Below are 72,089 nucleotides of genomic sequence, written 5' to 3'. Positions count from 1 at the left end.
TCCCACTATACCCTCCTCCTTCTCCCCCCCATCTTCCCTCCCCACCACCCCAATCACCACACATTTTCTGTGTCCATGAGGTTTTTTTGTTATTTTATCTTATTTATTTATTTTTGAGTGAGGGGTAGGGAGGAAGAAAAAGAGGGAGAGAAACATCAATTAGTTGCCTCTTGCACATGCCCTGATCAGGGACAGAACCTATAACCCAGGCATGCGCCATGACCAGAAATCAAACCGGCTTCCTTTTGCTTTGTGGGCTGATGTGCAACCCACTGAGCCACATGTTGGTAGATGAATAGTCAGTCTATAGATATCAATTATATTCATTTTATTGATAGTGCTAGAGTTCACCTACATCCTTAGTGAGTGCTGCCTACTGGATCTGTCCATTGCTGACAGAGGGATGTTAAAGTCTTCAACTATAAATATGGATTCATCTATCTTTCCCTCACATATGTTAGTGCTCTGCTGCTAGTTGTGTACATATATTAAGGAATGTTACACCTTTCTTTGAGAATTGATCCACTTATCGTTAGATAGTGCCCCTGTTTCTAACTTTCTTTCCAACGAAATCTGCTCTCTCTGGAATTAATATAGCTACTTTTACTTTTGTTTGATTAGTGTTGGTATGATACATCTTTTTCCAGTTCTTATTTTTTATTGAGGTATAATTAGTTTCAGGTGTACAACATAATTAGCTATTTCTATATATTGCAAAATGATCACCACAGTATGTCTAGTTAACATTTGCCATTACATAGTTATAAATTCTTGTGATAAGAATTTTAAGATTTACTCTCTTAGCAATACAGTATTATTAATTATAGTTACTACACTGTACATTACATCCTCATAACAGATTTATTTATTTATATTTGCTTTAATTTATTTTTATTATCTTTTTCAATTATAGTTTACATTTGATATTATTTTTATTGGTTTCAGGTGTACAACATAGAGGGTAGTCATATACTTTAGAAAGTGTTCTCCCATACTGTATTTCCAGTACCCACCTGGCACCGTACACAATTATTACAGTATTACTGACTCTATTCCCTATGCTGTACTTTTCATCCCCATGACTATTTTGTGAATAACAATTTGTAGTTCTTTATCCCCTCACCTTTTTTCACCCTGCCCCTCAACCATCCTCTGTCTGACAACCATCAGTCTGTTCTCTATGAGTCTGTTTCTATTTTGTTTGTTCATTTATTTTTCCCTTTAGATTCCACATATAAGTGAAATAATATGGTATCTGTCTTTTTCCACCTGAATTATATCACTTAGCATAATCCCCTCTAGGTCCATCCATGGTAAGGTATCATTCTTTTTTATAGCCAAGTAAAATTCCTTGTATATATGTACCACGATTTTTTTATCCACTTGTCTGTTGATGGTTATTTGGGCTGTTTCCATATCTTAGATACTGTCAAACAGAGGGGGGCCTATATTCTTTCAAGTTCATGTTTCAGGTTTCTTTGGACATAAAACCAGAAGTGGAATGAATCACTGGGTCATAAGGCAGTTCCACTTTTAATTTTTTGAGGTCTCTCCATACTGTTTTCCATAGTGGCTATACTATTCAGGTCCTCTGCCCATTTTTTAACTGAATTGTATGGTTTGTGTTTTTCTGTTTGTTTGTTTGTTTTTTATGTTGAGTTGTATGAGTTCTTTATATATCTTGGATATTAACCACATATTGGATATATCACTTGCAAATATCTTCCCCCATTCAGTGCACTGCCTTTTTGTTGTGTTGATGTTTTTTGTTTTTTTTTTTTTTTCCCTCTGTGCAAAAGACTTTTAGTTGGCCATAATCACATTTGCTTGTTTTGACTTTTGTTGTCCTTGCCTGAAGAGTCATATCCAAAAAAATTATTTCTAAAACCAATGTCAAAGACTTTATTGCCTATGCTCTTTTTTCTGGACATTTTATGGTTTCTGGTCTTACATTTCAGTTTTTAAACCATTTGGGTTTATTTTTGTGCATGGTGTGTGAAAGTGGTCCAGTTTCATTTTTTTTTTTTCATATGGCTGTCCAGTTTTCCAAACACCAATTATTGAAGATATTCTCATTTTTTCTTTTATATTCTTGCCTTCTTTGTCATAGATTAATGGATCATATAACTATTAAGTTTATTTCTGGGCTCTCTCTTCTGTACTATTGATCTATATGTGTTTTTGGCCCATACTATACTGTTTTGATTACTGTAGCTTTGTAGTGTAATTTGAAATCGTATGAATGTGATACCTCCAACTTTGTTCGTCTTTCTCAAGATTTTTGTGTATATTTGGGGTCCTCTGTGGTGCAATACAAATTTCAGGATTATTTGTTCTAGTTCTTTGAAAATTGCCTTTGGTATTTTGATTTTCTCTACTGTTTTCCTATTTTCCATTTTATTTACCTCACCTCTAATCTTTATTATTTAATTCCTTATGCTACTTTTGGGTTTAGTTTTCTCTTCCTTTTCTAGTCTCTTCAGATTTGAGATTAGTTACTGATTTGAGATCTTTCTTTGATGATGTGTTTGCAGCTATATATTTCCCTCTTAGAACTGCCTCACTGCATTTCATAAGGTTTTGTATGCTTTGCTTGTATTTTCATTTGTGTCAAGGTATTTTGCAAGTTCTCTTATTTCTTTTTGACTCATTGGTTGTTTAAGAGTATGTTGTTTAATTTCCACATATTTGTGAATTTTCCAGTTTTTCTTCTCTTAACAATTTCTTATTTCACTTCATTGTGATCAGAAAAGATTTTTGTATTATTTCAGTTTTTTAAAAATTTAGTTTTTTTGGCTTATGATATTGTCTGTCTTGGAGACTGTTCCAGGTGTACTTGAGAAAAATATATATTCTGCCTTTGGGTGGAGTGTTCTGTATATGTCAATAATAATGTTTTAAACCTTCAGAATTCTAACTTTTATCTCTAATAAATTTTTTTTCTTGGAGATCCTCTTATGCCCCCTCTGTACACTAAATTCCTGTTTTGTGGTTGTTATGAACTATATTGAATATTCAGGAAACATTTGAACCTAATTCAATGTTAGAACACATTTGCCATTGACAAACTAATAAGTTGATATTTGTGTTATACAATTTACTAATATCTCATGGGCCCTGGCTGGTTTAGCTCAGTGGATTGAGCGTCGGCCTGCGAGCTAAGTGTCGCTGGTTCGATCTTCCAGTCAGGGTACATCAGAGAAGGAAAACTCTGACTCCAAAAAACCTCCGCTGCCTTGCGGCATACCTCTTCAGGGGAAAGGCTAAGGGAGTAAACCCCGACAGAAAATCCGGAGCCGGAGTCCCTAAGGCGGTTTGACGTTGTGGTCAACACCGGCAACTCCTGCGGCGCACCTGAAGCCAAGCTGTATTGACTCCGTCTTTCCCTTGGACCCTTCAGCTGCGAAGAGAGGGGGGGTCTGCTGCATGGGCAACAGCAGACCCTCCATATCACCCTGCCCAGGCTCTGTAGCTTCAGCGTCATCGCAAGATGTCGATTCAACACGGGAGGAGACAGATACCGTGTCACTCCCGAGTCGGACTGCACAACCATTCTCGGCGGTGCAGATAGACTCTTAAGAAGCTACACCATCGTCTCTCGAGACGGACGGCTGCCGACGAATATCTCATGGGACTATTTCACAGCAGACATACATTTTTTTCCCAAGATTTTTCATTTATGCTGAATCTATTTTGTCTGGTGTGCTGCTTATTTCTCAGCATGCTGGATCCCACAGGTTTTCCCCTGCAGCTGCTGTGTGTCACCAATAAGAACATTTATTTTCAGAGAAGCCTAAACTAAGCCCTCCCTCCCACCCATGATGGTATTTAAGATCCCAAGGAAAGAAATGAGCCTTCATTTGAGGTACAATTGAACAAGGACAATACAGGTTTTCCAGCTCAGTAGGTGAAGTGAAATGCTTGCTGAGCAGCAGCTGGCCTCGCTGGGGGATTTATGGCAGGATGTTTCCCAAGTGCATGGATGATGCGGTCAGCAGTGCCCTGCCATCTGAAGAAGGGAAGGGCTCAATGGCAAAAGATCATATCATGGCCCAGTGACTTACAGAAGCAGATGTGTTTCATGCCTGGTTTATAAATGGGATTCCACTAAATTACAGGTCATTAAACTCAGGGTCAGGTTACTTCAGCCTTTGTAAACAGAAGAAATATTCAACCAGACGTTACCTCAGGCTAGCCCTGCTCCTGCCCCACAGGGAATAGGTCCTTTTGAGTTCCAGGTGACCTCCAGGTCCTTGACTCACCCAGGAAAAATTTCAAGGACTAATTGGAGTGAGAGTGAGAACAAAGGAAATTTTACTCAGAGAAAAAGAAAGATGTAAGGGTGCGGGTGCTGCTGTGAAAGAAGTGAAAATCATGCGCCAAAGTGGTCATGAGCCAATGGGAAAGCAAGTTGCACCTGTGGTGAGTTAGTTCCTGGGATTTCATTGGGTTGGCCCAAAAGTCTGTATGTTTTTCTTTTTCCTAAAATAAAAGACACATTTTTCATTTTCACCAATAACTTTACTTTATTGATTTGGATTTTTTGAGTCTGTGAGCTATTTGCCACATATGAGACTGTCGATTGTTCTAAATTACTGTCTTGATTTGATCGCTATCAACTTCAGCTGGTCTACCTGACCGTGGAGCATGGTCCAGCGAGAAATCTCCAGCATGAAACTTCACAAACCACTTTTGACACATTCAATCAGTCACAGCACCATTTCCATACAGTGCACAGATCTTTTATTATTATTTTTTTGCATTTCAGTAGCATTTTTACCTTTCTTGAAATAATAAAGCATAATATGTCAAAAATGTGTATTTTCTTCTATCTTCAATATTAAAATGACTACACAAAAATGATGTTTTTTTAAAAAATGCAGGATGATATGACAGCTGTCACAATAAAATCTAACAAAATTGTTTCAGATTAAGTTAAAGACAACTAAGTGCTACTAGAGCCATCTTACAGAAAACAATAAACTAATTTTTTAGTCAACCCAATATGTGTTTCCAAGTGTGTGTGTGTGGCGGGGGAGTTGTCTCCAAGCTTTATGGCACCAAATTTTGACTCTGCCTTCTGGTTGTGAGAGAGCCTTGTTGTTGTGACTTCCACCACCTCAGGGGTTTCCTGGCATTAACTGTTTCCCTTTGATCATGCCCTGAGGGCAGTGGAGGGGGCTGCTGGTGAGAGGATGTGGGCTCCTACTTCCTCATTCCACCTACTGGGATCTTTCCCTAACTTTTTTCTATTGTGCCTCAGAACTCTGTTCTTTCTATCATCAGTCAATGCCTAACTGACAAATTACCATGATAAAGAATAGATTTTTCAGATGGCTCTCTTTATGTTTTTCAGATGATATTTTACTATAATACTTTTGACTCATACTTAGAATTACCAACCACATCTATTTTTCCCACAACACAGCTGTTCTTTTCAGATACCCAATATTTTTCTAGCCTTAATACAGTAAAGCTATTGTTATTTGACTTAGACTGAAGGATTAAAACTAATAGGCATACAAAGAGCTTGAAACATGGTGGTGAAATCACATATTTGAAATCAGTCCGAACTTTGTAACTGTCAGACCTTGGCAAATTATTTAGTCTTGCTGAATTTTGGTCCTCCTTTATAAAATACCAGTTATAAAATGCACCACATACAATTACTCTAAATTTTATATTAGGAAGATATGTAAAAAGTATATAACATGGTCTCAAAAATGATAGGTTTAATTTTCACTCAGGAAACTTGTTTAAAGTGCAATTCCTTATTCTCACCGTGTTGTAAGCTGAATGTTTGTGTCCACCCAAATTTATATGTGGCATTTGAAGAGAGGGTCTGTAGGGGTAATTCTATTTATTTTTTTAATCAAATATCATTCTTTATTAAATGAATCTAGATTATCTCAATGACCTGAAAGAATTAGTACAATGTTCCCACTGTCCATCTGTCCACAGTGAGAAAAATCTAAACCAATGTTTGAAGTATTATCAGTTTATGCAAGTACATTATATGAGTCTAATTTCAACAGGTACAAACATCTTCCTACTGAAACAGAGTTTGGGATGGATCACCAAAGTTCCCACAGCCTATGGTTGGGGGATGGGGGAAGGAGATAATACAGCATTTAAAGTACTTTGCATACCTATGGCAAGTTGGTAGCTAGATAATAGCTGTGCTACCGCCCCAGGGCAAAAGGTGGACTGACTTTCAGAATTTAAAAGGAAGGGCAGGCAGCCTTGAGAAAAGCATGACTGAGGGGTTCCTTGATAGAAGTGGAGCATATTGGAGGAGCAAGTTGTAGCAGACAAGATGGAGGAACAGGCTGTAGCAGCCATGTGAGAAGAAGCAGCTATGCAGTTTGTAGTCAGGATCCGGCCATGCAGCCTGGGCTAGTAATAAAGCTGGCACATGGCTGCTTTGATCGTGCTAGCTCTAGCTGACTCCGAAGCCACCAAGGACTCTCTGCCTTGCAGACCCGGACTCTTAACTGGACTCTTAGAACTCAGAATATATGGATACTCTCTTAGGACGTGTCCCTTTCCTGGACTTCACCGGGATCCAGTGTAACATGGCACATGTTTTCCTGGACTGTTATACGGAGGCTGATGACATCGTGCCCCAGATCCTGAAGGGGAGAGCTGACAGATAAGGGATGGGGAATGATTGGGCTTGGTTTTGGTTTATAGCCTTTTGGGGGGCAAGGGAGGTGCTGGGTGTTGTGTGAGAACAGGGCTCTGAGCAGGACTGCTCCCAGCACCCCCAAGATTGGAATATTGTAAATAAAAATCTGTTTTTCTCAAAACGAATTGTTGGGTCTTACACCAAGGTGCCACGTGAACGGGCCCCGGTTTGCTCAGTAACAACATCTGGAAGTCCTTGCAAATACCAAAATAAAACATTTACTTTTTTGTTAATGTGAATAAAAGGCACAATAGTAGAATACACATCTTGACAGAAAAATATTTAAAAGTTTTTAATTCTCTGACTACCAATAGTTAACATTTTATGACTACCCTTTGAAAATAGGGTGTTTGGGAACAAGTTTTTAAAGTCATTACAAAGCTTATTCACATTCTTACCACATCCCACATAAACAGCAGTGATTTTCTTATAAAAATAGAACAGCAACCCTGGTGTGTGATTCAGTGGATTGACCGCCAGCCTGCTAAGTGAAAGGTTGCGGGTTCAATTCCCAGTCAGGGCACATGCCTGGGTTGCAGGCCAGATCCCCAGTTGGGAGCATGTAAGAGGGAACCAATCAATGTATCTCCCACACATTTTTGTTTCTCTCCCTCTCTTTCTCTCTCCCTTCCCCTCTCTCTAAAAGTAAATAAGTAAAAATCTAAAAAACAAACAAACAAAAACAGCGACATGTTTGGTGGGTCTGTCAGTATACTTAGCTAAGTCTCTGTTGGGCTAAGTCAAGGGGCTCCCTATCTCCTATGCTGGTCTTCTTGGTATCTTACAGTGACACTTTATGACATGTGTTCTTTAACTAGTTGGTGCACTCTCATAAGAGTGGTACGAAACCATTGCTGAATGCGTTCCTCTCAGCCTGAACACATTTCTTGGATTGTATGTGAAATAAAGAACCATCCTCCTGCAGGATAAACTTCTGGTGCTCTGGGGCCATTAACTTGCAGAGATGCATGACAAGAATATCTGTTCCTGCCTCCATAGCTACACAGGCCTCTGGATAGTAGATGTAACAGTGAATTTCATTCTGGGACATGTACTCAGAAAACTGGTTATCACCCATCCTGTGACAGAGGTACAGGAGGACCTGGTGTCCAGTGAGTTTGTGTTTGTTGAGAGGGTTATAGTCCAAGCAGTAATCTTTTAGTCCTTTGCTCTGGAGCATCCCGAAGAAATCAGGCCTGTCTTCAGGTACGTGCAGTCCTGGATACACAGTCTCCATGAATCACTTGAAGTCCTTTCACTGAAGCTTCGCATGGAGCTGCTTCCTCTCTGTCACATCCCTAAAGGGCTCCAAGTAGGCATGGGGATTGAGATGGTAGTAGAGCTCTTTTCACATATCATTATTTCATTTTATTACATATCAGATAGGAACTTTTTTCTTAAAGCTTGCCTCCTTTCAAAATAATCAACTTACATGGCATAAAAAAGGTGAAATTTATGTTCTGCTCAAAGAGAGTAGGTAACAATTTACTATTACCACAGTAACTACAAGTTTGGGCTGCAATAATAGCAAAATTTGATATGCTGAGTCTTAGGACCGAAAGCCTTTACTCCCACTCTCATCCAGCGCACAGGGAACAGAGCAGTAGCACAGCTCTTTAACTTCAGCCACCCACACTTCACCCACATGGATACTGTTGGCCTGAGCCTTTGTGTGGGAGTAGGGAGCTTGCTTGCGGAAGTGTGGGCAATGTGAGAACATGGGTGTGTCTCCAGAGTCCCACCGCACTGCCAGATCCTAAAGGAGAATTCAAGGTTTTCTCTGCCCCAAACTTCCATTCCTGTATCATAAGACCCCAGATATTCAAAATATTTCTTACAGCAAACAGGCCACCAGCCATTGTTGGAGACCTCATGACATCGATGGGGGACCACATCCATATCCTCTCCGTCTCAGGAACCACGTACCATGTGAACATCAGCCTCCAGTGGAAATCTCCAATCTGGGGTTCCTCGGAGTTCCCCAGGTACTCAAAGGTGTTCCAGTTGTGGACGGAGAAAGAGGCCACATGCTTACCTGCCAAGTTCTGGGGAGGCCTGCGTGGTGGCCTTGTAAACTCAGAGACCAAAAATAACCACAAAGGATGGTCTGAAATTAAAGCTTATTTAACTAAAAGCAGTTTATAGCCAGTAGTCATGTCCTAGGCTGGATTCTTCCCTCACAAAAGTCAATCTTTACCTTAATTTAGCCTGTGTATTGTCTTTTTGCACCAAGTATAACATACCTGATAAACAAGCCTTTGAAATGTCAAGGTAACTTCCCCCTTTCCAGGCCCCTCCCAGCACAACCACCACACCAGAGTAGAAACCACCAATCCCCTCATTGTTATTATTGTGTTAAATTGTTGACTGTTAATTATCCTGCACCCACCTGTGTAAAAGAAGTATGTGTCTATTATCTTTTTATCCAATCCCAAAGGTTTTCCCCCTTTGCATTCTCCCAAGTCTCTAATCTATCACCAGTGAATTTCATGTAACCCCCTTATGCCTTCTCATTTTATTGTAATGTATAAAGTAAGCTGCAAAACTGCCATTTTGCAGAGCATTTCTCAATCTGTTGAGATTTTGCTTCTCAGCAATTGTTATCAGTTTGGCTCAAATAAACTCATAAAAATTCTCTACAGGTTTGAATGTTTCTTACCTTGATACAGTCAATCACATCAATCACAGGGCACACCACTGCTGAGTCCTCTTCCAGGATCCTTTGCAGCACTGGCTCCAGCCACCCCTCCTGGCAATCACAGTGGCAGTCTAGGAAGGTCAACCTGTGGCATTTTGGTGCAGAAGCTCCCAGCAGCCAGCTTGCACCAGGCCCTCCCTCTTGTTGGCCAGAAGCACCTTGGGCAGCCCCACAGCGCGTTGGCCAGGCACTCCTTCAGGTGCTCTCTAGCACTGTAGTCATCTACAAGGATAACTTCTTCCAGCAGGATGTCTGGGGCGTCTAGAAGACACTGTAAACTGTCCGAAGGAGAGTTGACCAGGCTTCTTCATAAAATGCTACAATAACAGATGTCATGGGCAAATGATCATAATTGTATTTCTTTGTATCTTTCTTTCCAGTTAGGCAAGAATAACCCAACAGGCCTTGCTGCAGGAATTAAAGGCAGATGGCATCCATATTCCTTATCACGTTGGGTTTGGATTAACTCCCCAGAGTCAAGGCCATAGAAGGATCTATAAGCAAATCCCACAGAGATGGAATACCAGAAGCCCCATAGGTCATCTACAATGTTTCAAAGCAATTTCACAACAGTGGTTTCCTGCCCTCCAACAGGCGGCGTTGCAGTGAGATGAGGTAGCTAAAGTAGATGTTATCTAATGCAACCACAAGCTCTCCTCTTATAAGCCACCACTCCTTTCTGTCCAGCTGCAGTGGCACTGCCTTGCCCTCTGCACCCAGAACATCCTGGGCACAGGTGGCTGCAGCAGCAGGACCGGTTTGCACAATCTAGACCACAGGATGCGCCGGAGTCCCGGCTTGGGGGCTGCCCTGGCCCCACGATGTGCTCTACAGTGCCGAGCCAAGCCCAAGAGCAGTGCCAGCAGCGCCGGCAGCACCTCCCACAGCCCCAGAGGGAAGCAGCACCAGGCCGCGTACCTGACATGTGTCCACCAGCGGCTGCAAGCAAGTGGCGTGCCCCAAGGCAGCGGTGCAGCCCCGAGGTAATTAGATTTAGAATTGGAATTAGGTCATGAGGGTGGCATCTTCGTTATGTAGTTAGTGCCCTTATAAGAAGGGAGGTGGGGTGGGGTGGGGGGAGAGAGAACACTTGAAGTTAGGAAGTGGACTCTTACCAGATACTTAATCTCCCAGGACCTGGATCTTTGATCTCCCAGCCTCTGGAAATGTGCGAAATAAACATCTGTTGCTTAAGCCACCCACTCTATGGTATTTTGTTATAGCAACTCAAGATGACTAAAGCACAGCCCCCAGTATGTCTGGGAATTATTCCAGGAATCTGCATTTAATAAGCTCCCTAGGCAACTTGAGTCCTAAAACATAATTAGTGGATATCATTCAATGGAAATAGAAATAAACAACAGTGATAATAGCTTTAAAAATTATAGAAAAAAAACAGCAGATATTTCAGTAGCTTGAAAAAACTAACATAAGGGCAGTAATACAGCTGTAAATTAGTATAAATACCAGTGGACTTGCTCATATGCCTTTTTAAAAAGTAATCAACAAATACTTCACAAAAACCTCCAAATATATGGCGTTGGCCAAAAAGTTTGTTTGTTTTTCTCTGTAAGATGGCTCTAGTAGTGCTTAGCTGTCTTTAACTTTATTTGAAACAATTTTGTTAGTTTGTATTATGACAGCTATCATATCAGTGTGCATTTAAAAAACATCAAAATTGGTGAAATTTTGTGTAGCCATTTTAACAATGAAGATGGAAGAAAATACACAACATTTTCAGTACATTATGCTTTATTATTTCAAGAAAGGTAAAAACACAACAGAAACCCAAAGATTAAATGCAGTGTATGGAAAAGGTGCTGTGACTGATTGAGCGTCAAAAGTGGTTTGCGGGAGAAACAAGATGGCGGAGGAGTAAGTGGAAGCTACACTAACTTCCTCCCAGAACTAGTCTGGATTTATAACGCAATTTTGGAGAAATCATCTGGAATAACCAACCAAACACCAGCTGGAGAGAAGTCTTATAACCACAGAGAGACAGAAAAGGCCGCTACACCACAATGTGACCGGTAGGGAGTGCGGAGACACGGAAGGGGCTGGCTGGCGTCACACGAGTGGCAGCTGAAGGGACTGAGAAACAGTTCAGCAGCCGGGGGTTCCCCCTGAGAAGGGCAGGGTCTAAACCCCCAGCTGAGCTCCCCAGCCTACAGCAACAGAGTGGAAAGTAAAATAGTATCCAGCTGAGAAAAGCGAAAAGCCACAGGGTTTCTTGCTAGCCGGAGAGAAACAGCTGGAGAAAAAGAGCTCTTAAGCGGATCACATATCAAAATATTCTGCCCCCACTTACCCTGGGCACAAGCAGAGGGAAGACAGAGAGGACTGGAGACACTTGGGGAGAGTTTGGTGTGGTGGCTTTGAGGGGAGAGCTGGGGAAGCGGCCGGCTGGGTCCCAGTGCTGACTCATCGCCACGCTGCAGGCAGACCATTCCCGGCCAAGTGGCATCAGCCTGAGGGGAAGCAAAGGCCCTGCCTACAGGAATTAAGCTGTCACACCCACGGTCCTTAAGCCTGAGGGCTAATCACAGACTGAATAGATTATCAACTAAAGGAGACAGACAAAGGCAGTAGATCCCTGGAAGTCTCCAACAGGCTGCCTAGGCCCAGACTGGTACAGGATCTGACGCCACCAGGGCAGATCCAGGAAGTGCAGATCATTCTAAGAAGCACCAGCAAACAATAGGAGTCACAAAAATGGGGAGACAGAGAAACAACCCCCCATCGAAAGGAAAGGCAGAGTCCCCAGAAAGAGTGCTAAATGAAATAGAGGGGAACCAACCATCAGATATGGAATTGAAAGCATGGATTATGGAGAAACTCAATGAGCTCAGCGGAAACTACAAAGAACTCCAGAAAAACTACAGTGAACTCCAGAAGAACTATAAGGAACTTACTGAGAATTATACCAGCATCAAAAAGGACATGGAAGCTATCAATAAGAGCCAGGAGGAAATGAAGAATACGATCTCTGAATTGAAGAACACAGTAGAAGGAATTAAAAACAGGCTAGAGGAAGCAGAAAATCGGATCAGTAAGCTGGAAGACAATGTAGACAAAAATTCACAGACAGTGCAACAAAATGAAAAAAGGCTGAACAAGACTGAAGAGGCTCTAAGACAGCTGCAGGACAACATGAAACGTAATAATATCCGTATCATAGGAATTCCAGAAGGAGAAGAAGAAGAGCAAGGGATAGAAAACCTCTTTGAAAAACTAATGACAGAAAACTTCCCTAACATGAAGAGAGAAAGAATCATGCAAGTCCAGGAAGCACAGAGGGTCCCAATGAAGATGAACCCCAACAGGCCCACTTCAAGACACATCATAATTAAAATGCCAACATTCAAAGACAAAGAGAGAATCCTAAAAGCAGCAAGAGAGAAACAACTAATAACATACAAGGGAGCTCCAATAAGGCTATCATCAGATTTCTCAGCAGAAACACTACAAGCCAGAAGGGAATGGCAAAATATATTCCAAGTAATGAAAAACAAAGGCCTACAACCAAGAATACTCTACCCAGCAAGGCTCTCATTCAAAATGGAAGGTGAAATAAGGAGTTTCCAAGACAAAAGAAGGTTAAAAGAATACATCTCCACCAAACCAGTATTGCAAGAGATGCTAAAGGGTCTGCTTTAAGAAGATGAAGAAACAGAGAGAGACAGAGAGGAACACGAGTACAAAGGGGGAAAATGACAATGAATAAGTACTGAAAGGAAGAAAGAACTCCTACCATATGCAACAACATGATTGGAACTAGAGAGAATTATGCTTAGCAAAATAAGCCAGGCAACAAAAGAAAATTACCTTATGCTATCACCTGTTAAAGGAAACTAATGAACAACACAAACAAATGAGCAAAATTGAACCAGAGGTATGTAAACGAGGAATAAACTAACAGTAACAAAGGGGGAGATGGGAGGGAGAGAAGTGGTAAGAAGGGGAAGGGTCTAGTCAAAGAACATGTATAAATGATCCATGGACATGGACAGCTGGGTGGGGACTGAATGTGGGAGAAGGGAGGGACAGGGTGCAGAGAAGCAAGAGGGGGAAAAAAGTGAGACAACTGTAATGGAAAAACAAACAAACAGAAAAACTTTTAGTGGGGGGAAAAATAAAAATATAAAGAATAGAAATGCAAGTTCAGTGAATATTAGAAGGACAAGGATTTTCCTTCACACTGTATATATTTTCTCCCTATCGGATCTCTCCAGAATTTGGCATTCTAAAGAAGTAAGTAATGACCTAAGTTTCTTTGCATAAAACTAATAAGACCAGTTGTTAATAATGATTTTTTTGACTAAGACTTTGACTGGAATCTCATGCCTAAAGGAGACATGCTTGGGCTTTGGTTGTTACCAAAAAGCCCTGAGCAACTGGGACTGACTTTCAAAGGTAATAAAAGTCCACAAGATAAAAGGCCTGGTACCTTGGATGGATGAGCGGTCCATAGCAATCTTTCCAGGGAAGGAACGAAGGTTGTTTTCCTGAAAGATGGCTAGAAGGGACCTTAAGGCACAATGGAAAACCAGGAGGACCTGGAAAAGACAGGTGTTTACAGGCAAGGCTGAATGCCAGGTATGTGGTTCAGCTTCTGTGCCCTGAAGGGCAGACTGAAGGTCACCCTAAATGTTCCTTGCATAAGTTCCAGCAAAGCAGAACTAAATATCATAAGTGATCATTTGCTGCTCTTGTTGTGTTTATGCAAATGAACAGGATAAATTAAAAATGAACTTAATGCAGTCCCTTTAATGACAAGGAGGGTAATCTTAGGGAGAAAAATCAAGATTCAAGGAAGATCACAATGCCCAGTGGTAGACTATAAAGTAGTGCAGCTAACCGTCTTTAAAGTTTCTTTTCATTAAAAATTTGTTTTCATTTGAAAGTTAAACTATGTCTGTGGCATTATCAAAGATGTTTAATTTACAGGCAAGAAGAAAGTCAAATGCCTTGCACCTGGATGTCTTTCCGATAAGACAGTCCTACAGATCTATAAACTTGTGTGTGGGTTATGTTACATAAATTAACATGTGTTTTCTGTTTTCAAAGGGCATAAGCCTACGATCTCACTACCTGAGTGATTGTCTGTACGTATAGGCCTCACTTAATCCTGTCTGCATTGCTGCCTCCTGAGACTCAATGGTTTGGCTGAACTAAGTGGCTGGGTTGGTGAAGAACGGGGTGGTCTATAGGCTTTGCTTTAAAACTGGTTTCTCTTTTCTATCCTAATGGCTTGGACAGAAAGAGCCCAGAGGCCTGAGAGGGGGGAAACCTAAAATATTTCCCTCAGCCCAAACTAAGTATAATGGGCAAAAGGGTTTTGAACAGGTGAGATGTACCTGGCATACCTTCCTCCAAAGAAGCCTTTATTTTCCCTAGTGTGGGACATTGAAAAATTAATACCTGTCTTTTGTCATCTAGTGGTTACGGATTGAATAATGTCCTTTAACCCTGTTGCCCCCAGAATACAACAAGGATGCCAGCCTGTTAAACCAAGCATGCCGTTGTCCAGAGACAGCCAACCAACCTGGAGTCTGCACGATCCTTCCCCTTGTGGGAAGGCCACCCTCCCCTCCACACCCCCACTCTTATTAGGGATTTCTTGACCCAAGGGTAGGTAGGACGACGACCATGTCCAGCTTGAAGCAGCTAGAGGAGCTCCAGACCTTCGTCCATTGTCCTTTATAAGATTATAAAGGGTCTTAAGTCTGAGAGGGAGGGATTGTTATTTTTTATTGTTAAAATATTTAACTAATTAATTAATTATTTTTTTAAAAAAAGAAGAAGAATATATGAAAGGGTGAGCCATGGGCATGGACTTGGGGAGGGGATTGTTGGGGAAGGGGGGTGCTGGGCGGAGGGGAGCAAAGGGGAAAAAATTGGAACTGTTGTAACAATATAATCAATAAAATATACTTAATAAAAAAATTAAAAAAAATAAATAAAACCGTTCAACACTTTTGAAGGAAAAAAAATAAAAAGTGGTTTGCGAAGGTTCATGCTGGAGATTACTCGCTGGAGCTGCATGCTTGAGTAGGCTGGTTGAAGTTGGTAGCAATCAAATCAAGGCACTAATTGAAAACAAGCAACATCCTATGATGCTGGAGATAGCCAAAATACTCAAAATATCCAAATCAATGAAGTTATTGGTGTAAATTTAAAATGTGTCTTTTATGGAAAAAAACCATATGAACCCAATACGAACTATGCTTTGTAGAAGTAGACTCTGTCCTCAGATTCTCTTAAAGAGATTCCAAAGTAGGATGAACCATAAACCATAAAAATCACCTATATTTGAATGATTTTGCATTGGCAAGTGGCTGGTTAAATCTAATACCATTTCATCTGTTTTCAACACTTTAAAAAATAGTTGCAAGTTTGTCTCCAACATATATATTTTTTAAAAGCACAATAAAAATGATTGATCCTTAAAATATGATATCTAAAGTTGAAAAACAATGAATTAAAGTATTTTATAGGCTTGTGTGTGTTGGGTTGTGTATCATTTACTAATGTACTTTTTTCCCAAATTCCACTTGAACGACTTTATTTCTTTGAATTATCTGGTGCTTTAATGTTATTTAAACTTGTGCACTTTAACAGTTAGAAAACTTGCAGGATTCAATTCAAAAATGACCTAACCAACTAAATGACAATTTTAAAATTAAAGAATGGTTCACAGTCAGATATGGATTTCCTTCTGACTTTGTAAAATGTGACAAAATCCCATCCATTTTTTTTCAAACATGCAAGTGGATTACTAAAGATAGTTTTGTGGGGGAGGGAAATAATTTTTTCTCTATCATTCTATGTTCTTGGCTGAGAGCCCTCTGTAATAAAAAGATATATTAACAGGAAGAAAACTAAACAGATGTTTAATAACATGTATACCTCCTGTATACATCAGAGGAACTCAGAAAAACTGAGTAATTCCTGAAATGGCCCAAGCCATCAACTTAAATATCATTTCCAGCTAAAGAAAAAATTGTTAGGGTAGGGAGCCATTCATGGGAGGTAACCAGGGAAAGCACAGTAACAAGGGTGTGGTTGTTATGCAGATTTAAGTCATTGTCTTCTCAATAGATAACAGTCTCTAGAACATTAGTCATTCTTCTCTTCCAGGTAGAGAGGAATACACCTTACAAATGGAGACTCCACATAAATTAAATGACTCTTACAAAAAGGATAACTTCTCAGTTTTCAGAGCTTTTCCTCTGTCTTGCTTTTCTTAAAAATAATCATCTTAAACATATCCTGATGTCAAAGAGGTATATTTTGGGGAGGCAAATTCTGCTCTTCGTCAGTTTCTTCCCTTTTTCCTACACAGGCACATGAAAACAATCTATTCTTAAGGAACTGCCACATCTCAGACATTTTACTTTGAACATCTACAGTACTGAACACCAACTAAATCCATGTGGACTCAGGTAAGTACAGCTTCCTCCTGGGAGCTAAGTGTTCTCTCTGATATCTTGTTCAATCACATAGTGGTTTCCTTGCTGACAGAATTTTGTGAATCCTCATCCCCTGGTGTCAGCTGTTGATGAAAGGTCAAATTCCCTTCAGGTAGTGACACCAGTGCCTTTGATTCACCATGTCCCTTTCCACACACAGGCACAGACTGTCAGCCAGCACTAGGGCTTATATCTGTAGTTACCATACACTCCCTGGACAGTTCAAAATGCCCAGCTCTCTCTTCTCTACAGCAAACTGAACAAACTCATGTAGACCTTACATATGAATCTTTTATTCCTGGTTATAGGCTTGAGGAAAGATATGACTTATTGTGGTGGGGGATAATAAGCATTAAAAAAATGGTAGAATCAGATTATTCATGAATATTCACTCCTGCTACATAGTATAATCTTTAGCTGTATATTATAGATTGTTCACTACAATATTACTGTAATTGAACCCAAGTTTGTATGTCTGATATCACTACAGCACTGAGTAGACAAGGAAAACCTTGATTTCCAGGCAGCCCAAGGAGGATACAGGGAGAAAGGCCAAATCTGCCTCTCTGATCCAGAGTTTTGGGTGGGGTTTTAAAGGGTTAAGGGGAACAGGAAAAGCACTGGTGGGGCCAGTTTTCATTGGAGGACCTTGGAGCTTGGCCATTTTGGTAAGGGGCTTCAGCACCACATCTTCCTGGACAATAGACCCTTTGCCTCTGAAATAGTTCTGGTGTTCAAGTTCCTATTTTGTACAGCTCCTTTGGTTCAGTGAGTGGGTGGGGAACAAGACTTTGGTTCTGGGTGCAACTGAAGGTCTAAGTTCTCTCTGCGCATGCTTTGACTGCATGACTTGGTCAGTTTTTGGTCTGTTGTTTCTGAGAAGCAGCTCAGTATCTTGTTTAAACAGGGTGGGACCATTTCGAGCTGGTTCTGTGATTACATTTTAAGGTTGCCATGTTCATGATGGTTTTACAGATGAATCTGGGGCTTAGAATGCTAAGTACCAAATGGATATAAAGAATCATTTTGAACATTGGCCGGTGTGGCTCAGTTGGTTGGAGCATCATCCCATAGACCGAAGGGTGGTAGGTTTGATCCCCGGTTGGGGCTCGTACAAGAAGGCAATGGATTGATGTTTCTCTCTCACATTGACTCTATTTCTCTCTCTAAAAGCAATGAAAAATATCCTTGGGTAACGATAAAAAAAATCATTTTTGAGCTTATCACTTTGTTCATTGTCTGGACTGTGATAATGGTTTTATAGATATACACATATGCCAAAACTTATCAAACTGAATGTTTTTAAATCATGTATTTTATTTTATGGCAATTATGCCTCATTAAAGCTGTAAAAAACAAACAGAATGCTGCATAATGAGTTTAAGGTAGCACAGACAGAAAACAGTACTTTCGTCTTCTCTCTTGAAATGTGTGTTCTTACTCACCAAGCTGGACGGCAGAGTAGTGGGGGAAGAAGGTATCGCCTCACTGGAATAAAAAGAGGTGGAGTGAAAAGGAAGATACACAGGCATTTTGGTTTTCCTTAGACTATTAGCACTTACTTTAGGAATGTATCCCAGGAAAACAAGAAATAAAATACGAATCCAGATAAGGATAAAAGACAAATTTTAAGTCACTATGTTGAGTGTTTGTAACTGATTTTAATCTAAAATTACAGACGACCTTCCTTTGTAGTTAAAACAATTTGGTGACAGTTTTGTATACTTATAAGATACTTAAAATACTCAGTAAAATTGCATTTCTAAGAATTTTTATTTCAATTAAATGCTTAGAAGTACTTGAATAAATAAGTTTGCAATCAATGTTTAAGTGTTTGAGAAATTTAATTGGTTAGATCTCTAAGTTCTGATTCTTAGTTGTATAAGTAAACAAATAACCCATGGATATTTGGGAAATGTTGATAATTTTGTTTAAATAAATGTACGAAGTTTAATTCATAAAAAAATGAATATTAGCAGCTTCTGATGTGCGAAACAACTTGAGAAAATGAAGCTCAAATTGTTGTATTTGTTTATTTTTAATTTTTTTTATTTCAGAGAGAAGGGAAGAAAGGGAGAAAGAGAGGAAGAGAAACGTTGATGTGATACAGAAGCATTACTTGGTTGCCTTCTGCATGCGCCCCAACTGGGCACTGAACCCACAGCCCAGGCATGTGCCTTGACTGGGAATCAAACTCACACTTTTTGGCTTGTGGGAACCATGCCCAACCAACTGAGCCACACTGGCCAAGGCCCATATTGTGGTATTTGGATACCAAGTTCCCTGGGTTTATCTGTTCTGTCATTTGTTTCTGGGGATAGAGATGCTGGCAGTGTTGGCAGGTTCACCCACAATGAGATGTCTTCTAAATGAGAAAATTCTGTGCCACAGCCACAGAGATCACCCCTCTAGTATGGAGGCAGCTGTTAGAGCACAGTGGGATGGCTGTTGGCCTTGGAATAGAAAAATGGGCAAACTCAAAACACCTCAGCTGTAACATCTGTTTGGGCTCAGGCTGTGAATATCGTATCACAGTTCTAACCCCACAGCACATGCAGTAGATGCTCAATAATTGTTTTGGGAATAAATGATGGAATGACTCAGCAATTCTAAAAAAATTAAATCCAACTGACTCTTTAACCATTCGTCGGCAGCCGTCCGTCTCGAGAGACGATGGTGTAGCTTCTTAAGAGTCTATCTGCACCGCCGAGAATGGCTGTGCAGTCCGACTCAGGAGTGACATCGTATCTGTCTCCTCCCGTGTTGAATCGACATCTTGCGATGTCGCTGGAGTGTCCTCTCCAGTGAAGCTGAAGCTACAGAGCCTGAGCAGGGTGATATGGAGGGTCTGCTGTTGCCCATGCAGCAGACACCCCCTCTCTTCGCAGCTGAAGGATCCAAGGGAAAGACGGAGTCAATACAGCTTGGCTTCAGGTGCGCCGCAGGAGTTGCCGGTGTTGACTACAACGTCAAACCGCCTTAGGGACTCCGGCTCCGGATTTTCTGTCAGGGTTTACTCCCTTAGCCTTTCCCCTGAAGAGGTATGCCGCAAGGCAGCGGAGGTTTTTTGGAGTCAGAGTTTTCCTTCTCTGATGTACCCTGACTGGAAGATCGAACCAGCGACACTTAGCTCGCAGGCCGACGCTCAATCCACTGAGCTAAACCAGCCAGGGCCTTTAACCATTAACACAATAGATATGGTACAGTATTTATTTGGGAAAAGGTAGAGATGAATTCCTGAAATAAAGTGTGGAAATAATCTAAAGATTTAAATGACCTACACTTCCCCTATGAGCTGAAGTTACATTATTTACATCATAATCGGCTTTTCTCTGTAACTGCATTTTGCAGTAAACCCCTGGGTTTTATTAGGGGCAGATTTATCTGCATTAGCAAACAAAACATCAGATTAGCTTTTAGCTTGTTCTGCTTGTTTTCCCACAAAACTCAGCTCATCATAACTTCTCTGAAGAAATAATATTCCTTTTTTTGTAAATATTGATAGTTATAGTTCCATATTTTGTTGAGGAATAATAGAAGGTTTAGACACTCTAGCTATATTATACATTTATAGGACATAAGTCAAGTAAATAATGCAAGAATGACAATATTATTTCAAAAATTGTAAGATAATTTTATTTCTACTATTCCACTTAAAAACTGTTAGCTTAAATTAAAAGAGGAATCATTTTATTCCTCAATGATGGAGACTTACACATATTTATTCATTGATTGATTATTTATTTATTTATTTTTGGGGGAATTGCCCACTCTGTAACAATTCCTCCCTCTCAGACTTAAGACCCTTTATAATCTTATAAAGGACAATGGGCAAAGGTCTAATGATCCTCTAGCTGCTTCAAGATGGACATGGTCATCATCCTATCTACCCTTGGGTCCAGAAATCCCTAATAAGAGTGGGAGTGTTGGGGGGAGAGTCTCCGGCCATACCACCCTGAACGCACCTGATCTCATCTGATCTTGGAAGCTAAGCAGGGTCGGGCCTGTTTAGTACTTGGATGGGAGACTTACACATATTTAAAATACTATTTTGTTTTCAGTGGTTGGCTCAAGTTTTCCCTTGTCAGTTCTGTAGGTCACACCATGGTTGTTTGATAGATAATATGAATTCATTGGGTTTGGGGATTTGAAGGTGTTAACATTCCAAACCTCTCTTAGCAGACAGTATAAAGAACACAATGAGGCATGGAATTATGTTGCATTATGCAGCAAAGTAATTTATTCCTAGGAACACCTAAAGATGAACAAATACATTTCTGAGGCATAAGAACATGTACTCTGTATTGTAGGCTAAGATTAATTGAGCATGACCAATAAAGTTTCAAAATCATATTGGAAAAGTATGCCTGTTTAGATGGCTTGGGTGTAAAGCTTATATGATGTTATGAGGGAATACAGGATACTATGCAGAAAGTAGCAAAAGTGGGGGAAGAAATCAAGGATTTTATGCTAAAGAACATACTGACATGAAATTATTGACTCCACCTTTTTCCTGTCCATGTGTTACTGAGCAAACTGGGGCTCATTCATCTAGTGCCTTGGTGTATGACCCAACAATTAGTGTTGAAAACAGGTCTTTATTTACAATATTCCAAACTTGGAGGTGCTGGGAGCCCTTCAGCTCAGAGCCCTGTACTCCCCTGAGTCCCAGAACTTCCCTGCTCCCCAAAAGGCTATAAACCAAAACCAAGCCCAGTAGTTCCCCATCCCTTATCTGTCAACTCTCTCCTTCAGGCTCTGGGGTACGATGTCACCAGCTTCTGTATAATAGTCCAGGAAAGCATGTGCCATGTTACACTGGATCATGGTGACGTCCAGGAAAGGCACACATCCTAAGAGAGTGTCCTGCCCATATGTTCTGAGTTCCAACAGTTCAGGTAGAGTCCGGGTCTGCAAAGCACAGTCCCCGGTGGCTTCGGAGTCAGCTAGAGCTAGCACGATCAAAGCAGGTGTGCGCCAGCTTTATTACTAGCCCAGGCCGCATGGCCGGATCCTGACTACAGACTGTGTAGCTGCTTCCCACACGGCTGCTACAACCTACTGCTCCATCAGGCTCCTCGAACCTGCTCCTTCCCTCAAGGCTGCTTGCCCTTCCACTTGCTTCCTGGAAGTTGTATACATGTTTTGTCCTCAGGTGGTAGCACAGCTAGCTATCAGCTTGCCATAGATATGCAAAGTGCCTTAAAAACAGTATTATCCCCTTCCCCCATCCCCCAAACCATGGGCTTTTGGGATTATCTGTCCCCCTGTCACCCTGTTTCACATGCTGGGGAGATTTTACCATTCCATGGGTTCTTTTATTTTAACAGTGCACTTATGATACAGTTCAAACTTTTGTTTATAAAAACAAAATTAAGCTAATTGGCCCTGGCTGGTGTGGCTCAGTGGATTGAGCAACGGCCTGCGAATCAAAAAGTTGTTGGTTCAATTCCCAGTCAGGGCACATGCCTGGGTTGCAGGCCAGGTCCCCAGTTGGGGGCATGTGAGAGGCAACCACACATTGATGTTTCTCTCCCTCTCTTTCTCACTCCTTTCCCCTCTCTCTAAAAATAAGTAAATAAAATCTAAAAATAAATAAATATCTCTTTAAAAAGAGCTAATTGGATTGTAAAAATCTTACCAAATTGCCTCTACAATTCCTTTGAAGAAAAGCTTAAACTCTGTTTTCTTTATTTATCGTCTCTGTTGAACAATAATCTTAGGCTTCTTTGTTTTCTTCCTTTGCCAGTTTCCTGCAGTGAGATTCTTTCCAACTAAATCCTGCTATCTGTAATGAGCGGTGGATAATATCTTGATCCCCCCTCTATGTTTTGCATAAGCAAAATTATGTCATTAGCAATATCCTTTTAATAATCCATTTAGGGAAATGAGGTGTGTGAAAGAATTTGTTTTAACGTCTTGCCTGGCTTCCCCATGTTGATCCTCCTACCAATGGGGGAAAGTTAAGGCAAAGATCATTCACTTGACATGGAAGGGGCTAGAGCACGTATACTGGGGGACACATTTCAGGTCTGAAGGAGGCCATATGAGCACAGACAAAGCCATTAGAATGAAGAGGGAGGAGGGAAGGGAGGGGCAGTGAGAACCCACTTCGCAAGTGTTGAAAAGGAACCCCGGTGCTCTGAGTGTGTTTACCAGCAGGCTGGGGACTGGAGTCACCAAGCAGTCGATGAGGATGTGCGATAGGAAGTGGATTCACAGGGCATGAGATGCTGGTTGGAGGGCAAGCTGGAAAAGAAGTCACTACAGCTGAGGACGACAAGTTGACAACCACAACTGGGACCGTGCAAATGCACGGACAGCATGGCAAGGCCAAGGTGGCTTCCCCACAGGCCACGACAGCGTCTCCTCAGTCCAGGACAGCTTCTCAGGCCACAGCACCTTCTCCTCAGGTCACAATGGCGTCTCTTCAGGCCACGACAGCTTCTCCTCAGGCCGTGGCACAGGGATTCAAGGAACTCGTCCAACTCAGGTCTTCTGGGGCATGACTTGAAGCCTAATCTTCGATCCAAACTAGTTTCCACAGTTCTGTCTTTCCCTCTGGAATTACTTCCACTGCATTGAAACCCGATCACACTCGACAAAAGCTGTGATTAAGCCGGCGTTCTAGCCTCTTGCTGGACAGCTGATTTTATTCCTCACCACTTATTTCAGTTGGCAGGTCCAACAAACAACCGCGCTAAAGAGGCCTGCCTGTGAAATTCATGAGGGAGCCTTCCGGGGTTTGCCCTTCACCTTTCAGCGTCCAGCAAATCACGCCTGTCTAGACGGAGGAGCGTCACATCCCACTGCTTCGCAGGCCGTGTCTGCCATGCTGGGAAGGAGTCAGGGGGAGTTCTCCAGTCACGGAGAAATGAGCCCCATTTACAGCATCAGAACATGTAGAGGGCGGGTTTGGATCCTGCCCCAGAGGGAATTCTCAAAATGATATCACTTCTCCTCCTCCTCTGGTGTCCTTATTTCTCCCGACTGTCCCTGTCCCAAGAGTGAGGCTCTGGTTCACTCTCTACAAACTAGAGATCTCGTTTTTGTTCCCACCTGGTATTTTTCACAGCATTTTAATATTAGCATTTTAATAATGTTTTGGTTAGCGCACAGCTTAGGAATTCATAACATCATTAATATTTGAAAGTGGGTCTCTTTAAGATTCTCAATCTTTATTTGGCTTCCACTTCCTCAAGGATATAAAATTAAGTCAGTTAAAATAAGAATCACACCAGATATGAAAATATAAAATATATATGTGAGATACAATATATGCATATATACCCTATAAGCTATACAAGATAAGTCAACATGTGAGGCATATAATGTGAGATGTATTTATGTGATATATTTAGTATGTATACAAAATATAAATATATAGTAGACACACAATACATATATAAAATATATTTAGCATATATGTATATAAATACACACAAGGCTCACATCAAGCATGAAAAAATAATTTAGTATAAGTATTAATGTATGGAATTAATAATAATTTATTCTGTTAAAATGAGAATCACTTCAGATATAAAATAATTGTAAGATCTATATGAGGTATAATATTCATATGTATCTTGTAAGCCAAATAAGATATGCATACATGTAATGTATGTATTAGAAAATATATAAAATAAGGTGTATATATGTGACATATTTAGTATATATACATGTATGTAAACACATGCACACCTTTGCTAAGTGTCTTGGGTGAATAAAACCCAGAATGAAGACTCTTTATTAGAGGAGTTTAAAAATTTATATGGAAATATACATAAACACTGAAATTGAGAATTATATGACAGGGCAGCATGAACAAAAACAGTAATCATTATTAGAATAGTACACATTTTTCTTGATAAATTGCCATTGCTTATTTATATACCCATGAAAATAATACTAATGGGGTACCCCTTTCCTAAGGGGTGCAATGACCGTGGATATTTTCGAAGTCATTTCTCATTTTACTCAACAAGAACAAAAAAGCAAGGCAAAATAAAGACACATTTTGTGGCTTGCAGGCTGGTGGAAAACCTTTCCAGTGAACCCATCATCATTCAAGTGAACACAGGCTATCTGCTCCTTTCAGGTGGTCCTAATACCAGGACAAGTACCAATCTTCATTCTTAAATATCAAAACATACAAAGGGTCACAAAAAGAGAGGGTCTTATAACCCTCTAGGGCAAATTACTCTGTAGATTCCCATAAACTCCTATAAGAAGGTAGTGAGAATGAAGGGAGAGAAAAAACTTTCTTCAATGTCACTTGCATTCTAGGAAAAGCCAAGAAGCCACATGACTGGGGACCTGGGCTTAGAAGGAAGGGGCCATCAGTGACAGGCCAAGTTGCCAAGAATGTTCCTATTACATGTGTTGCTCTGAGTCTGCGAGTCCAGCATGGCAGTCAGGCGAGGAGAGACTTCCTCGATTTGTGCTGTACTGACTCGAGGAAGCGCACATGGAGCCCCAGGAGGTATTCTTGCAACCCTTGTGTGCCTCACCCTCACAAACAAAAGGTGAGGCTTCCCAAAGGAAATGATGGTGTGATCAGAGCAATGATGAAAACGGGGAAAATTAAAGATAATGATATTGTTAAATGTGTGGATAGTGCACAACATGTATAGGAAGCCAATTTTTCCTAAATGAAAAGTTATTGTAAAATCCATCAAACTTATAAAAATAGGATCTTCAAGAATTTTCCCAGGAAGAAATCTACTTTTCACGTTTATTAACTCTAACAATTTTCTACTGGAGTCTTTAGGATTTTCTATCTATAAGATCATACCATCTGCAGAAGTAATTCCTTTCAGCATTATTTGTAAGACAGGTCTGGTGATAATGAACTCCCTTGACTTTTGTTTATTTGTAAAACTCTGTCCTTCATTTCTGAAGGACAACTTTGCCAGATAAAATATTCTTGTTGCACAGTTTTGTTTTGTTTTTTTCTTTCCACTCTCTCCTGGCCTGCAAGGTTTCTATTAAAAAATATGCAGATAGCCTTATGAAGGTTCCCCTGTATGTGAGGATTTTTTTCTCTCTTGCTACTTTTAAGATTGTCTATCTTTGGTTTTACACATTTAAAAAAATAATGTCTCTTGTAGAAGAGCATTCTGTGTTAATATTTTGGGGAGGTTTATGAAATCATGAACTTGGATATTCAAATCTCTCCCCAAATTTGGGGTGTTCTCAGCCATTATTTCTTTAAATAAACTTTCTGTTGCCTTTTTCCCTTTCCTCTCCTCTCCTGGAACTCCAATAATGCACAGATGTTCTCTTAATAATATACTTAGTTTCCCTTAATGATAATTTTAGATTATTTCTCTTAATAACAACTCATAGTTCACATAGGCTTTATTCACACTTTTTCATCCTTTTTCCTTTTCTTCTATGACTGTATAAATTCAAATGATCTGTATTCTACTTCACAGAGTTTTTCTTCTGCTTGATTCTCTCTGGCATTGATGCTCCCTATTGCATTTTTTATTTCTTCATTATAACCTTCAGCTCCAGAGATTCTGTTGTTGTTGTTTATTTTTTATGATTTCTATCTCTGTTAAACTCATTTTGTTCACATGTTGTTTTTCTGATTTCATTGAACTGTCTTTCTGTGTTTTCTTATAGTTCACTTAACTTTGTCAAAACAGGTATTTTGAATTATTTATTGAGCAAATAATGGATCTCCATCTCCATGGGGTCAGTTACTGGAAAATTGTTATGTTCCTTGGTGGTATCTTGTTTCCTTGATTTTTTGTGTTCCATGAAGTCTTGCATTGTTGACTTCTCATTTGAAGAAGCAGTCACCTCCTCCAGTCTTTACTCACTGACTTCAGGAGAGAAATACCTTCCTTCAACTCTGTTAGGGGTTCTGAGGCTTTCTTAGATCTTTTCTAAGAACTACTTCATAGTTCTTATTCCTTCCTGTGGGAAGATTCTTATCAATTTTTTTTATCAATTCTTTTATCAATCCAGCATAGTCAGTCCAGGTGCTAATAGCCTTCTGTTTGCTCACTTTTCAAGCATGTTGTTATTACATCACTGATCACATCATGATATATTTGAATGGGAAGTCTTCTACTTTGCTCACTAAATGCAAGATCATTTAAGTTAGGCCTATGTATTCTTCATCTTTGAACTCTATTTCATGCCCAATTATTGGCACACTGCAGCAGCTGCTCTATAATTATTGGTGGAATATAAAAATGAAGATTAGGGGTTATAAATGGCCTCAAACCCACAGATGCATTGTCATTTGGAGATTTTTCAGAAATTTCTCTGTGACATACATTCATTCCTAATGGAGCAGATATTAATGTGAGTTTTCTGGAATTCAGTTTTGCAATACATATCAAGAGCTTTGTAATATTAATATTCTTTTGAGCCATAAATTCTGCTTCTTAAACGTAGCCCTCAAAAGGAATTCCTAGATGCCAAAATAAATAAAACTTACTTTTCATGTGTAAGCCACGGTTGCTCAACTCAAAATAACTTGAGCAAAAAGTGGAAATGTGACAGCTCTTAACACTAGAAAGAATTCTAAAGTTCACATAATTGAAGAAAGTGTTGCAATATTCCAGGCCCATGGTCAGGTAGTAAGAACCAGTACATGTCAAGACTCCCCTGGACTTTGTGGGGAACTAAAAAGTTCCTCAGCTGAAGTCTTACTAACCGACATCCTAAAGTTCTGCTTTACATGGCCTCACCATCCCATAATAGTTGTTTACTCCTTACTAGGGCAACGTCCCTCTTTCTATTCCTGGGATTGCTGTCCTGCAGTTTAACTCATATCTGCCAGATAGTGCCCAAGCTGCAGCTGCGTTCCCCCCGAATGAAAAATTCCTCTTCTCCTGAGCTATAAGAATGCTGTTTTGACTAAGAATAAATGAGACTTGATCAGAGCACTGTCTTGTCTCCTCTCTTTGTGTCTCTTGCCCCTTCTTCATCCTCACTCCCCCTCTAGGGTCCTCGTTGCTCGACCTGCGGGATGGGTCAGGACTTCATCTACAATTCCTCTTTGCTAGTTTCATTTGACTTTATTCTTCAAATAGGTTTCCTTTCAAAGAAAAAAGTATGACTCCCAACAGCTGCAGACTCCCATGGTCTCTGCTTTAGCAACTCCAGAGGTAAAAGAACATTTCTTATTTTCCTACCATTTCTCTATCAAACCAGAAAATGCCTTGGATTCACTTATTTAAGGTCATGAAATCATCCCTTGACTATCCACTGTTTCCAAAAGAGTTTGATGAAGTATGTCAGGGAGCCAAGACAAGGATACTAGACAATCAAAAGGATAAATACATAAATAAAGCATATATCTACTGTGAGTTAGATGATTAGTTCCAGCACATGCACCATATTATGATATTAAAAATATTAAAACATATTCCTAACCATAGTGATGTAATTAAATGAATTATGTACCACCTTAATACCCTAAAACATTATACAACCATTAAAATTTACTTTACAGAATGTTTGAAAATATGAAAAGATTATCAGAATAATATAGCAAAAGCCAAAAGATATAATTGAAATTCTGTTTAGAATATAGAATGATAGGTTATTTTATTTTGTTCTTAACAATTTCTTAGGTTTTCTGAATTTTTTATTCTGATTAATTTTTCAATAAAAATATTTTGAAATACCTGGTAAATATCAGGAAATACAATATACTGGCTGACGTTTAGTTTAGGGCTGTCAGATGAGAGTTTGTAGGCCTGGCAGAGAAGCAATATGGGATTCACATAATGGAAGATTTACAGTAGTATTTGTTTCACAGCCATTCTTTTCTGTTGGTCCAAAGCAGTGCTTGAAGCTTGGGGGTTATAGGAGTAATATGTTTTTGTTTCTCATAAGAATCTGTCATAGGAATATGAAGCTCTTCTAGAACTGAACTTTGAGCTAAGTCATCCAAGAATTAATATTTTGTTGGTAACACATTCAGAAAAAAGTCAAATTATCTAAGTTTTGACAGTGCATGTTGAGGCAAATTTTAAAATTTGTAACAGCACAATTTTGGATTTCATTGCCAAGTGGGAACTATGAATCTATGAACATTTATTTTATTTCATTTCCTCCCCCCCACAGATTTAGTGAGGTATAACTGACAAATAAAAATTGCATATATTTAAGGTATACAATGTAATGGTTTGATATACATATAAATTGTGAAATGATTACGACAACCAACTAATGAACACATACATCATCTCACATAGTTACCACTTTCTGTGTGTGGCGAGGACACCTATGATCTAGTATATTAGCAAATTTTATACATACAGTATAGTATTATTAACTATAGTCACCATGTACATTAGATCCCCAGAACTTAATCATGTTATAATTGAACGTTTGTGCCCTTTGGCCAACATCTCTCCATTTTCCCCACCTCCCTGCCCCTGGCAAACCCACTATTCTACTCTCTGCTTCTAAGAGTTTGACAGTTTGGATTTCACACATAAGTGAGATGATATAGTATTTACTTTCTCAAGTGTACCAAGAATACATAATGGGGAAAAGATAGTCTCTTCAATTAAAAAAATTCTTTAAGTATATTTTATTATGTTGTTAGAGTAGTTCCAATTTTTCCCCTTTGCTCCCCTCTGCCCAGTAGCCCCCTTCCCTCCAGCAATCCCACCACCCTTACCTCATGTCCATGGGTTGTGCATATAAGTTCTTTGGCTTCACCCTTTCCTATATTATTCTTAACTTCCCCCTGTCTATTTTGTACCAACTGATTATGCTTCTTAGTCCCTGCACCAGTTCCACATTTTTCCCCTTACCCCTCCCAGCTGATAACCCTCCAAATGATCCCCATACCTATGATTCTGTTCCTATTTTGGTTTGCTTAGTTGGATTTTGTTTTTATTTTTTAGATTCAGTTGTTCATAGTTGTGAGTTTGTTGCCATTTTAGTGTTAATAGTTTTGATCTCCTTTTTCTTAAGTTCCTTTGACATTTCATATACTAATGGCTTAGTGATGATGAACTCTTTTAGCTCTATCTTGTCTGGGAAGCACTTCATCTGTTCTTCCATTCTAAATGATAACTTTGCTGGATAGAGTAATCCTGGTTGTAGATTACTTGCTTTTCATCACATTGAATACTGCTTGCCAGTCCCTTCTTGCCTGCAAAGTTTCTTCTGAGAAATCAGCTGACAGTCTTATAGGCATCCCCTTGTAGGCAACTCTTCGCTTCTCTCTTACTGCTTTTAGGATTCTCTCTTTATCTTTCACCTTTGGCATTTTAATAATGATGTGTCTTGGTGTGGTCCCCTCTGGGTCCAGCTCGCTCAGGACTCTCTGTGCCTCCTGGACTTGTATGTCTATTTCCTTTGCCAAATTTGGAAAGTTTTCCTCCATCATTTTTTCACATAAGTTTTCAATTTCTTGCTCTTCCTCTTCTTCTCTGGCACACCCATGATTTGGATGTTGGCATGTTTAAAGTTGTCCCAGAGGATCCCAAGCCTCTCCTCACTTTTTCCATTCTTGCTTCCTCATTCTGTACCGTTTGACTGTTTTTTCTTCCTTACATTCCAAATCATTGATTTGAACCCCAGTTTTCTTCCCTTCACCATAGGTTTTGTTTGGATTTTCCTTCATTTTACTTAGCATAGCCTTCACTTTTTCCCTTATGTGTTTGTCATACTTAAGCATATCTGTCAAGCCTGTGAGCATCTTTATCATCAGTGTTTTGAACTCTACATCTGTTAGGTTGGCTATCTCCTTGTCACTTAGTTCTCCCACAGGAACCTTGATCCATTTCCTCTTTGGAGCCATACTTCTCTGTCTCCTCATCCTGACAGGCTCCTGTGTTTGTTTGCCTCTGTGTCTTACGTAGCACTGTCGCTCCTGTTACATTGTGAGGGGCGGGGCCTTAGGTACTTGTCAGTACAGGGCGACCTATTTTACCACGTTGTGGCACTGTATGTGGGGGAGCGGTCTGAGAGGGAACAATGCCACCAGCCCAGCACTTGCCCCTTTTCCAAGCACTTCTCTCCCACTTCTGTATGGGACTGGTGCTCCTCTAGCTGTTGCCTTGGTTATTGTTTCCAAGTTGGGTGGGCCTGTGGATGTTCTAGGACCGTGGGAGCCCTTTAAACAAGGGGACTCCACTGAGAGACCAGCAGTTTCTTCCTCTTTCCCAGCCCCCACTGGCTTGCACAGTCAGAAGCAATGAGGCTTAATTATCCCTGGTGCTGGGACCATGAGCTGCATGGTCTGGTGAGGAGCTGGAAACGCTCCTCGGATATCCCTCCTGACTTTTTAAAATGTGTAATTGTGCTTTCCGCTGGCCTGCCACTGCCTCCACTGCTGCCACCACCACACCACGTCCCCTCTGCCCAGCTCTGCCCCTCCTACCTGTCCGGATGAGTATTTCTTCTTTATATCTTTGTTTGCTGGACTTCCATACAGTTTGATTTTCTGGAACTTCTTATTGTCTCTAGTTTTGAGGTACTTGTATTCCTTCTTAGTTGTGGAGGGAGATGCAGTGTGTCTGTCTATGCCTCCATCTTGGCCAGAAGTCCAGTCTCTTCAATTAATAGCGCTGAGCATTATTTGCATGTGGGCATATCCACATGCAAAAGAATGAATTTAGACCCTTATCTTCCACAATATACTAAAATTATCTCGAAATGGGTTAAAGACTTAAATTTAAGACTTGAAACCATAAAACCCCTAGAAGAAAACATAGGGGAAAACTCCTTGACATTGGTCTGAGCAATGAATTTTCTGGACATGACAGCAAAAGCACAGGCAGCAAGAGCAAAAATCAATAAGTGCAATGACATCAAACTAAAAAACTTCTGCACGGCAGAGGAAACGATCAACAAAATGAAAAGGTAACCTACAGAATGGGAGAAAATATTTGCAAACCATATATCAGACAAGCAATGAACATTTTAAATATCAAGCCCTAATTTCTGAAAGTCTTTTGTATTTTCCACTGGGGGAGCTAATATAAAACCCTGTGGGAGAACACCGTAGGTAAAAGGTAGGAAAGCAGGTCAAAGAAATCAAGTTACTCTTCAGGCAAACCCAAGAGAGAACTGATGGTGTTCCTAATAGATCCCCTAAACTATAAAAACTGATTGTAACTTTACAACTACAAGAAGTTCAACTTTCTTGACATTGCTATCTCCATGAATTATAATGACTTTTAGGGAAGGAAGATATTAAGTTTTTTAAATATCTCATTGAAATTTTTTGAAGCTATGAAAGTAAGTCTTAGAAATAAACATGTCTTATCATAGTTCCCTAGAAGCTTGGCAGAAATCCCAGCTATAAGTGAACAAAGATGGGAGAGTATTTAGTGACAGGGAGTACCTATGTATTTATGCTGAAACTAAAGGAATTTTCTTTTTATTTTGTGAATATTTAAATAATGTTAGTAGCTTATGAAATTTCTTCTTACTTGAGTCACTGAGAATGATAAGAAAATGTCCCAAACACAGACAAATGACAACTGTTTCTTAGTCATCTGCTTTTCAACTCTACTTATAAAAATTGAAGACATAGTGGGATTCTGGTTAAGTTATTTACTACCTCAACTCAGTGGACAATGGCCACTCCTCTACAATAGTTTGGGCTATAAAGATCTAGTATAAGAGAAAATGAAATACATCTTACTAACTTTGTAGGGAAAATGGCTCAGTCTTAACTTTCAGCTCTTTTGATTTGAGCTCTCTTTAAAGTAAAGCTGCCACTGGTCAATGTATGATTTTTTAAAAATTATCTTTCCTGGTCCTGATTTACTGATCTTTGGCCACAAACTGCATTGTATTTAGGACTTCTCCAACTCATCTGTAAACTTGGAGTATATATATAAGAGAAAACAAAAACAATAAAAACAAAAAAAAATTTTTAAGCAAATTAAACTATCCACCCTTCATCTGTCTTTACAGTCTTGGCTCATCTAAGAGCTTCCTTGCTTTTATGGCACATGACCTGTCCTATCTCCCAACTTTTGAATCTGTTGCCACTTTTAATCCCATTTACCCCATCTATCTCATCAATAGTTTGATCAGTGTGTTTTCATAATTTCAGTAATCACTGTCTCTCATTGCATGATACCTTGAAAACTAGTTTATCATATAATTTGACCATTTGTTTTAGTTATTTTATGTGAAAGGGTAAATTCAGTCCTTATTAATATCTTGCCTGGAAGCATAAGTATGGGGCCATTTAAAAAATATATCATCTTTTACCTTCTTCATGTCACTAAAAGCCAAGCTGGTCAGTTCTCTGGGGATCACCCCTCCTTTCTAAAGCACTTAAATCTGAGTTCAACCCACCTCCTACAGGAGAGCAGCATCCTATTTACTGACTCTCCCACCATTTATATCTCCCTTTGCCAACCTGCCTTTAACAATATGGCCCCAGTCAATCATCCTAATCCTTAGGCATTCCAACAGTCACAGTGGAAGCAGTGACCATGGAGGATATACTTTGGGACAACGAAATTTCTTTCAGGAATTTGGGTTGGTTCTATTTATGCAAAGCCAGATGGAACATGGAGGAAATAGTGTGAAGAATTCAAGCCAAGAAAATACCAGAGTCTATTCACTGAGTATTTTAGATAGTCTTTGAGTTTGATATGTGTAGAATTGCCTAAATGTTCTATTTGTATCTCAGTGTGGGAACAAATCAAGTCTCAAGTTCGCCTGATTTCGATGTTTCTAACACAGTGCTTATGCATATAATGTCTTTACTTATTTCTATTTTTTAATTCAGATTTAAATAACATAAGCTTAAGAATGGGGAATGAGGTGGGGAAGAGCCAAATATGTAATATTATATGAGTAAAAGCACTTTAAATCAAATAATCCCTGGGCATCAACTTGCATATAAAACTGGCATCTACAAGTTGCTATGACAAACATATGCCATGTCCTAGTTGACTATGTCTTTTTAAAGTATTTTACAGAAATTTTTTCTTGATTAAACTTACATTTATTCTCAGCATGCCTAATTCTGTGACAAACAGTCTTGAGCCCTGGTCGTCCTGACTTTCATGGGCAGCGTTTTCCAACAGCTGCCTGCAGCTCTACCCCTTGAACTCCACCCGTGTGTACACCTCAGTGATGCTGTGGTACCTGCCATCAGGGGGATGGTAGTTGGAGAGCTGTCTGTATAATCTGGCCCTTCTTTCTCAAAGGGGAACAGACTGGGGTCCTGCTTGATGGCTTCCACATGGAGCTCCTGGGCTGTGGGTTGCAGATCCTGCAGAGCTTCCTGCTGGGCCTCAAACGTGGACTTGATGGCTTCCCTCTCTGTCTTCTGTTCCCACTGCTTGTACAGAAGCAAAGCTCTTCAGAAGCAAAGCTCTCCGCTTAACCTCCTCAAAGGAAAGCAATACCTGAAGCCATTGTCTCCCTTTATCCAAGAACCTCACAGACATAATGAAACCTTCAATGGATATTAAATCCTGGCTAGCCTTTTGTAGTCATGTTATCCTTTTTTTCAAAGGGCACTCTGCAGCTTGGTCTTTTTTAGGATCTCTTCTTTCATAGGGGTTCTGCTCTCGTGGGAATGAGTTCCTGGAAAGACAACAATGAAGCTCACTGGTTGGTGTCTCTAATCTGTGTTTGTCAAGTTCCCAGATGTCGGCATGGCAAGCACAGAGCGCATGGTGGCTCCCAGCACTGTGGTGGCCTTGGCCTCTCAGGCAGCCGGCCAGCTGCTTCTGGGCTCGAACCTCAGCACTCCAGCCCATGATGCCTTGCACTGCAGTCCAAGTTTTTAATATTTCTGTTTGTGATGTCTAGAGCATTGGAAATCATATCCCACAGGATCCATGAATGCTAAATGCAAGAAATAAGTGGCTCTCTCATTTTTGTGGTCTCCAAAAACTAAAGGGATTTTCGAGCAGTATGTATGCATATACCAGTACTCCATAAATTCATTAGTTTACTCTCACATGGAAATATTAGAACAACCAGTGAACATTTGTTAGATTCAGTTTCTTCTTTTTTCATGTGCTCTCTCTTCCAAAAACTTTTTAATAACAAAGTCACTCAGGTGGAGACAGCATATTCTAAGGCTTTAGGCTAATGTTGGTTCCTAAGTGTCCTTCAAATCTACTTCAAATGTGTCCTGATGGATGTAGGGGGAATAGACACAGAAACTAGCAACTCTGATCTCCACAGAATAGGAGTGAGTCCATTGCAGATCTTGGCCCATTTCTAACTACACCAGACACAGACGGGGGCTTCTGCCAGTCTGCTGTGATTTTGTCTGGGAGACCTGCACTCACCTCTCAGTGGTAAGATGGATAATATGCTTAACTCATCTTATACATCTTATACATGAGAAAGCATGAAGGACTAGAACTACAAGATTTCATTTTCATTGATTACTACACAAATTCCTTTAATAAAGAAAGAGAGAAATATGCCTCTCTGCAACTGACAAGTAAATATTTATTTTCTAGTCTTATACTGTGTTGCTGTGTCCAGTTTGCTTATGGATGAAGGTACTGAGCTCAGGTGTGTCTACTTTGAACACTGACTATCACAAAAGCTGGAACCAGGCCCTGCTATAACTATGCTGACAGGCTGGCCAGTGCTTGCAAGACAAAGCCAAGGGCCTGCCTTGGGCATCATTCATATTTCATGTTGTACCACTTAGAAAGGGAAAGCCAGAAGTACAGAGACATTTTAAAGGCCATTTAAGATTGGGAACATATGGGTAGAGGAATGCACTGTGTTGGGAATTATATGGACTTTTTATCCTTTAAATTTTTTCACAGTATTTATGAGAGGGCAGTAAGAATGGAGGGCAGGAGTGATATGGCCTGTTCAGCAGCAGACTTCAGCGTCAACAGAGAGACACCACTGCTGTCTCTGAAGATGACTCTGACAGGTCATTTACTTGGGCACATAGTTCTCTGTCCCATTTCTTTGGTCTAGCAAAAAAACACATGATGGTCCCGTAAAGAATAAAAATAAGATGTTGTGATGCCACTTGAAATTATAGAAACACTTTAGTCTTCTTTTTAAGCTGTAGTTTTTCTCAGCCTTTTAGAGAGTAAAAAACCAAGAGGTACTACTATTAACTTATCAAGAAAAATCAATATCCCTGGTGTGGTATGTAAGTGAGGCACATATTATCTGTGAAGTGAGGGTGTGAGAAGAGGACAATTGGAGTAGTAGAGGCGTTTTATTAAATGACCCAAAAGATAGCTCAGAGTTGTAGCATTTTTTTTTGTAAGCATGTGGTCTCTATGTATTGTCAAAATGCAAAGGAGATTCACATGTCAATCCATGCAGAAATCAGGAGGACAGTATAACAGCAAAAGGAAATAATTGAGAATAAACTTTGGAAGCCAAAAAAATATTTTAAGGAATTGTACAGAGATTATTTTATACCTTGGCACCACTGGGCCTGCTGATTTAATCAATGCTAAGCACAGAAGGTTGCTAGGCAATGCATATCTGGTGCCAATCTGGTGATTCTATTATTCTTTGTAAAGTGACTATCTGCTTTCTGAGACTGTCACATTTTGTTGTTCAAGGATGCGATTATATACTGTTCTTCTTTTTTTTTTTTGCTATTTAAGGTTGTGATACCTCTATGTACTTTTCTTGAGAATTAAATATGTGTATTCCTGTCAAAACAGGACCACAAAGTTTTTTAAAAAGAAGATAAGATAGTGAAATATCAATATTAGAGATGGTTTTCAGTGAGCCAACAAAGGAAATGGGTATTAACACTGATAGTAATGCAATTTATGTGTGAAATGCTTCCTGACACATGTCCCTGGCATTCTCCAAAGTCACATGGTCACCAGGCAACGAACTTCATTACTGAGTGAATTTCAAAGAGCTCAGGACAGAAATATAGATGAATACATGGAAAACTAACTCTGAAATTACACTTTTATACTGAGGATCACCTCATTTTTTCCTTAGCACTATACTCATATTTCTGTACGACATATCTCATATTCTCTATTCACTGGTCTATTGCCAAATGAAGGTCAGCTCCCTGAGTTTTGTGCTTTTATTATTATGCATCTCTGTATTGGCGGAGGACCTTTCATGCACAGTCTGGGGTATGTAACTATTGGGAACCAAATTCACCCAGATGCACTTATACTAACAAAAATTCAGTGCAAACTTAGTTTTATTTCAGTGTTTGCTGTGTATGTTCTTATCAGACATAAACTTTCTTCCTAAAAATATTTTAACTTTGAATGTTAATTTTATAAATAAACTAGAATAAATTTTGTATCTGAACTAAGTGGACATAAGTAGCCTAATCAATACATAGAAATGTTTGTATTTATAAATAAATTAGAATAAATTTTATACCTGAACTAAGTGGACATAAGTAGCCTAATCTATACATAGAAATGTTTGTATTTCTAGTTTTACCTTAAACACATAGCAAGCTTGCAAGTCATCGTTCCCATCTTTGCAAGAATAAGATTGAAAAACTGAAAATTAATGACTTTTCTCAGGTCCATCAAAGAACTAAGGTCACAGGGCACATTGCTACACCCCACCCCAATCAAAACAGATAAGCACATCCAGAGAGACACAGCTAAGATGTGTTTACCTGGAGTAGGTGTTGATGGAACCATTAATTGGTATGAACATGTAAAGAGTAACTCTGATGAACAGTTGGAGACTGTGCATGGACTGGCATGAGAGTGAGAAATTCTTAGATGGCCACAGTCTTAGGAAGGCCTCCACAATTTTGTGGGCTTTATCTCCAGGAACCTTGCCAGGCTCTCACAATGAAATGCAGGGAAGATCCCTTCATTGTTCTGGCAAAGGAAAGGGAAGAGTAACTGTTGTGAAATATGTTCTGAGCCTTCTCCATCACAAAATTCTACAGGAAGAGGACTCTTCCAGAGCCTTATCATAGCTGGAAGAAGGGAATTTCTCCCATTGCAGCCTCCTCTAATCCTTCTGTTTTACAGAGGAGGTGGAGGGATATAGTCAACAAGGTTCAGGGCTTCAAGGAAATAGATTGTGATGTTGTAGCCAGGGAAGACAATATGGAGTTGGAGCAGGGGGAACTATATGACACTGGAGAAATTCTTGCAGAGGCCATAATACACAAGGCTGTTAGAAGACCAAGATTTAAACAGAAGACTGTAGAATATGCTCTCATTCCCATATTTTACCATGTCACCTACAGGGCTCCAGTATAATAGCATTGGATAAGAGTTGAAAGAGCTGAAGAATACTTAGGGAAACTTAAAGTCAAGAGGAGGAAACAAACAAACAAACAAACAAGGACACTAGAAGAGTTTGAAGTTTCTGGCACCTATAGCTGTGCCAAACATTAAGTAATGGCAAACTCTTAGCAAGATTATCATAAATATGCACACTAAATACCTGTTTACCTCAGTTCTCATTACGTGATATATCCAACTTTCAACACAAATTAAAAGACCTGTCAAAAGGCAAGGGAAAACAGTCTGATCAAAAACAAAAACAAAAAAAACAAGGATCAGAACCAGACTTAGCTATGATACAGATGTTAGCATTATTAGGGGAATTTTAAATATCTATTATTAATAATTTAAAGGGTCTAGTGGAAAAAAATGGCAAAATGAAAGAATGATGTAGGTTGAAAGATTAAGCAAAGAGATAGAAATGCTAAAAATCAAAAGTATATGCTAGAAATTTTTTAAAAATACAGTATCAAAAGTGAAGAAACCCTTCAATGGCTTATCAGTAGATAATATATACAGATATCTACCATATAAAACAGTACTTCTATAACATGGTTTCGCTCTAACACGGTTAGAGATTTGGGGAAAACTCCCGTATAACACAAAATTAGGGAAATCCCCATACAACACTGAACGTGATAAAATTTTGGACTGTATTAATCTAATACACTCATCCATCAAAGAAATAAAACCAACAACATTAAATGCTTGTTGGAAAAATATATGGCTGGACTCAAATCAAAGTGAAAATCTAATCGAGCCAGCAGAAAACAGGATGGATGCAATAGTGGGACTTGCTAAGTCTTTAGGAGGGGAAGGTTTTGACGATATGACTGTAGAAGATACCCAACGATTGCTGGTAGAAGAAGAAACTGATGAGGCAATTTTGGTGGAAATTACATCTGGAATGTGCCAGGATAACTCAGGGGACCATAGCACTGATGAAAATGAAGAAGTTAAACAGTTTACTCTAAAAAGCATAAAGAAAGGCCTGGACTTAGCTGAACCGTTAGAGTCATATTTCTTAAATGAAGATCCTTGCACTGAAAGGAGCACAAAGTTTAAGAGAGAACTTCAAAAGTGCTTAGCACCGTGTCGGGGTCCCCCTGGGAAAGTATTGAGACTTAGAGCCCTATGCAGGCCAGGCAAAGGAAACGAAGCCTGTAAGACCTGACCAGAAAACTGGGAAAAGCTGGGTGCATACGTGCCTTGATGCTATAAACCAGTGGGCCCCAGTGGGAAACAGGCCATGAGAAAATGCTTTATGTCTTTTGAAGCTTGCCCTGTTCTTTTACCTAGCTTTATATACTCTTTATAGCCCTGGCTGGTTTGGCTCAGTGGATTGAGCATCGGCCTGCGAGCTAAGTGTCGCTGGTTCAATCTTCCAGTCAGGGCACATCAGAGAAGGAAAACTCTGACTCCAAAAAACCTCCGCTGCCTGGCGGCATACCTCTTCAGGGGAAAGGCTAAGGGAGTAAACCCCGACAGAAAATCCGGAGCCGGAGTCCCTAAGGCAGTTTGACGTTGTAGTCAACACCGGCAACTCCTGCGGCGTACCTGAAGCCAAGCTGTATTGACTCCGTCTTTCCCTTGGACCCTTCAGCTGCGAAGAGAGGGGGGGTCTGCTGCATGGGCAACAGCAGACCCTCCATATCACCCTGCCCAGGCTCTGTAGCTTCAGCTCCACTGGAGAGGACACTCCAGCGTCATACGGGAGGAGACAGATACTGTGTCACTCCCGAGTCGGACTGCACAGCCATTCTCGGCGGTGCAGATAGACTCTTAAGAAGCTACACCAGATCCAAAATGGCGGAGGAGTAAGTGGAAGCTACACTAACCTCCTCCCAGGACCAGTCTGGATTTACAACTTAATTTTGGAGAAATCATCTGGAATAACCAACGGAACACTAGCTGGAAAGAAGTCTTATAACCACGGAGAGACAGAAAAGGCCGCTACATCACAACGTGACCGGTAGGGAGTGCGGAGACGCGGAAGGGCTGGCTGGGCTCACACGGGTGGCTGCTGAAGGGACTGAGAAACAGCTCAGCAGCCGGGGATTCCCCCTGAGAAGGGCAGGGTCTAAACCCCCAGCTGGGCTTCCCAGCCTACAGCGACAGAGTGGAAAGTAAAATAGTATCAGCTGTGAAAAGCGAAAAGCCACAGGCTTTCTTGCTAGCCGGAGAGAAACAGCAGGAGAAAAAGAGCTCTTAAGTGGATCACATACGAAAATATTTTGGCCACCACTTACCCTGGGCTCAAGCAGAGGGAAGGCAGAGAGGACTGGAGACACTTGGGGAGAATTTGGCACGGTGGCTTTGAGGGGAGAACTGGAGGAGCAGCTGACTGGGTCCCAGTGCTGACTCATCCCCAGTACTGCGGGTAGACCATTCCCCTCCAAGTGGCATCAGCCTGAGGGGAAGCAAAAGCCCTGCCTACAGGAATTAAGCTGCCACACCCACAGTTCTTAAGCCTGACAGCTAATCACAGATTGAATAGATTAACAATCAAAGAAGACAGACAACAGCAGTAGATCCCTGGAAGTCTCCAACAGGCTGCCTAGGGCCAGACTGGTACATGATCTGACGCCACCAGAGGCAGATCCAGGAAGTGCAGATCATTCCAAGAAGCACCAACAAACAATAGGAGTCAAAAAAATGGGGAGACAGAGAAACAACCTCCCATCAAAAGGAAAGGTAGAATCCCCAGAAAGAGTGCTAAATGAAATAGAGGGGAGCGAACTATCAGATATGGAATTCAAAACATGGATTATGGAGAAGCTGAATGAGCTCAGCGGAAACTTCAAAGAACTCCAGAAAAACTACAAGGAACTCACAGAAAATTACGTGAGCATGAAAAAGGACATAGAAGCTATCAATAAGAGCCAGGAGGAAATGAAAAATACGATCTCTGAATTGAAGAACACAGTAGAAGGAATTAAAAGCAGGCTAGAGGAAGCAGAAGATCGGATCAGCGAGCTGGAGGACAACCTACACAAAAACTCCCAGACAATGCAACAAAATGAAAAAAGACTGAACAAGACTGAAGAGGTTCTAAGACAGCTGCAGGACAACATGAAACGTAATAATATCCGTATCATAGGAATTCCAGAAGGAGAAGAAGAAGAGCAAGGGATAGAAAACCTCTTTGAAAAACTAATGACAGAAAACTTTCCTAACATGACGAGAGAAAGAGTCACGCAAGTCCAGGAAGCACAGAGGGTCCCAATGAAGATGAACCCCAACAGGCCCACCTCAAGACACATCATAATTAAAATGGCAACATTCAAAGACAAAGAGAGGATCCTAAAAGCAGCAAGAGAAAAACAACTAATAACATACAAGGGTACTCCAATAAGGCTATCATCAGATTTCTCAGCAGAAACACTACAAGCCAGAAGGGAATGGCAAAAAGTATTCCAAGCAATGAAAAACAAAGGCCTACAACCTAGAATACTATACCCAGCAAAGCTCTCATTCAAAATGGAGGGTGAAATAAGGAGCTTCCAAGACAAAAGAAGGCTAAAAGAATACATCTCCACCAAACCAGCAATGCAAGAGATGCTAAAAGGTCTGCTCTAAGAAGATAAAGAAACAGAGAGAGACAGAGAAGAACACAAGTACAAAGGGGAAAAATGACAATGAATAAGTACTTATCGGTAATAACCTTAAATGTAAATGGATTAAATGCTCCAATTAAAAGACATAGGGTAGCTGAATGGATTAGAAAGAATGACCCACATATATGCTGTCTACAAGAGACCCACCTTAGAACAAAAGATCTACACAGACTGAAAGTAAAGGGATGGAAAAATGTATTCCAAGCAAATGGACATGAAAAAAAAGCCGGGGTAGCAATACTTATATCAGACAAAACAGATTTCACAGCAAAGTCCATAAAAAGAGACAAAGAAGGGCATTTCATAATACTTAAGGGAAAAATCCATCAAGAAGATATAACCCTTATAAATATATATGCACCAAACTTAGGAGCACCCAAATATGTAAGGAAACTTTTGAAAGACTCCAAGAAAGATATAGACAACAACACACTCATAGTAGGGGACTTTAACACCCCATTGTCAACAATGGACAGATCTTCGAAGCAAAGAAACACCAAAGATATGGAGGCACTGAACAACACTCTAGATCAAATGGACTTAGTCGATATATATAGAAGTTTTCACCCCAAAGAAGCAAAATATACATACTTCTCAAGTGCACATGGAACATTTTCAAAGATAGACCACATGGTAGGACACAAAACAAGCCTTAACAAATTCAAGAAAATTGAAATTATATCAAGCATCTTCTCAGATCACAATGGCTTAAAATTGGAAATCAACCTCAAGGAAAAAACTCAAAAACATTCAAACTCATGGAGAATGAATAACATGCTATTAAATAATGAATGGGTTAACAATGACATCAAGGAAGAAATCAAAAAGTTTCTGGAAACTAATGATAATGAACACACAACAACCCAAAACCTATGGGATACAGCGAAAGCAGTCCTAAGAGGAAAGTTCATAGCAATACAGGCCTACCTAAAAAAGCTAGAGGAATATCTAATAAAAAATTTAACCCTACAGCTACAAGATCTAGAGGAAGAACAACAAGCAAAGCCCAGATCAAGTAGAAGGAAGGAAATCATCAAGATCAGAGCAGAATTAAATGACATAGAGTCTAAACTAACAATTCAAAAAATCAACAAAAGTAGGAGCTGGTTCTTTGAAAAAATAAACAAAATTGACAAGCCTTTAAGCAGGCTCATCAAGAAAAAAAGAGAGAGGACCCAAATAAATAAAATCAGAAATGAAAGAGGAGAAATCACAACTGATACCACAGAAATACAAAGGATTATAAGAAATTATTATGAACAACTGTATGGCAAGAAATTTGACAACCTAGAGGAAATGGACAGATTCCTGGAAAACCTATAGTCTTCCCAAACTGAATCAAGAAGAAGCAGAAAGTCTGAATAGACCAATAACAGCTAGTGAAATTGAAGCAGTAATCAAAAAACTCCCAGCACACAAAAGCCCTGGACCGGATGGCTTCACAAGTGAATTCTACAAAACATTTAGGAAAGAACTAACTCCTATCCTTCTCAGACTATTCCAAAAGATACAAGAAGAGGGAAGACTGCCAAACTCATTCTATGAAGCCAGTATAACCCTAATTCCAAAACCAGGTCAAGACACAACAAAGAAAGAAAACTACAGGCCAATATCGCTGATGAACATAGATGCTAAAATCCTCAACAAAATATTGGCAAACCGGATCCAGCAACACATTAGAAAGATCATACACCACGATCAAGTAGGATTCATCCCAGGGATGCAAGGATGGTTTAACATTCGTAAATCAATAAACGTAATACACCACGTAAACAAAATGAAAGACAAAAACCACATGATAATATCAATAGATGCAGAAAAAGCATTTGATAAAGTACAACACCCATTTATGATAAAAACTCTCAGCAAAATGGGAATAGAGGGAGCATACCTCAACATAATAAAGGCCATATATGAGAAACCTGAAGCCAACATCATACTCAATGGGCAAAAACTGAGAGCATTCCCCCTGAGATCAGGAACAAGACAAGGATGTCCGCTCTCCCCACTCCTATTCAACATAGTCTTGGAAGTTCTAGCCACCGCAATCAGACAAGAAAGAGAAATAAAAGGCATCCAAATTGGAAAAGAGGAAGTAAAACTGTCATTATTTGCAGATGACATGATAGTGTACATAGAAAACCCTATAGACTCCACAAAAAAACTACTCGACCTAATAAGTGAATTCGGCAAAATAGCAGGATACAAAGTCAATATTAAGAAATCAAAGGCATTTTTATACACCAACAATAAAAACTCAGAGATAGAAACTGAAAGAAAAATTCAATTTACCATAGCAACAAGAAAAATAAAATACCTAGGAATAAACTTAACCAAGGAGGTAAAAGACCTGTACTCAGAAAACTACATAACATTGAAGAAAGAAATTAAAGAAGATACAAATAAATGGAAGCATATACCATGCTCATGGATGGGAAGAATCAACATCATTAAAATGTCCATACTACCCAAAGCAATTTATAGATTCAATGCAATCCCTATTAAAATACCAGCAACATATTTCACAGACCTAGAACAAATACTTCAAAAATTTATATGGAACCAAAAAAGAGCCCGAATAGCCACAGCAATTTTGAGGAAGAAGAACACAGTAGGAGGAATCACAATACCTGATATCAAACTATACTACAAGGCCACGGTAATCAAAACAGTCTGGTACTGGCATAAAAACAGACATATAGATCAATGGAACAGAATAGAGAGCCCAGAAATAAACCCAGGTTCATATGGTCAACTAATATTTGACAAAGGGGGAAAGAACATCAAATGGAGTGAAAAGAGCCTCTTCAACAAATGGTGTTGGGAGAACTGGACAGGGACATGCAAAAAAATGAAACTAGACCACCAACTTACACCATACACCAGAATAAACTCAAAATGGATCAAAGACTTAAATGTAAGCCGTGATACCATAAAAGTCCTAGAGGAAAAAATAGGCAGGAAAATTTCAGATATCCCACGTAGCAACATTTTCACTGATATATCTCCTAAGGCAAGGGAAATAAAGGAAAGAATAAACAAATGGGACTACATCAAACTAAAAAGTTTCTGCTCAGCTAAAGAAAACATCAGCAAGATGAAAAGGAAACCAACCATATGGGAAAATATATTCGCCAATGACATCTCAGACAAGGGATTGATCTCCAAAATATATAAAGAACTCATATGACTCAACACCAAGAAGACAGACAACCCAATTAAAAAATGGGCAAAGGACCTGAACAAACACTTCTCCAAAGAAGACATACAGAGGGCCCATAGACATATGAAAATATGCTCAACATCACTAGCCATCAGAGAGATGCAAATAAAAACCACAATGAGATACCACCTCACACCAGTCAGAATGGCCATAATCAACAAATCAACAAACAACTTGTGCTGGAGAGGATGCGGAGAAACGGGAACCCTGGTGCATTGCTGGTGGGAATGCAGACTGGTGCAGCCACTATGGAAAACAGTTTGGAATTTCCTCAAAAAACTAAAAATGGAACTGCCTTTTGAACCAGCAATTCCATTACTGGGATTATATCCGAAAAATCCTGAAACACCAATTCAAAAGAACCTATGCACTCCAATGTTCATAGCAGCACTATTTACAATAGCCAAGTGCTGGAAACAACCTAAATGCCCATCTGTAGATGAGTGGATCAAAAAACTGTGGTACATTTACACAATGGAGTTCTATGTAGCAGAAAGAAAGAAGGAACTTCTACCATTTGCAACAACATGGATGGAACTAGAGAGAATTATTCTTAGCGAAATAAGCCAGGCAACGAAAGAAAAATACGTTATGCTGTCACCTATTACAGGAAACTAATGAACAACACAAACAAATGAGCAAAATTGAACCAGAGTGGGGGAAAATGAAAATATGAAGAATGGAAATGCCTGTTCAGTGAATATTAGGACAAAGATTTTCCTTCACGTTGTATATTTTTCTCCCTATTTGATCTCTCCAGAGTTTGGCATTCTAAACAAGTAAGTAATGACTTAAGTTTCTTTGCATAGACCTAATAAGACGAGTTGTTAATAGAGGTTCCTTTCAAGGAAAATCACAATGATCAGTGGCAGACTGTAAAGTAGGGCAGCTAACCGTCTTAAAAGTTTCTTCTCATTTAAAAAATGGTTTCACTTGAAAATTAAACCATATCTGTGATATCACCAAAGAGATTCAAGTTGCAGGCAAGTAGAATGTCAAGTGCCTTGCAACTGTATGTCTTCCCAATAAGACAGTCTTACAGATTTAGAGACTTTTTTGTTGGTTATGTTACATAAATTAACATGTGTTTTCTGTTTTCAAAGGGCATAAGCCTATGACCGCATTACCTGAGTGATTGTCTGTACGCATAAGCCTCACTTAATCCTCTCTGCAGCGCTGCCTCCGGAGACTCAACAGTTTGGCTGAACTAAATGGCTGAGTTGGTGAAGAATGGGGTGGTCTGTGGGCTTCACTTTAAAACTGAATTCTCTTTTCTATCCTAATGGCTTGGACAGAAAGGGCCCAGAGGTCTGAGAGGGGGGAAACATAAACTATTTCCCTCAGCCCAAACTAAATAAAATGGGCAAAAGGGTTTTGGACAGGAGAGATGTGCCTAGCACACCTTCCTCCAAAGAAGCCCTTTTTTTTTTTCTCCTAATGTGGAACATTGAAAAATTAATCCCTGCCTTTTGCCACCTAGTAGTTATGGATTGAATGATGCTTTTTAACCCTTTTTGCCAAATCTGTTGCCCCCAGAACACAACAAGGATGCCAGCCTGCTAAACCAAGCACGCCGTTGTCCGGAGACAGCCAACTGACCTGGAGTCTGCATGATCCTTCCCCATGTGGGAAGGCCACCCTCCCCTCCACACCCCCACTCTTATTAGGGATTTCTGGACCCAAGGGTAGGTAGGACGACGACCATGTCCAGCTTGAAGCAGCTAGAGGAGCTTGAGACCTTCGCCCATTGTCCTTTACAAGATTACAAAGGGTCTTAATATCTGAGAGGGAGGGATAGTTATTTTTTACGAACCATGGGTATGGACTTGGGGGGGGATGCTGGGGGAGGGAGATACTGGGTGGAGGGGAGTAAAGGGGAAAAAATTGGAACTACTGTAACAGCATAATCAATAAAATATATTTAAAAAAAAAAAAAAAAAAAAAAGAAGCTACACCATCGTCTCTCAAGACGGACGGCTGCCGACAATATACGCTTTATCTTACCAGAAGCAGAGGTTTTAACTTTAACTCAAAATGAACTTATCCTCCCTATTTTATTGCCATCTGAAGTCTTTGTGTCCAATATACCCTGACCTGAGGGAGATCTCAACATTCCTTCAATTGTTATCTCTGAACAATATCTTTTCTGTAGTCAGCGCTGTTTACCATTGATTGATGAGCTTTACATGCATGCTACATGCCCTTAAGCTTATTGCACTCAATAAAAGACCTTGGAGGAAGGCAGTCGAGGCATTTGTCTCTCAGACATTTGCCAGCCTTCTCTCCATTAGCACAAGCTGCCTAGAAAGTCTTCATTTCATCCATGACACCAGGGGATCTCTGCAGGTTGGGGGTCCCCAACAGCACTGTATAATGACATTTATAAAGATCTCTCAGCTAAAAGCAAGCAATCTGAAATAACAGATTTTTTGCAAAAAGTAGAGCATAGAAATCAAGATAATGCTGAAGAAAGTTTAGAGGATTAGAATATGTTGTCAAAAAGAAAATGCATTCTGTGTTAATGGAGCTTAATAGTGATGACAAAGAAAACATTACTTAATTCATGTTAATATTGCTGAAAATTGCTTTAATAAAGATATTTCTCTTAATTATAAAAATATAATAGTGTGGGTTTGTTTTTTTTAATTTTGGAGTCTAACCCCCCTTTTTGTACTAGTTTTTTGTTTCATATAACACGGATTCACATAACACGGCATTTGTTAGGAACCTAACAACCATGTTATATGGGGGTTACCTGTACTTCTCAAACTTACATGCAAAGAGAAAATATAATGAACAGAAAAGAACATCCAAGAATAGGGGTACAGTATCAAAAGATGTAAATTATGTGTAATTGAAGTATCAGAAGCAGAAGAGAGAGAACACAACAAAAGAAATGTTTGAAGTATTCATAGCCTAGAATTTCCCAAAATTATTGACAGACACCAAACCACAGATTTGGGAAGTTCAGAGAAGACAAATCAGGATAAATACCAAAAAAGAAAACAACAATCAAGAAGCCACACCTATCCACATCACATCAAAACTGCACAAACCCAAAGGCAAAAAAATAAAATAAAATAAAATCTTGAGCCCTGGCTGGTGTGGCTCAGTGGGTTGAGGGCCAGCCTGCAAACCAAAAGGTTGCTGGTTTAATTCCAGTTGGGGTACATGCCTGGGTTGTGGGCTGGGTCCCCAGTTCGGCGTGTGCGGGAGGTGGCCAATCAATGTCTCTCTCCCTCCCTTTCTTCCTCCTTCCCCCTCTCTCTAAAAAGAAATAAAAATCTTTTTAAAATATATTGAAAGAAGCTGGTGGTGGGTTATAAACACCTCACCTATAGAGTATGGCGTTCTGAGCAAAAGAATGACCTAAAATGCCTTGGGGCTTCAGAGGGGATGAGGGAAATTGGCAGGACTATAAGGAGAGCAGATGTTCAGCAATTAGAAGTTTGCCCAGCCACACATATCGATAAATCATAGAAAGTTCGCTCTGGTAATAATGCTTATTATGGACAAGGCCTCCATTTTAGATTCTTCTAGGTAGCTAAGGGAGGGACAGAAGTTTCTCCTGATCCCACAGGGTCCTGATTGCCTTCAAGTCACAATAATCCACATGCCAAAGTAGCACATTTTGGGGAGACCTGTTTGGAACACCTTAAGCGTAATGTATTTTTTCCTTTACCGATTTAGAGGTACATTTCACTATACTTTCCCTAGTTTTAGAACTGGGTTTATACTGAAGGGGAGCAGGATATACCACTCTAGTATTTGCCTCTTTGGCATAATGATTATTTTGGGCTGGTTTCTTTTAAAAAACAGCAGGCATAGGAGAAGCTCCCTACCAGTAAAAGGAGGATAATTAAAATCTAGAAACTGCTCTGGCTGGTGTGGCTCAGTTGGTTGGACCATCATCCCATAAACTGAAAGGTCACTGGTTCAATTCCCAGTCAGGGCACATGCCTAGGTTGTGGTTTGGTCCCTGATTGATGTTTCTCTCCAGCATTGACGTTTCTCTCCCCTTCTTTCTCCCTCCCTTCCGCTATCTCTAAAAATAATAAATAAAATCTTTTTTACAAATCTAGAAACTCTTATCATTGGAGAAGTCCTGGACTTTAATATACATAAAAAACACACCCTTGTTTACTGTGCTTTGTCTGATAACCTCCCATAACTGGCTCCACCCACCCCAGCATCTTTTGTCTTTAGCTGAACATGGTACTTACCGTGAAGATTTAGGCCATTTCAGAGTTACTCAGTTTTCCTGGGTATCTCCCATGTATATAGGAGCTATACATGTTAATAAACTTCTGTTTGTTTTTTTCCTGTTAATCTGAACTTGTTACAAGGAGGGGTCTCGACCAAGACCCTGGAAAGGTTGAGGTAAGATTATTTTTCCTCCCCAAAAATAGATTACTCAAAGAGCTAATCATAGTTACAGGTTGGTGTAGCACGTAGAAACAGTTGTAGTTTACAACATCTATTGATTGAGTCTCCAGAGTTTTGTGCTTTTGTTATAAGGATTTATTAAAGGAATTTGAAAGCTACTATTTTAAGCTGACATTGAATGAGAAATTCAAAAGACAAAGGAAAGGGACATAGTGGTAAGTTCAAGGAAAAGAGGCAGTAAGGGAGACAGAAATGGTGATGAAATTCTGGCATAGGAATAGAGGAGAATAGATGAAGTATAAATAGTTATTTCAGCGCTTACCCTAGCATGAAATCTTTTTCTATTTTGTTAAAAATGCATAAAAATAAACCACATAACAATTTAAATCTTACCATTTTTAAGCATAAAGTATAGAAGTGTTAACTATAAGCACATTGCTATGCAATAGATCTATACAAAATTTTCATCTTGCAAAACTGAATCTCAGTACCCGTTGATAGACAACTCCTCTTTTCCTCATCCCTGCAGCTCCTGGCAACTGGCATTCCACTTTCTGTTTCTAAGTTTGACTAGTTTAGATACCACATATCAGTGGAATCATGTAGTAATTCTTTTTTTGTGACTGGCATGTTTAAGTTAGCACAAGGTCCTCAAGGTTCATCCATATTGTAGCAAATAACAGGATTTCTACCTCTTTTTAAGGGAAATAATATTTTGTTGTATGTACGTGCCACATTTCCTTTATCCGTTCATCTGTGACGGACATTTAGGTTGTATCCCCCTCTTGGCTATTGAGAATAATGCTGCAATGAACAAGGGTATGATACAGAGGGATCTGATTAAGATCACTGGGGAGAAGTAGGAGGGGCTATAGGAGGAGGTTGCTGAGGCAATGGAAAGCAGTTTAGGACAGGATGGGCCGAGAAGCTAAATGCCTCCAAAGCCAATGGAAATAAAAAGAGGGTTGGCCTCTTTGGCTCACGAGCTTTTCTGGCTCCTGAGCCGGCTCTTTCTCAGGCTCTGACTATGGCTCTTGGGCTCGCTCTCTTCCTTGAATGGGTGCCTGGATGATTGTGCTGCAGCTGCCTGCATTTCCCAGTGGATAGCATTTTGTATGGGAAGGAACTCCCTGCACAGCCTAGGTTAGGGCTGGCCTGGCAGAGGACAGTAAGGTTATTCTTTGAGTGTTCTAGAGGGGAGGACTGCTGAGGCAGAACGTTCTTCCAGAATTGTGTAGCTTTTGTGTATTATGTTGTTTTAGTTTGTAAACTAACCCTATAGAAATAAAGTAACTAAAAACAGGGAAATGATAGGAGAACCCAGGTGTTAGTTTAGCCTTAATTGTTAGGCTTAAGTAATTAAAGCTGTAATTTGATAGGCTTAAGCGACTGCTTTTAAATAAAGACTCCTTTCCTTTATCACCAAACCTTTGCCTCTGAAATTTAGCCTAGAGAGTGGCAACCAGCAGCAGGAATCCAGCTTGCTGTTCAGTAACAGGTACACAAATATCTCTGAGAGATCCTGTTTTCAATTTTTTTTATGTATTCCTAGAAGTGACATTCCTGAACTATATGGTAATTCTGTTTTTGATATTTTGAGGTGCTTCCATATTGTTTTCCATAGAAACTGCACCCTTTTACATTCCCACGAACAGTATACAAGTGTCCTGATTTCTCTACATCCTCGCCAATGCATGTTGTTTTCTAGGTTGCTTCTTTTTTTTTTTTTTTTCATTTATTTTTTGATAGAAGCTCATTGAGCTTCTACAAGACAATTATTTTGAATTCTTTGTCAACTAATTCATAGATCTCTGTTTCTTTAAGATCAACATCTGGAGATTTCTTTTGTTTCTTTGATTGAGCCATATTTCCCTGTCTTTATATACCTTGTTATTTCTTGCTTCCAGTATTAATGGACTGGCTTTGTACAGAAGACCAATCAACTTGAATAGGGATGTTAGGAGCTTCTCAAACATTTTCTAAAGGTGTGTCTTCGTTGTGCTTGTGCATGTAATTTCCTAACTGTACATATTTTCCAGTTACTTTTTCAGAAGTTTGTAATCTCTTCTTCCCTCTGGTGTCTATTTCAGTTATCTAGGTTCTTTGGTGCTACAACACACCACCAAGCTCTTTGTTCTCAACAGCTTACAGGCTTCAGAAGTCAGCTGGCTCTCTTCCATAAGCACTCTGAGTTAGGTGGGACAGAATCCAGTCCCTCAGGCAGTCCCTTGGAAAACTGGAACTTCAATTGTACATCCCACTCTTTCTCTTCCCGTCCCAAAGGAGAAGCACTGAGTTGAACATTTTCTTTCAGTCACACCAAGCTGTGCTGGTTTGGAGGAAGGGCTATCGTGGGTGAAATGCAGCAACTTTTCTTACCAATTTTGGTGTGGCTCTTCTTGACCTTGCCTTTTCCTGAGGTACTGAGTCATCTTGACTGGTTTCTGGAGTCCTCATAAAGCCTTTCTGAACTGTATATTGTTAAGTCAGTGTCTCTGGGAGAATGAGGTCTGTGGGTTTCTCTTCTGCCATTTGCTGACATCATTCTTAAATCTCCATGTTTTATGATAAAGATCAAGTCACTGGGATAAGAGAAGTGAGTTTTATATACTGAATAATTATTATAGTAGCTAACTTTTTTTGAAGGCGTACTATGTACTTGACATGTGGGATATAATGAAATTCTCACAACCTTATCAATACAATTCTCACAACTGTATCAATAAGGAGTCCAGGTACTACTTCCCTTCCCCAATTTACCAAATAAGAAAACTAACAATTTAGGAAGGTGACTTATCAGTACCTTTCTAGTCAATACGTAGATAAAAGTCACACAGACACACACACATACACACACACACACAAATAACAACAGGAGGTGATGTAGTTTAGTTAGTAAACACCAATTTTATTGCCTAACATCATAGGAAACCAAAAGTGTCATGAGTAATAAAGCATTAAATAACTCAATATGACCACACATATAAAACATTTTCAGATGTTCTTAGACTTTGGAGAAGGAAGAATGTTTAACTTAAAGTTGATTTAAATCTGGTAAGTATACCATCCAAAGAGAAATGGGTTTCTACTAGTTTCTGCATGGGATGATAGTTCTGCTTCTGAAGTAATCCTGGATGCCTGTTAGGAAAGCCTTGATTAAAAAGTCCTAGATCTGTTGTTTAGTCAAAGGAAACCTCCATGTATGGTCAGGGGTAATTTTCCAAACCCAATGAAATGTAGAGATTTATGGCACATTAACTCCTGCCAGGATAACTTCAGGTTGATCCCTCCTAAAAACCCAGCAAAATCCTCTAAGCTGTTTCCACCCGCTCCTCACTAACATCTCATTCAATATTCCCATGGTGCACAATGACTCATAGAATTTTATCTCTTCCAATACTCAAAATTCAACTTTGCTATGTTCTCTTTATTGCAAGTAATAAGAATTCTTTCTAAGGCACATTATGTTAATAGATTGTCTTCAACTACTTTTTCCATACTCCCATTTTGCTTTCTCTCTTTTTGGTGCTTTTTGCACTTTTAGCGCTGCCTCTCAGATGGGAGAAAAGACAAAGGGACAGTGACTTTTGTTCTAAAGTTCCAGTGCTTAGAAAATATTAACCTCATTTTTCATGTTTTAGAAAATCCAATAAAACTAACAAATAATTCTGGCTCAGCACAGACAAAACAGTAGTATGTTTCTTGTTTATAGTTATGGCTTTTTTGATTGTTACTTGCCAAGGACTTAACTAATTCATAAACTAGTGTCCTCCAAATTCCCTTCCTAGCCTATAGTTCTTCCCTTCCAATCCTTTAAATTGCATCAAGTGATAATCATTGCTACAGGTAACCTAATAAAAAATTAAAACAGCTTCCCTAAAGAACAATTTCTAATAAGCTAAGTATATATAAGAAACTGAATTTAAATGGAAGGTATAAATGTAAGAGGGAAAAAATCAATGGTTGAACAAAATTTGAGTAGAACTTAATATGTGACTATTCATTATTTCTGAACAGAGATAGTGAGGGCTTATTAGTTCTAGGGAAAAGTAAGAATATGCATGAGGGAAAATAAAGTTGGTTAATCCCTTTGGAATAGTGCTTCCTATTCCTTCAGCAAATATTACCATTTCACTCTACTTAAAATATAAAATGAATAATACTTTTTACTGACCCATGGACAGCTTCCTCTGTGCATCGAATATCATTTAACTTGCATTTATAATCCTCTGTGAAATAGCCTAATAGCAGTTATTATTAGTTTTAATATTAGTTGGTAGGACTCAGACTAAGTAACTTGTGTCTAGGTTACTGAGAGGTTGTCAAAGCCCTAAGATTCAAATCTTCTGCCTCCTGAAATATTCACTTACCCAATACAAAAAATAAGATTGCAATTGTAGATATGTCTACGTGATAGCAAAATAAAAGATGGATTTAGCTGCAAATACTGCATGCACATTTATGGAATTGTATCCTCAAACAAATATGAACTGACAGATTTTTCATATTTCCATTTTAATTTGGGTGCTGTGGAGATACTGTTGAAGTGTGACAAAGCCCAAGATAGTTATTGGAAGTCAGAGCAGTCAATTTTAGGGAATATTTATTATTGTGTTGATAATCCATGCATATTGGACTTTTGGACACATATTTATTAACAAAATTTGGCTTCCTAGCTCTCATGTCATTCCTGTTAATGACCATGACGGTCAAGCATCCCCTATGCCTGAGATACAGCAGGGTGTGAAGTGCCAGTAATCTCCTAAACTGTAATAATTTCAGAGCACTGCATGGAGAGCAATGAGGAGCTTCATTCGCTGTCACGGTGATGGCTTGCCTCTCTTCAATTGTACATAAATTTCAACTAGGGAAAGTATGTGTGATGTAGGAAAAAAGAGACCTGGCTTGGGTGACAAAAGAAATTGTCTTTGTCTTAGCTCTGCCACCACCTTAATGGAGGAAGCTCGGAAGTGTCATTTAGCCCCTTTCAGCCTCAGTTCTCAATTTTAGAAGAAGGGAGGGAGGAGAAAGGGAGGAAGTGGAGGAAAGTGGAAACAAAGGAGAAAAGGATGTGAGGGAAGGAAGAAAGGGTGGGAGGGAAGAAGGAAAGGAAGGGAGGGAGGGAGGAAGGAAATGAAGGGGGGAGCGGAAAGAAGCATGGCAAGTGAAGGGATGAGAAATAAATAAATAATGAAGCCCTGGCTGGTGTGGCTCAGTGGATTGAGTGCTGGCCTGCGAACCAAAGGGTTGCCGATTCAATTCCCAGTCAGGGCACATGCCTGGGTTGCTGGCCAGGTCCCCAAGTTGGGGGTGCAAGAGGGGCAACCACACACACATTGATGTTTCTCTCCCTCTTTCTCCCTCCCTTCCCCTAACTCTAAAAATAAATAAGTAAAATCTTTTTTAAAAAAATAAATAATGGAGGGAGGAAGGAAGGAAACAATAAGGAAATAAAGGGACAGGATTTTAGAAATATGAGTGTTATTACATATGCAGATAGAATTTATATCTCATCTTCTCCTCAATCTACCCTTCCACTTTAACGAAAACACTTTCCCTATGTTCATTCGTTCAATAAACAAGTACTAAACGCCTACCATTTGTAAGTGTTAATGCTTTGTGCTGGGACTACCACAATAAATATCCCACCATGCCTCCATTGAAGGTTTTCAGAGTGCAGTTAGTATAATATGTAAAAAAGGCAATTACATCCCTGTCACTTCAGTGAATAAAACCGGTTACAAAGAGGACCATATTTTTTCCACAAGGAAATGTTTTTGGTTTTGTTCTGTTTTGATTCCTTTCAGTGCTCCTCAGGTGTCACTTTTACAGTTTCTGTCTTCACTATTTTTAAGCTTCCCTGAAACTGAAGCACATAGCAAAGCAAACCAGGCGAGTAGGCCGTTTTCAGCTGAAGTAGGATTTCCTGAATGTCTTGCCAAGATCACCTTTAATTTTTCATCTTATTTCTCCTATTATGTTTCTCCCACCTCTCTCAGGTTTTCCTCCCATCCAGATGTCAAATCTATTGGTAAGAGGCTGCCCTAATAATGATTCTGACAGGGGCATTTCTCCTAATGGTTCTCACCTGCCTTGTCTGGCAGCCTAGGACATAGAACTCAGCACACAGATTTGTGGACTTTTGTCTCTGTATTTCTGGGGAATTCATGCAAGGAGCCAAGGAGTAATGGTTTGGGCAGAGACAGAGGTTCATCCTGCTGCTGGGCCCAGTGTGATACATCTGTCCCTGTTTTACCTGCAAAGTAATTAAACTGCCAGCAAATCCTCTGAGTCACCAGAGCTTTTAAGTCCAAACACTCTTGCCATCTGTGTTCCCTGAAATTTATTGAGAGGCAGACTGCACTTGGCAGGCATTCTCTGTTCTCCAAATGGGAATTTATCAATCAACAAATTCAATGTCTTCAAACTCAACACTTAGTAAACATCACAGCTCTTTTTATAGGTTGGAAGACTGTTGGTATTTCTATGAGCAGGCTCAGAAATACTTTGGGAAATGTTTTTATGTGCCATCCTGCCAAGTCCCCCAATAGACAAATATGCTAACTTCCCACTGCCTACCAGGCTATGTTTCAAAGCCAGAACCAGGAGACAGACTGTTTGCAGCCTCCAAAGAAAGGAAGGTTCAAACCCACTTGGGTAAATAAGCCCTATGACCGAAATCAACTTGGTCATGCACATCTATTCAGTTCTTTTTGGTAGATACTCAACAAGAGTAGGCAAAGGTTTGACAATAGGCCCTAAAGCCTAATTTTCAGGTGATAATAAAAGCAGGTTTTGAATGAAATTCTAGAATATATCCATTCATTAATTACCCAGTATCGAGTGTCCATAAAGCAGTTCATGCAACTTGGAAGTGGCACCTGATAATTGCATTTTTAACAAGAATCCTAGATGATGCTGATGCCCACAAAAGTGTGAAGAACGCTGCCTCCAGTTGTGCACCTATCAGAGCTGATGCCAGCCTAGCTGCCTCCCAGATGGTCTTCAGTGCTGAAAGAAGCCAGGACAGAGCAGCTGGAAGGAGGCCCCAGGGAAGGTCACGTTTGAGGCAGATTGGATGTGCATTACAGATGCTCTTCAGTTTTGTTTATTTGATAAAGCCTAGAAATTATCTGCTGAAATCATTTTTAAATACAAGTGTGTGGAACCTACCCCAGACATCTTGAATCTGCATGCTTGCTGTGGCAAAGTCATATAGTATATGTTTCAAAAGCTCTGCAGTTGATTCTAACGCATAGTCATGCTTGTGAATCAACACTATTGAGCTAGCCAGAAGCCCCTTTCCATTTCTCCAATCCAAGTTTAGAGGTTCCAGCAACAGAAAAACACTGTACTTTTCTGGTTCCAGAATTGCTCTTAATTAGCAGTATGACCTCAGACATGTCACTTAGTCTATCAGATCTTTGGTTTTCTCACAAGAAGTCACTTTAAACATAAGCTGATACAGATATCCTGATAAAATATTATCCTAAGCCCAGCCACCTAATTGACCACAGGTCTTTGTTACAGGCGTGGCAGGAGGCGATATTTTGATAATAATCAAGACTTTCCTTCTTCCATTCTTTTTTATAATCTTGGGCACTCTATCCATTGGATTAGTGGTATTCCTTGAGTCAGGGAAGGACTAACTCAGCTGGGACAACAGAAGTTAAATAAGTTTCTGTGTATATTTTATAAACTCATAGACAATTGAGTTGTGATAACCTGGCATTTCAGTAAACTCAGCCTTGAAGGAAGCAGTCCTAGAGTTTATGATGGTAAGAGGATATGAGAACAGTTTCTTGCTTCTGGGCAGATAACCCATGTATTTGCTTTAAGGAAAGCAACATATTTGGCAGTGGTGATCAAGGGAGTTAACTTGTGGCCTAAGTATCACAGGATCATGTTCTACGGTATTATGTGTTATAGAAACCTAGACAGACTTAGTGGGACCCAAACGTAAAGATGGGTTAGTGAAAGGCCCCTGGAGAAATGCCAAAGCCACTTTGGCATCTGAAATCCAGAGTCACAAATTGTGATACCTGCTCTCAATGTGGTGGGTAGGGTCACATCCAAAAATGGCTTATTCCCTTCCGAAGAATATAAAAATGGCTAAGAGTAGACTGGAGACTCTAGGAATCCTCGAAATGACTGTAAAATGAAGATACACAGTATTCTACAATAAACTGAGTATCACAGAGCAGAAAGACTATGGACATTTGAGCCACAGAGGAAGTGGACACATGTCAACCAATAAATCAATTAAGATTACACAGTTCAGCCAGAGCCAGCATGGGTTCTCAGTGCCAATGTGAGGCTTCATATCAGCTATCTGTCTTTCTATCTATGTATCTATCCATCCATCCACCCTTTGATGAATATAGTAATGAAGTCTCTGTCCATAATACACCTCATGGTTGGGTGGGTAACAGATTACATTCCTAGCAGCCACTGCAATATTAGTTTAATTTGATCTTGCACAGCCCTTAGTTTATTTTTAAAAATATTTTATTTCTTTAATTTTAGAGAGAGGGAAAGGGTGGGAGAAAAAGAGGGAGAGAAACATCAGTGTGTGATTGCCTCTCACATGCCCCCAACTGGGGACCTGACCCACAGCCCAGATGTGTTCCCTGACTGGGAATCAAACCAGCGACCCTTTGGTTTGCAGGCCAGTGCTGAATCCACTGAGCCACACCAGCCAGGGCCTTAGTTTACTTTTTTACTTAAAAAATGCTGCTGTAACGTTGGAGGTGGCTGAGTGTAGTTGCTTCCATAAACTTTTCTGTCAGGGTAAATTAAGTCTTAGAACAGATGCTGCCACATATACATATACAGATATAAATTAATCAAACATTATCAAGCAGGCGTGAAACAGTTCATACAGCCTATTTTGTGGGCTCCATGAAGTCCAGATTTCTGTCCCTTTAGGTGCTTTAACCACCTTCTTGCATGAAAGGGTCACTCTAGATAGATCCAAAACCATTACAGAGACTGGTATCTGCAAACAGTGGAATTGCCACTATATATCCTCTCAGACTAGCGGTTCTCAACCTTGGCTGCACACTGGAATCACCTAGGGAGTTCTAAAAACCACTAATGTCTGGACTGCTCCCCCAAGGATTCTGATTTAATTGTTCTAAGGCATGGCTCAAGCATTTGCAGCTCTTTAATGCATTTCAAGTATGTCTAATGTGCAGCCAAGTTTAAGAACTACATTCCTCAACCAGTACTGGGATGCATGACTATTTAGAAATCAATCTAGGCTTGGGCTTCATTCCAAAGGGTAAAAACTACCAACCTCGTTAGATTCTTAAAACCTTTTTGTGCAGGTGTAGGCAGTATTTTTAAGATTAGATTCAGCCAATCTGTAAACATTAACTACTTTTTATTTCTCCATGAGAGTCCATTTACAAAAATCATTATTCTATTCAACATGCCTATTTAACTCCAAATTTTCATTTCTGTTATTTAATATACTAATTCACAAAGCCCAGTTTGTTAATTGAAAAATAAGGAACGGAATCTCTTTCAGTTGTTGCCTCTAGAGCAGTGGTTCTCAACCTGTGGGTCACGACCCCTTTGGGGGTCGAATGACCCTTTCACAGGGGTCGCCTAAGACCAGCGGAAAACACATATATAATTACATATTGTTTTTGTGATTAATTACTATGCTTTAATTATGTTCAATTTGTAACAATGAAAATACATCCTGCATATCAGATATTTACATTACAATTCATAACAGTAGCAAAATTATGGTTATGAAGTAGCAACAAAAATAATTTTATGGTTGGGGGTCACCACAACATGAGGAACTGTATTAAACGGTCGCGGCATTAGGAAGGTTGAGAACCACTGCTCCAGAGGATGGACTTCTTATTTGAGTACCAGCTGACCACGCTTGGACTGTGCATTGTATTTTAGAGTACGTGGATCCAAGTTAATGTTTGAGCTAACTATTTAAATGATACACATCTAATATATGTGTGCATCTGTGTATGTGTGTGTGTATAATATTAACTTTATTATAGGCAGTGTAACACTCTGCCCACTATCGTCGTGTAGGTAACCTGGATATTGGGTATTATTTTCAACTCCTTCCACGGTGAGGTATTTTCTCAACTTCTGCCATTGGGAGACTACATCCTCAGCACTTGCTGCTGCTTCCTCTTACCTCAACCAAAGAATTTTAATGCTGGTTACTGCTCAGTCTTAAACAACCTTGACAAGACAGTATAGTGTTGTCTTTGTTTGGAAAGTGCATGTAAAATGGTCTGATTCCCAAATACAAATCGCTGTTCATGCTTTCTTGTCTAGAGGAGAGTCATGGTCTGTCTCTTGGAATTAGTTGTCTGGTTCCAAAGAAACATAGGTGAGGATAACCCTCATGGTCTCCAGTAACAGGGTCATCCTACTCCTGAAATCTCTTGGGCCTCAGCAACCTCCTAATTCTGTCTCACCTTCCATATTACTAGCTATATTTTCTTAATGTCCATAGCTTATTACATAATTTTTGGTTTTGCTTTTATATTTTAAAGAAAACAGAGCAGGATGCTTGTGATAAGAGAGCTTTAGCTGTCATGGAAATGCTCTTCCATTCCTGTGATACTGTGATTTAAATAAATACATATTTAGTCTTCATTCTGTTTCTGGCACACAATTCCTAAAACCCTTAGAATTCCCTAAGTGATGAGAGCAATAGAGCTGTTCTTGTTATATTAATAAGGTGACTTTTGGAAAGCACCTAAATATGGAGTTGGTTGCCAGGGAAAGCAATCATGTGATTAGAGAGTTAAACTTTTAGTCTCACCTCCAAACCTCTAGGGGTGGGAGATAGCTGGAGATTGAATCAATTACCAATTGCAAGAGAGTTAATCAGTCATGCCTATGTAATGAAGCCTCCATAAAACCCAAAAAGACAAGGGTTGGTGAGCTTCTAGTTTGGTGAACACATGGATATGCTGGTAGAGTAGTGGCCTGGAGAGAGCCTGGAAGCTCCATGCCCCTTCTCACATACCTTGCCCTAGGCATCTCTTCCATCTGGCTGATCCTGAGTTCTATCCTTTTATAATAAACCAGTGATCTATGAAGTAAAATGTTTCTCCTGAGTTCTGTGAGCTGCTCTAGCAAATGAATGAAACCCAAGGAGAGATCACTGGAACCTCCCATCTATAGCAGTTCATTCAGAAGCACAGGTGACAGCCTGGACCTGTGACTGGTGTCTGAAGTGAAGGTGGGGGCAGTCTTATAGGACTGAACTCTGAGTCTATGGGATCTGACACTGTCTCCAGGTAGATAGTGTCAGAATTGAGTTATACTTGTTAGACTGTGCTTGTTCCTTAATTATAGTTTATTCATGTTACTATTGAACGCTGGCTATTTTCAGTACTGAGAATGAGAGGAAATAGCAAGTTCACCAGTTGAGTTTCTCTTTACTTTTCTGTTCCAAGGCTAGCCAATATGAACCTGGTGCCCTCTGTCTCAATGCCTTTAGCTTGGATGATCCTTACGCTCAGAGGGAAAAGCAACACCAGGTCCATGATTCAAATAGAAAGATTTTATATTTACTTTTATTCACTGTGGGATGTAACTGAGGCACAGTATCTCACAAAGCCAGTGTTTTGCATGTCATTCCTTTGACAGACAAGTGCCAGAGAAATGTGGGGGAAGATTTTATTCACAGGTGCAGACAGACCAGCAAGCACTGAAATTTGGGGGGGAATGCTCAGCAGGTGCTGGACACCAGCCATACTCTTGCGTTTGGTTAGGATGCCAGTATTTAGTAAGGGAAGTAGCAAGAGAAGACATGGCCCCAAAATCTTAGGGGACCCTTGATATTTGTAGGCAATTATTATAGGAAAGTAGGGGCAAGGATAAAGACAGAAGCACAGATGCCAGCTGAAGAGTTACAGTAGTACTGAGCCCTGATATGTCAAACTTTGTTTTCCCCTAAGAGAAGGCAAAATTAATCTATTGTTATTACTCTATAAATTTTAGGGCAGTTGTCAAATGATCTAAAAGAATAAATAATGAAAGTATTCATCTTAGTAGCAAGAGTCAACGTTGATTTTGTATTTACCATTCATTGTAGAAGAATAAATCTTTGTGTTTTGTTTAGAGATGACTGTATTAGAGTCACAGGTATATTTTTTAAAAACAGGCTCACAAGAAGAAATTTTAAATTAAAAAGCTTTCCCATGGATAAGTAAATCTATGTCACATATATAGTAGATGTGCTACTACTTTTAGCAAGGACAAACATATTGAGCTAAACATGAGAAGGCTGGTGCTTTACAATTGCAGTGAGTAAATCCAATTTCCTGTAATAAATACTCCAACAGGTAACGTTTTCTATAGAATACATATTCAACAAACCCCTTGTAATTAAAACCTTGAGGTTAAGGACTACATTGCACTAGGGATAAAAATAACGCTCTGCAAATAGAAGTAGAATGTTACCAGAGATTTCTTCCATTTGCAACAAACTTGCCCCCAAATCAATTTTACAATGACAAAATAAGAAATATGTATAAATTAAGCTAAATCTGTATATGGCTAATGCTATTTATACCTTGTGCCTTAATGATAGTTGATTTGTAAATATTTCCAGCAATCTCTATTATCTTTTCAATAAGGATTAACAAGGAGACCTGTATCCTGCATTCGTAAATGCACTTGTATCACACGTTATTTCCCCTAAAGTTTTTTTTTAATACTATTAAAATATTTGGTTTATAGTTTCAGTTTAACCAAAGTGAATCATAATATTTGGTGCTTAAACATTTCCAATTCCACATTACACTCCAGATAATTTGCTTAAGTATTTTCCTAGTATTATTTTATTTGACCTTCCTTAGAACTTTATGAACTAGGTTTTCTTATTCCCATTTTGCAGATACAGAAACTAAAGATTAGAATCCCTCCAGAGTTTGGCATTCTAAACAAGTAAGTAATGACATAGGTTTCTTTGCATAGAACTAATAAGACCAGTTGTCAATAGAGGTTCCTTTTTTTTTTTTTTTTTTTTGACCAAGTCTTTGACTGGAATGTCAAGCCTAAAGGAAACATACTTGGGCTCAGATTGTTACCAAAAAGCCCTGAGGAACTGGGAATGACTTTCAAAGGTAATAAAAGCCCGTGAGATAAAAGGCCTGGTACCATGGTTCGTTGTGCGGTCCACAGCAATCTTTCCAGGGAAGGAACGAAGGTTGTTTTCCTGAAAGATGGCTAGAAGGGACCTTAAGGCGCAATGAAAAACCAGAAAGACTTGGAAAAAACAGGTGTGTACAGGCAAGGATGAATGCCAGATATGTGGCTCAGCTTCTGTGCCCTGAAGAACAGACTGAGGGTCACCCCAAATATTCCTTGGGTAAGTTCCAACAAAGCAGAACTAAAGATCATAAGTGATCATTTGCTGCTCTTGTTATGTTTATGCAAATGAACAGGATAAATTAAAAATGGACTTAATGTAGTTCCTTTAAAGACAAGGAGGGTAACCTTAGGGAGAAAAATTATTATTCAAGGAAAATCACAATGATCAGTAGTAGATTATAAAACAGGGCAACTAACCGTCTTAAAAGTTTCTTCTCATTTAAAATATGGTTTCACTTGAAAATTAAACCATGTCTGTGATATCATCAAAGATATTCAAGTTGCAGGCAAATAGAATTTCAAGTGCCTTGCAACTGGATGTCTTCTCAATAAGACAGTCTTACAGATTTAGAGATGTTTGTGGGTTATGTTACATAAATTAACACGTGTTTTCTGTTTTCAAAGGACATAAGCCTATGATCGCATTACCTGAGTGATTGTCTGTACGCATAAGCCTCACTTAATCCTGTCTGCAGCGCTGTCTCCTGAGACTCAACGGTTTGGCTGAACTAAATGGCTGGGTTGGGGAAGAATGGGGAGGTCTGTGGGCTTCACTTTAAAATGGGTTTCTCTTTTCTATCCTAATGGCTTGGACAGAAAAGGCCCAGAGGTCTGAGAGGGGGAAAACCTAAACTATTTCCCTCAGCCCAAACTAAGTATAATGGGCAAAAGGGTTTTGGACAGGTGAGATGTGCCTAGCACACCTTCTTACAAAGAAGCCCTTTTTTTTTTTTTTTCCCTAATATGGAACATTGAAAAATTAATCCCTGCCTTTTGTCATCTAGTAGTTATGGAGTGAATGATGTCTTTTAACCCTTTTCGCCAAATCTGTTGCCCCCAGAACACAACAAGGACACCAGCCTGTTAAACCAAGCATGCCATTGACCAGAGACAGCCAACTGACCTGGAGTCTGCACGATCCTTCCCCATGTGGGAAGGCCACCCTCCCCTCCACACCCCCACTCTTATTAGGGTTTTCTGGACCCAAGGGTAGGTAGGATGACGACCATGTCCAGCTTGAAGCAGCTAGAGGAGCTTGAGACCTTCGCCCATTGTCCTTTACAAGATTACAAAGGGTCCTAATATTTGAGGGGGGGGGGATAGTTAATATTTACGAACCAGGTGTATGGACTTGGGGGGATTGCTGGGGGAGGGGGTTTCTGGGTGGAGGGGAGCAAAGGGGAGAAAATTGGAATTGTTGTAACAATATAATCAATAAAAAACATTTTAAAAAAAAGGAAACTAAAGATTAGAGAGAAGTTGTTCAACTAACATGTGCTAGAGCAGGAATTGGAACCCACTTTGCTCCCAAAGCCCTCTCTCAGATATATAGGTGCGAGTGGCCCAGGATAGCATGATGGTACAGTCTGAGGCCTGGTTTACAAAGTGCATACATTGCACAGTTCATGGTGTGGTAGACATTTTTGAATGATGTAGCAATGCTGCATATGTGCAGTTGACAAAATCTAATTCAAGTGGACTTGGGAATTATCTGGTAAATGATTGATTGTGTGGGCAGCACTGTTCCTGGTACTTTTGCGAGCTGACTTGTAAACTGGTGGGAACTGATGGCCCCAGATTTTTGAGTTGCCTGCTTCTTTTTTTTGCACAGATATACATAGGCTAATTTTTCACAGCAAAAATCCCAAGGGATGGGGCAGAGGGGACTTCTACCACATGATGACTCATTTGGATTAAATGAATCCTTGATGATTGATAATTTATAAACATCTTTTAATGATACTGCTCTTTTAAAGATAATAATAAAGTTTCTTTATTTTAGAATGTATATGTTGCTGACACATTACATTCCATTTTCCATTGAGTTTTTCTGTAATATAAAAGAATGTTTGTACCAAGATATAATACTGTACTGTGCTCCATTTAAGAATTAAATTCACTTTCATTTATTTAAAGAGAAAGATGATAATGTGGGGATGACATTTGAATAATACTCAAATGTATTATTTGTCAGTTTCTTAAGGAATTAATAGCTTGAAGTCTGAGCAAAACACATAGTTCTATTCACTCAAAGAACAGGGGCACTAAATGTTGTTTGATGGTCTCTCTATGATTGTATTTAAAGAAAAGGTAGTCATATCAGTATAAGCAAAATAGAGCAAAGGAGGAACATGGTGCTGGGCATCCAGAAACTGATATTCTAATTGTAGGGTTTTTACAATGACTGAGCAGTTGGAAGCAAGTCATGACCTCATTTGACCTATGCCTCCTATATTCAACATGAGGAGACTGAAGTAAATCATTTAAAAATGATTTTAGGGTGTAAACTCTACAACTTTAATGTGTTAGAATCTCATTGCATTAAGGGATTTTAAATCACTTTACTTCTAAGTTAGTTTTCATGTTTCACATTTAGGCAACCAACAGGATATAAAAATGCATTTATACAACAAATAAACTCATAGTGCATATAACCTGGGAATCGTATTTACATGAACATGCTGATAGTCTGGGGAAAAGAAATCTTCTAATATGAACACTTATGATGTAGCTAAGAGTTTTAATCAAAATTATTGGTTGTGAAAATAAATAGCTTAATGTCTCAAATGTCCTGTACAAGATGTGTAATATTCTGAGAGCAAGCAGTTTCCGATATCTAAGAAATCTCACAAATTAGAGCACATATATTTATCCAGTTTTCAGAATGTTTCTCTAACATCTTGTCCTCATGATCTTCTAACATTTCCAGGATCTTCCTTAATCCCTTTGAGGGCAATTTAGGCTACTCTGGCATCAACAGCACCATGTGAACAACATTATGTAGTGGCCAACAGCATATTCTTTCTCTTTCAGGCTAAAATTGTCACTAGTTGATTGTGCTGTCAATATGAACCTTTATACATTTGATTTAACTCCTGCAGAGACCAAGTAGGATTAGTCTCTCACTATAGGAATTCATATTTTAAATAAAATTCCCCAAAATATTTCCTAAATCAACTAATTTTTTTAATTGACTGGATTAACCACATTTTCCCCCTACCTCTCTTCTCCATGGAATACCCTGCCTCCCCATCTTGTCTGTATGGCAAATTCCTATTTATTATTCCATGCCATATCGAGTGTTACCTCCTTTAGGAAACCTCCCAAATTCCTTCAGGTATGATCAGTTGCCTCCTTTCTTGTCATCCCATTGCATGTTGCATACAGAGCCATTAGAGTACTTGCCCGCTGCTTATGTATATATTTTTCACTCAGAATTTGATCAGAGTGGTCCATCAAGGCATATTCCTGGAGGGTGTCAAGGTATAAGGGAGCAACAGGACACCACTACAAATTGGAATTGGATTGGTAGTAAATTCAGGTTTGCCAAAACCTACTTGTACAAATTATGGTATGCTAACTAGTCCAGACTATAATTCAAAGTAGAGATTAGAAGATGAAAGGAGAAAAAGAAAAGTAAAGGAAGGAAGGAGGAAAGGATGAAGGGAGAAAGGAAGGAGGGAAGGGGAAACAGGAGAGAAGGAAGGAGGGAAGATAGGAACCCACTGTCAGTTTTTAATTATTATATTTGTTGTCATTCATATGTGATTTCATGGTATAGCTACATGCTGTTTCACCAACCCTAACATAATAAGCTAGTTGCAGCAGTGAACAGATGATTTTCACTGAAGATAAAATTGCCTTACATGAATATAGTTGCAAAATCTTGATCCATGATGCTTAAGAAATTTTATCCTGATTTTTTGTTTAGCAATATATTTCTAAATTTACCATAGATTTTATGATCTCCGGTTCTCCACTTGTCCTTCTATTCTTCACTTTTATTTATTTTTTAATTAAACACCTCAAAAACAAATTTCAAGATTTCAGAGAAGGTAATAAATTAAGTCACTCATTCACAGAAGAGAGGACTTCATTTTGCATTACTTAATTTCAGAATTGTATATTTTAAATTTCCTTTTGATGAGGACTCCTTTGCAGAAATATTCTATATTCATTCTATAGAGTCAGTAGAGCATGGGATTGGTATGGGTCAAATGTTTTATGATAACAGGTCAGAAAAACAAGAGAGAAAAGTATAATTTTGCATGTTTATATTTAAGACAAGTAAAACACTTGAAACTTTACATATAAATTTGTATAAAACAGAGAGATAACTCAAAATAATCCTGTCACCAATCTTCCCTCATAAAATCAGTTCGTTCTGTTCCATTGTCACATAGATCATTTTGCCATCCTACTTACTCTGAATGGAGTCTTTTTTTTCTGCAGTGATTTTTGGGTTAGCATTCACATATTCTAGGTTCATGATATATCCTAGACATATTGGGACAAGGGTCATGTAAAATTTTTTATCAGTGTTTCCTGTCTCACATGTGTATGTTTCTGGCAAAGCTGACAAATAAGGATTTGGGGAGGCAATCTGATAAGTCCTCTGATTAATGATGTTCCCTCTAGGTTTCATTCATTTCTTATTATATTACATCAGTCTTTGATGTGCATTTTGATAGGCACAACAAATTACTCTACCTTACTTACTGAGTTGGGCTGCTCCCTTTCTGCAAACAGACTCCCAGATGTGATCTTTGCTGCCAGCTGGACTATTGCTGACATTAATGCTGATCATCGACCATAATCATTGGTGATGCAATAGTCCTCCCTTATCTGCTTTTTTACTTTCTGCAGTTTCAGTTACCTGTGGCCAACTGTGGTCTGAAAATATTAAATTTTCCCAACCAACAACATGGTCTGCTCTTGACATCCAACCATTGGCATTGTCATGGCTCCGTGATTCAGGATCACCCAAAGCAGATGATCCTTTTTCTGATGTATTGTCAAAAGGCCAATAGTAGCCTAACATTACATCACAATGCCTATGTCATTCACCTCCCTTCAGCTCGCCATGTAGGCACTGGGTTATCTCAGTCTTCACAAGGAGGGAGAATACAGTACAGTTAGACATTTGAAAGACCATGTTCACATAACTTTTATTACAGTATATTATAATGATTTTATTTTATTATTAGTTATTGTTCTTAATCTCTTATTGTGCCTAATTTATAAATTAAACTATCATAGGCATGTATGTATAGGAAAATATATAGTATATATAGGGTTTGCTGTTATCTGTGGTTTCAGGCATGCACTGGGGAGTTGGAATGCATCCTTTGCAGATAAGGAGGGGGACTGCTGTATCTGCAAAATTTAACTTCAACAACGGGTGGCAATGCCAATATCCAGTGAAAAGAAAGCGGTATCTGTTAAAGGACAAAGGGGATTATTCTCACCCAGAAGACAATTAATGTTAACACCTTTCAGAAGAATAAAGAGTGTTGTGCATTATCAGTTTATGTACAGGCAGTAATCTGTTTCATCACATCAGATTTCAATATTAGAGTCTGTCGTATGATTACAGCCTGTTGGCTTCATCACAGCATTTCAGATCACAGTTGTGGCCTTGAAGGTTCCCTCAAAGTTAAACTGTCCACACAAATTATTCTGGCCTCTCAGGTGGCTAGGTGTCAGATATCTTTAACAACAAAGAGCATTCCAGACAAAGCCTTTGCCGATTTGTACCTAAACTAAGAGCTGAGGTGGAGGCCGAAGCTTACTCATAGAGATGGAGGATTCAGGGGACCACCTCCATCCCCATTGCCACAGAAGTGGCAATGACATGGTTATGGGGCCTGGGTAGCAATTTAGCTGTGTCACTGCTGTGTTACTGAGTAAGTCATTTGTATCTCTTAGGGCCTCAAATTCATCATCTGTGAAACAGGACCTAAAAGCCTCCCCTGCCTTTTTTTTTCTTTTTCTTTTGTGTATTTTATTGATTATGTTGTTACAGTAGTCCCAAATTTTCCCCTTTGCTCCCCTCTGCCCAGTACCCCCCCTTCACCCAGCAATCCCCCCCACACTTAGTTCATGTCCATGGGTTGTACATACAAGTTCTTTGGCTTCACCCTTTCCTATATTATTCTTAACATCCCCCTGTCTATTTTGTACCAACTGATTATGCTTCTTAATCCCTGCACCATTTCCCCATTGCTCACCCTCCCCTCTCCCAGCTGATAACCCTCCAAATGATCCCCATACCTATGATTCTGCTTCTATTCTGGATTGCTTAATTGGATTTTGTTTTTATTTTTTAGATTCAGTTGTTGATAGTTGTGAGTTTGTTGTCATTTTAATGTTTGCAGTTTTTACCCTCCTTTTCTTAAATAGGTCCCTTTAACATTTCATATAATAAGGGCTTGATGATGAACTCCTTTAGCGTTACCTTGTCTGGGAAGCGCTTCATTTGCCTTTCCATTCTAAATGATAGCTTTGCTGGATAGAGTAAACTTGGCTGTAGGTCCTTGCTTATCATCACATTGAATACTTCTTGCCCGTTCCTTCTTGACTGCAAAGTTTCTTTTGAGAAATCAACTGATAGTCTTATAGACACCTCTTTGTAGGTAACTCTCTGCTTTTCTCTTGCTGCTTTTAAGATTCTCTCTTTATCTCTCACCTTTGTCGTTTTAATTATGATGTGTCTTGGTGTGGTCCTCTTCAGTTCTAGCTTGTTTGGGACTCTATGTGCCTCCTGGACTTGTATGTTTATTTCCTTTGCCAAATTAGGGAAATTTTCTTTCAGTATTTTTTCAAACAAGTTTTCAATTTCTTGCTCTTCCTCTTCTCCTTCTGGCACTTCCATGATTTGGATGTTGGCATGTTTAAAATTGTCCCAGAGGTTCCTTATCCTCTCCTCAATTTTTTTTCATTTCTTATTCTTCTTTCTTTTCCAGGTGAATGTTTATTTCTTCCTTTTGTTCCAAATCGTTGATTTGAATTTCAGCGTCTTTCCCATCACTATTGGTTCCCTGTATATTTTTCTTTATTTCACTTGTATAACCTTCACTTCTTCCTTTATTTTGTTTCCATACTCGATCATTTCTCTGAGTATCCTGATCACCAGTGTTTTGAAATTTGCATCTGATAGTTGGCTATCTGTTTCACTTAGTTCTTTTCCTGAGGTTTTGTTCTGTTCTCGTATTTGTGCCATATTTATTTGCCTACTCAATTTGGCAGCCTCCCTGGATTTGTTTTTGTTTATTGGATAGAGCTGCTTGACTTCGTGTCTTGATAGTATGGACTAATGTAGTAGGTGTCCTATAGAATCCAGTGGCACAGCCTCCCCTATCACCCAAGCTGGGTACTCAAGGTGCACCCTTTGTGTGGGCTGAGTACACCTTTTTTTTGTAGATGAGCCTTGGTTGTTGTTGGTAGATCAATGGGAGGGATTTATCCAGGCCAGTCAGCTGCAAGGACTGGCTGTAACCACTGACCACCAACCTCCACCCTCTGTGGAGGATCAGTTGTGCAGGGGCAGGGGGGTGGTGCTCTGACATGGTCTATAGCTGTCCACTGGGTGTATTGGCCCTGGGATTTCCTGGGTGACGTAGACCAAGTTCAGCCCCCACCTGTGTTTTGCCTGGGGCATGCTGCCTGAGCTATAAAGCAATCTGAGATGGCTGCTACTTGTGCTGGGCTTGGAGATTCCCAGGAGAAGCCAAGCTGTGAATCTAGGCTGGCTGCCCATATGCTGGGCCTGGAGCAGAGGCCGACTGTTGCTTGTTTGAGAGAATTTAGGAAGTTGTGAAGCTGAACCAGGACCAGCCTTTCATAAGGAAATGCATCTTGGGTGGGCCTGTAAATTGGGTGGGATGCAATCCCTGGGGATCTCCAAGGCAGGTCAAACAATGTTAGCCAGCTTGATGGAGTCTCGGATATGGCACCAGCTTGCCAGCTCTGTGGGGGTAGGGATTAGCACATGGAAAATTGCCTCTGCTGGCCTTGATGCCAGACATTTCAATTTCTCCCTGTATACCCCTGATACCTTTCAAGCTGCTACCCCAGTGCTGGAGCTCAGAATGGAGTGAGTCTGTGTAAGTGAGTCTGTGGGTTCTTTAAGAGGAATTGCTTGGAGCTCCTGCAGTTTCTTCCTCTGACTCATTTCTCACAACGGTTTGCAGCCAAAAGTTATGGGGACTTAACCATCCTGCCACTGGAACCCTGGGCTGGGGAGCCTGGTGTGGGGCTGGGACTCTTCGCTCCCAAGATATCCCTCCCGAATGTTTATCCACCACACATGGGTAAGGGACCAGCCCATTCTGCATCTGTTCCCCTCCTAACCATCTGGATGGATGTGATTTATTTAATTCCATAGTTGTCAGACTTCCATTCAACTCCATTTCTGATGCTTCTGGCTGATGGTTGTTCTATATTTTAGTTGTAATTTTGATGTGGTTGTGCGAAGAGGCAAGCCATGTCTGTCTATGCCACCATCGTGACGGGATCCTCTTCCTCTGCCTTTTTACATGAAAATTATGAAGATTAAATAAAATACTTATGCAAACATTTTGGAAAAAGTAAAGTATCATAAAAACATAGTTCATGATTATTCAGTCACTTTCATCCCCCATTCAATATGCACTGAGCATCCATGCCTTTGCACCTCCTCTCACCCCAGCCCTGCCCCCTGCCATCCCCACCCCCTGTCCTGATTAGGACTGACTCATCCTTCAAGCGGCTGATTAAATAGCACACTTGCTTTTCCTGTCCACTCATACTGCTCTCTCCAGACAGTTGAAAATCCTGCTTCTGTGCTAAGGCTCTACTAAGTGCATACCTAGAATTTTGTATTTTATCACCACTGGGTTTGGTCCCTTCTTGTATTTGTAAGGTCTTTGCTCTCAAAAGACAGCAGTCTGTTTATTTGTGGTATTTTCAATGCTGAGAAAAGGATGCTGGCAGGTTGGAGACATTTGATGGAGTAGTAGGAGAAGAAGCCTGTAGGTATGGTCCACATTACTTCATTATTGCGGATTCCATGCAGGGATTGTGGGGGTGGGAAGGGAGGTTTAAGCTGCAATTGTGCATTACAGCAGTGGTTTTCAATTGGTGTGTCACAAGAATTTTTAAAACATGCAATATCTAACTATTGAATTAGGGACACTGACCTCTTTTCCCTTAGATTGTCAAATAAAAAACGACAACAGCCAAGACAACAATATAGTCTATTGTGAATGAATAAAATTTATACTTATTTCTTGTGTGTGTGGAATTGGATTGGGAATGAAATCTATTTTTCAGTGTGCTGCAGAATTATAGTCATTAACTTTCGTGTGCCATGAGATGAAAAAAATTGAAAATTGCTGTGTTACAACATTCATGCCTGTCCAGGCAGTCTAACGAACTAGCCATGTGAGAGCCACCACACATTGTCAAACTATAATATGATACCACGTTTGCTTCAACTTTTTTGGTGGGGGAGAGGAAAATGTACTTGAGGCATCTTAGGTATCTGGAGGTTTTCATGTATATCCATGAAGGTCCATTGTATATCCACAAATCTCTTTCAAGCATCTAATGTATTTCAGGTACTTTCTCACTGATGTTCTCTCTTTATTTTTAAATAATACATGGATGTGATTATG

General features: G+C 39.6%; 2 pseudogenes; both read right to left on the bottom strand.

Annotated features, from left to right (window-relative positions):
• Positions 1 to 7,502: 7,502 nt before the first annotated feature.
• On the bottom strand, positions 7,503 to 10,569 carry LOC149991631 (polypeptide N-acetylgalactosaminyltransferase 12-like; annotated as a pseudogene).
• A 23,343-nt stretch (positions 10,570 to 33,912) lies between these two features.
• On the bottom strand, positions 33,913 to 67,240 carry LOC149991630 (large ribosomal subunit protein mL40 pseudogene; annotated as a pseudogene).
• Positions 67,241 to 72,089: the final 4,849 nt, after the last annotated feature.

Source organism: Furipterus horrens, unplaced genomic scaffold (genome assembly GCF_987537825.1).
Source record: "Furipterus horrens unplaced genomic scaffold, mFurHor1.1.pri manual_scaffold_17, whole genome shotgun sequence".
NCBI classification, from domain to species: domain Eukaryota; kingdom Metazoa; phylum Chordata; class Mammalia; order Chiroptera; family Furipteridae; genus Furipterus; species Furipterus horrens.
This window is presented reverse-complemented; position numbering and strand designations above follow the sequence as displayed.